Genomic DNA, 72,089 nt, shown 5'->3' on the forward strand with positions numbered 1-72,089 from the left:
TAAAATCAACACTTACCAATTTATAGCCATTTTTTCTCAAGTGCCACTGAATAAGAAATTAATGTATTTTAATTTCATCCACATTAGTGAATAAGTTTTTTTTGACAATTTTATTTGCATACATTATTATAAAAAATATTTTTACTCTGTACTTTGGGATGATCAACATTTGGAACGAAAAATAAGAAAAACGACAGTGAATAAATTAATAAAAAACCAAAATATTGAAAAAAATTAGGGTCAAAGCGAAATTAACAATTTGAAGACAAAAAAATGTTGAAATTTTTTAAGACTGTGAGCGAAAACATTTTCGAGAAGAGAATATGGAAATTTTAGACATTTGTTGATTAAAAAAAATAAAACAGTTTTCATTCTTGTCTCATAGTCCATTTTTTACTGCATATTAATTTCATTATTTGTTGAGATTAAATTATACATATGTGTATGGGAATCTGTAGGTATATATTTAGAATATGTAATATAATCTGAAATATTTATTTATATTATCTCTAGTTTCCAGCTTTAATCAATCGTTGCCATTTTTCTATAAAATATTAAAAGATGGTTTGGTTGTGAATGTTAATTGTTATTTTATTTCAATAAATTTGTAGTTTTGAAATTTTTAAAATAGATTTTCTTTATATAATTAGGAGTTTTGTCATTTTATCTCGAGCTGTTATATTAGTTATTAAAATGTAGGTATATTTTTTATACAAAATTGCAATAAATAGCAATAAATGTATCTTTATTACTTGCTTTTTGTATGTGCAATATCTGTATTATAATTGTGATATTCAACAGCGGCCCTGTCGTACACAATAAATGGTGACACAAATTCGAAAGGTCCATTCTTTTTGTATAATTTCTTAAATTTTTTCCTTTAATTTGTTTTAAATACGCCTTACTTGCTGCTTCCGAATTTTACTCAAATAAGAACGAGGATAGTAATGTAAAACGGAGAGTAAAAAAGTAAAAAAGTTGTTAAGGTCTTTGTTAATCAAAATGTCGCGATCTTTTTTACTGATTAGTCATTTTATTATTTTATGTACCTGCCGGGCGTGTGTAGTAACTGTAATTGATGTCTTTAATTAGACTATAATTAGCAATGCTGACAATTTTTTTTTTTTCTTACATTCAGTTGGTAAATGAATTTAATTAATCTTTATATAGGTATGCTACTTATAAATGTAGCATACCTATATACCTATTGTACCCTTCCATAAGATCACAGCAAGAACGGGCTCATTAACTAATAACAAATCTTACAGGAGAAAAGAAGAATGTGTGGAGCACTGGGTTCGTGTATTTAATAAAATAGGTTTTCAATTTATGTAATATATCTAGAGATGTAGTAGATACATCGCTAAAAAACGTCGAATAAAACATCCGCTTTCGTTCAGAAAAAAACATCATGTATCGAAATGGCGATGTTTTTGTATATAGTCAATAGAAATTAGGGAAAATATAATTTCTAGCCGGCACCTCTAGGGTGGGGGGGGGGAAGTGACAGATTTTTTAAGATCCCAGTTATGATGTCTGTGTCTGTGTGGGATTAAACATTTTCAGTACAAAAAATCGACAAAACCGTCTGCATTGTCGATGTTTTAATACCTCAATGTTTTTTTAGGAAATATATCGATGTTTTTAGACATCAATGTAAATTCTTCGATATATCGACGCCCCACTGTATCGATGTTTTGGTAGGCGATGTTTCATCCCTAAATATATCGCCTATCGTTCACTACCGCGTATTAGCCAAAAAACTCAAAATACATTTTTTTTGTGTTTTCAGTTGAATGGTACAAGTCACATTGATTGGTGTATTTAAATTTCGAAATTGATCAATAGACTACTTGCATTTGATTAAATTCAATACCGCAAATGAATCATCCCCACTAAAGAAGCGAGCAATATCACGTATATCCCTAAAACCAATACAGCGAATATCGTTGTATCCAATGAAAAAGGACACAATTGCAACGTTGCATAAACAAGGTTGTTTGCAATTGTGTCCTTTTTTGTTGGATACGACGATATAATGCAGCAAATATGCCATGCATGCCTACCAGTTTAACCACTTGCCACAATTAACTTCGTATGGACGTATACTGTGGTAAAAATGGATTTTCTAATATAAATCAACAATTCAATATAAACTCTATTCAAATTGATTTATTTTACAAAATCGTGACTTTTTTTGTCCCTCCTAAATATTTTGACAAATGGCTCTTCCGCGGTATTGAACTCGCATAGACAATATGTTTTTACATACAATCACGGAAAAGAACAAACAAAAAAGTGTACTTTACATTTTTTCAAAACTTATTTTTTGAACTGACAAAAATAAGCTCGTTGCAGCAATTCAACTGTTTTTTTGCCAGCCATGAATAAGATAGGGAGACACTTTTTTTATTGAATTCATTCATGAGAAAAAAATGGCATTAATATCTACCAAAAAATGCAACGAGCCTGTTTTAGCCGTTTACCCTTCATATATGTAGATAAACAGTGCATTTGAATGTTTAATGAGCCTATGATAATGTGCTAGTGCCTGTCTGTGAACCGAGTAAACACAATTTTTGCTTGTGTAAGCACACGTTTGAATGATTTATATGAAAGCATTTTGTTACATATAAAGCAAAGGTTATTAAAGATTTTAATGGATTGTACTTATAAAATTAACCCTTGCTATAAGCTATGTATATATATTTAACATTTTTATTAATATGTTTTGCCATTGCAACCATAAGAAGGTATTCTAATAAATATGTATCCTATCTTTTAATTAGGGAAAATATCCTTACTTAATACTTGCAATTTTCTCGACATAAACTATTTAGTCTGATTTAGTTATTTGAATAAATCCTACATTTCGATCTCTCACTAATCTAAATTTTTGTACTGATATTTGATATACCCATCTGGATATTTTTTGTGGTGCTGGAAGAATTGTTTTGAGTGACGGATTTTTCTTTGTTAAATTTCGATCTCTCCTAGCAACAAAAAAATACACCGTGAGGCCTAAAGGGCAGAAATTTCTGTGTATCCAAGATTCCAAATAACCTAGATCAAATGAGTTTGGCATTTGACATTCTTTATGCTTATTTTAGAATGTAACAGTCAAAAATAGTTTATATTATTAATACAATAGTTCAAACACATTGCACACCTGCTAATTCATATAATTAACACAATAGTATTTATACACATTTGAATTGTTTTAGATTTAAGTGTTTAATAAAAACTCCTAAATTAACCTGCCAAGTACGTATATAGTTTATCTTTTTCTTGGTACCTATGTGTATAATACATGCAGGTTCTTGACTATTTCAAATATAATAATATTTATGAAGTAATGTTTTTTTAAATATATATTTATCATTTTATACATACATTGTGCTTTGTTTAGTTTGTTTTAAGAATTTTGTATAAATACTTACTTGGTAATAATAATTCACATTTTTATTTGTTATTATAACAGTTTTCCTATATATACCTACCTATTATGGTATTTATTTGATCAGTCCTTTCGTCATCATAAATGACCATAAATAAATCAATTTTTAATATTAGATTAAGTTACTTATAAGTTTTACCTAGAAATGGAAATAAATTGTTTGGCATTGAATAAAAAACATATACATAGGCATGTCCTTGCGTAAATCAAATTGAAAGATGTGTTTCTCTTACCCAGTATAGTCTGAGCCTTTATAATTTAGCACATATCTCAATACCAATGTGATACTTTAATTTACATGTACATATATTGGTATCTATGCGTACTTTAAATTAATGGCTTCACTCAAATCATAAGCTACATTTGTATGTAATACTCGATGTGCATACAAATATATGTATTTCATTCAATGGGAAAATAATACTTGCTATTTGACAGTAACAATTCCACTGTAAACTGGTTTAGAAAGATTATGTTTTTTGTACATACATATATTTATATTGGATAAATGTTTCCTGTGCCTATCCTAAGCATTTAATGACATTAGATCAGATTTAATAGAAGATATAATAAATTAAATACTAATATTTTCGTTTTGATTTTATTATTTAGGCTCTGATAAAAAGGTAATTTTTAGTATTTATGTAGACTCCGTTTATATAGTTGCACATAAAAATAGAAAAGTTAGAACATAATTAAATATATTAATATGTATTATTTAATATGTAAATTTAAGTTGATGCACATTTCACGGGATCAACTATGAATTAATATTCTATACTTATATTAATGTATCTTGATTTGTCAGAGGCAATATTGATAATATAATCAGTGTAATTTAATGGAATTCTAATACATACACATTTGTATTAATACTTAAATAGCCTACAAATACATTTGTATTTTAATTTCCAATGTACTTTCCAAGCATTTATTGACAGAATGCAGATTTTAGTTAATGTGAATCTAGATAAATAAATTCAGATATACAAATTTCTATTATACGTATGTAGTTAAAAAGAAAAAATATATAGCGCCGTTTTATAAAAATATTACCTCATAGAAAAATATTTACCACTTTCTCGTATTTGAGATCTCAAAAACGTTTTCTATTTCAGAAGATAACTTAGTCGATTTGTATTTATGACTATAAATCTCACACGTGCATAAAATGCATATAATGTATTTCTTTCATATTATTGACTGAAACTTCCCACTCATGGCTTCATATGGCAAAAAAAAATAAACAGTTTAATTTTGTATGAAATTATAACGTTATGTATAATATACTGTAACATGTAAATAAATATGCAGGTACTAGTTACATATGTTTTATTTTATTCATAAATACATTTGAACAATGAAATTTTAAGTGTTGTCCGGTGTGGCTAATTTTATTGTGTAATAGAATTTCGGCTTTAACAATCCTTTGCAACTTATAAAAACAAGTTTTTATCCGAAAATAGATTACTGATTCAATTAATTTACAAATTTTACATTATATTTGTTACAAAAATCAAACCAAGTGTGTATGAACAATGTGACATGAATTAATATGTATGTAATATTGGTTTTGTTTGTCTAATAAGTAGAATAATCTTCAACGTCATTATAAATATTGAGGATCATAAAATAATTGTTTTGACTGAATGGGATGCTAACCCTGGGTAGACACAAAGTTGGAATCCCAGAATAGAAAGGGCCAAAGTTGAATTGATATAATATTATTATTACTGATCCATGGTTATTTTTATGTACTTAATGTGATATTAACTCAATTTTTTTGTTCATAATTTAAAACTGTGCCCCTGAATCATTGTTTTTTTTTTACATATTTGTTCCCAATTACTAATTATAAAAATGATAAGTTTTACATATAAATATATGTATAATAAATGTCTCGTAAAAATTATAGTTAAAAAATGCTTAGGGTACCTAACTGTTATTCCTATTGTTTTTGCTATTTGATAATAACTAAGAAATATTAAACAGTGATTTATTTATATTCTTAGATTGAATTATTTTGATTTGTGTGATTTCATTAAAACTTCGTTATTTTTAATGGAAATCAGTTTATAAATATTAGTCATTTTCACAATTCTGAATATTATCAGATTTTTTAAAAGTTCGAGTAATTGCACCTAATTCAAAGATTAAACAAGATAATAATATATATAAATTTCAACAGTTTTTATGGATTATTAAAAGTAAAAGAAACTAATTTAAATTAGATTATTTTTGACTAGTTTAGAGTTTCAAAATATTGAAATTAGGTGTATGGTACAATGGAAAAGATCAAATTTGGAACAAAAAGGTTAAAAATATCCATTTACCGCACTGCACTACAATTGAAATGTTTTCTGCACAAACCATGCTTAGCAAATTTTTGGAAGTCATAAACGCGTTACAAAAATGGTCAGGTCAAAAATTGTAATATTCCTTACTATGTTGTAATTTTTTTTAAGTCATTACTCTGTTAAAATTATACGGTAAAAGTATTTTAAAATAAAAACATATGTATTTTCGTTTTATTAAATTAAAAAAAATAATAGTTTATTTGTTGGTTTTAATTAAAATGCCTTTGAATTTGTTATATGTATGCTGTTAAATTTATTTAATTTTCACTCGGTTCTTTTTGGGTATAATATTTTCGAGACAATGTAGCATTGGTTGAATATGATAGCAATACTGTAACATATTATAAATACATAGTATGTAGATTATCATAATTTTAATATAGATATATTTCTGAAATCAGTACAAACTTTGTACTTATTAATAGATACATACTGCTATGTAGTATGTGGTATACTGAAACTTTTATTGTAATCTGTTATATAGAATAAAAAAATTATGTTGAAGGAAAGCGCAATGTCTTGATACTAAATCAACAGTCATTGAAATAAATACTAGTGAAAAAAGTGTTTTTTATTTCAAAGTTCTCTCTTTATTGATATATCTTATCAATATTTTTTATCCGGGTGAAAAATGTACTTAGTTTATGGAAATTTCAACACTTATAATTAAAAAATAATGATCCCACTGTTAAATAACTCTAAAGATCCAAATTATATTTTTACATTATTGTTTACAAGTTTTTTGTTTTAAAAAAAGAATGGTATGCGGAAAAAAATATATTTAGAGTCGCCTCTGATTGTGACAAAAAGTCAACGTTACTTTTTGTCACACTGTCTAGTGCTATGGAGATGTATGAGAGTGCGCTCACTGTGGTGACATGACAATACGGTGACAAAAAGTTCCAGCGTGACTCACCCGGCCTGCACATTGCTGTGGGAGTGCGCTCACTAGGAACTTTTTGTCACTCTGCCGGCAGACGCCTACCAAACAGACGTGTTGTGAATTTTTCATTTATATTTAAGATCAATATATTATTACAACAGTGATGAAGAACATTTTAGACAAGATATTGGCATTTACAGGGCTTATGACCTGTCATTGGCTGGTTTTAGTGGCCACTTTATACACTGTAAAACATTCACCATTCTACCCATATTTGAACATCTATATTCCTTCAACCCTTTCATCTGTTGATGTTTGTGAAGTTAAAGAGCTGAAACCTTATTAATGCGGGCGAGATTTAAGATGGCCGCTTCTCTGCAAGAAGATGATATTGAACACGAATTGTTAATAGAAGACAGAGAAAAGGCCAGAATTGTATACAAAACAATTCAAGGAATTCTCTGATATTCATTTGAAAGGGAAATTGTGGGACGAAATTTCAATTAAATTATTTCAAAACTGTTTATTGACATAAGCAAATAATTTTAAAAACTGTAGAGGATATTGACATTATTCAGAATACAGGAAGTACAATTTTCCTTTTAATAATCGGGATGTACCGACATTAAAACCCGGTCACTGGTAAGAAGTATAAATAAAAGTGGAATAAAACTATGTATATACGCATTTTTATTATTATAAGGAAATAAAACACTTTTTAAATTAATATAATTTTAATTCTTAAAATATGTTATGAATTAATGCAATATATAAAAATTACTCAAAATTATATCTAAATGTTACAATAAATCACACAAAAATAGTGAAGAAACACAAGCCTTATTTTTTAATAAATGCATATTACAGTCATAAATATTTAAATTAAGAACCTGTTAAAAATGCCTTCACAACACATACGTGATTTTCACTACGAATAAATATCAGGTACACTATCTTACAGAATTAACTTGTTAAGACATCTTTAACTAAATTCGGACTAGAATAGTTTAATAGCATAACATTTCAAAAACAGTTCAAAAAGGATAAAATTAATGTACATTATGAAAATACGTAAAGGGGAAAAAAATGGTAAAACAGTTATGTTGACAAAAATATATAGTTAATTAAACTCATTAACTGGTTAGTTTGATATTGTGTTTAGATAACGCATGCAGCATTTAGTTATTTAAAAAATTATCTGGTTTAGAAATGGTCATTTAAATTCCAAAAAATTAGCGTGTGGTAAAAATCATTGCCATGTTTAGTAATTTTTGTGTCACAGTTCCCCACCAAGTTCCCACATTTGATGGAACACTAAGGCTGCAGTGTAGTGGCCACGGACTGAAGTAAAATGGCCATCTTTGGAGTTTCTCGTTTGCTGCTTGTAATTGCATTTTCAAATCTTCAATTTGTGAATGCAAAATGGTAATAATATTTCTCTCCTGTTCTAACTCGTTGCTTTTATATTCTTCTTCGGCAGTTTTCTCTTGCAGGCATCTAGAAAAAATAGGAAAACAAAAGAATCACTAAGAGGATGGTACATAATAAAATATTATGCCTTAAACTTATTTTTTACAATTAATTTTCATTGTGGATGTTGATTAATTTTTTTTGTGTACCTTATTCTATAAAAATAATAAAATAATTGCGTGAGTTTCATTTCAATATTTATTCAAAATAACCAATATACCTACTAATATGTAGTTTTTATAATATTACCTTTTTACGTTAGTTAGCTCCAATTCAATGAGTTTAAATTCTTCCTCTTTAATTTTCATACTTCCTTTGAATTGTATGATTTCCATCCGCGCTTTTTTCAACTCATTCTCCAAACACATGTTATCGTCTTTATTTTGATTTATCTGAAATATTAAAGAAAAAATAATGTAGTGAAATGTTTAGTTAATTGGGTTACTTAACCACACAATTTTCTATTAAATATCTGTGTACTCAAACTATTAATAGGAAACTCTTCATCATCATCATCACAATCAGCCCATGCTGGTTCATTGCACGACATAGGCCTCCCCCTGTCTCATCCTCTCCTCCCGGTTCTGCACCTTTCTCATACATTGTCTACCGGAAAACCTCGGAATATCATCCGTCCACCTCATGAGTGAGCGTCCTTGGGGCTTCATATTCTTTGATCTCCATCAGAAATTTGAGCGACAGGGCCTGCCCATTTCCACTTCAACCAACCAATCCTTTCCAACACATCACATAATTTGGTTTGACTGTGGATCCAATCGTTACTATTTCTATCTCTTAATATTAATCCAAGCATAACACGTTCCATACTTCTCTGTGCAGCTAAATAATGTGTTAGATTTGATTTTAAGATCCGTTTTTTCCGGCAAAAGGTTGATTTAGCAGATTGGCGGTAATGTACGCCGGCCGACAATATGTTGCTCAGGAGGGTGGCATATCTTTAATTTACTCTGCTGTCTTTTAGATCGTCTAAAATATCCCACATCTCAATGGAATCAAAAGCTTTTTCATAGTCCACAAAGTAACTCTAACTCATTTAAAATCAATCACAGCTTTGTGAAAATAGTATTGATTGTTCAGTCCAAATAATTTATTTTAGAATCGGGCTGTGGTCCCCATAGCTATTGTCGCAGACTCAGGGATCAGATGTCCAAGGTTTGAAGTCCACTCTACCCTAAATGATTCCCGTTTTCCAATAGTGAGTGATTTATTATTATTTATTTCAGCCCCAAAATTAAAACATATTCAGGTAAATCATAAGAACGCAAATATATAATGTGCACATTTAAAAATAAAATTTGTGATGTAATTAAATTTTCATAAAATAAATCAATGTCATGAGTGAACAAATGATTGACTTAATTTTTTATTTATTCATAATGTTAACTGCCTAAGCAAATGAGGAAGTTTAGTGCTAAGAGAAATTGGGTATATTTTTTATTCTTACACATGGTAAAAATTAAAGCATTTCATTATACAGCAAAGTTCCTCAAGAATGTATGAAAAAATTAATAAAAATGGTTTAACAATTTCTTCTGGCATTGTTAAGTGTTGCAATTGATTTCCTGTTTCCGGGTAGCCATTTTTTTCAACGATTTCCGATATCAACATTTGACATCACAGGCAGATTAATTTAAAAATTACAAAACTTTGAAAAATAATAATGATGATAATACGATACATAAAAACACATTTTTGTGGCATAGTTTGATAAAACAATATAAAGAATTCTTTTTTTAAATGCTGAACTGCCTCATTACAATAATTATTTTTAAAAGATGTAAACAAATAAAAACCACGCAAATATAACAAAAATACATTTATAATAATACAAGGGTACTAAAATAATGGACGAAATAAGGGCAATAAATATACGTGTATATAAATTAAAATATTTTTTTCAGGAATTAACTATTTCCAAAAATATTTCAAATTATTATTATTCTTTTTTGTAGGCGCAAAAACTGTAATATAATTATCTCATCATTATAGTTTTTACGCCTACACCATTTTTAGAATGCTTTATTTTATATTGTCATGTATCTCCACTCGTTTTTTTTATTGAAGTTTACTAAATCAGTATTTTTTTACTCGTTTAAAGCTATTTTCCGGAATATTTAAAAATAAAAAAAAACGTTTTTACATGTCGTGTTTCGTTTAAAAATAGTTCAGGAATTCTCCACCCTTGTCCTTATGCTCGAATATTTATAGTCCAAATTACTCATTATTATCGAGAATTAAATTCAGTATATAGCACGTGTTGTACGTATGAGTATCCCGGTCCCCTATATATAATTTGTTTCCCTATCACGCTGACACGCGAGGATTATAATTCGAGTTCCCCTCGCGGCTACCGGGCGCCAAGGCCGCCCGCCATAACCGCCGCCATTCTGACAGGCGGGAAACATGGCGACGGAAAGTTGGCGCCAAAACGATACGAATCGAACATCAACTTTCTAAACGCATTTTCGTATTTCCCACGGAAAACTGTACCTTATAATCGACCTAATGCTTGAATATAGTTAACTAAATATTAATGTTTTAAACTCATAACGATGTTCTCGATACAGTAGGTTTTTTTAGGTACACTTCTTTACATTTTAGGCACATAACTACTATTGCATTTTATAATTTTTATATATATATATATTTATTTTTTTATGTATGTTAAAAAACATTTTTACATCCAATTTCCCATACCACTGAACTTTCTCGACAATCTTTGGGGTTCCAATTGATTTTCTAAATATTTAAGTTTCTATGAATTTTGTAACATTTGAGGCAATTAATTAAATATCTCAATAATTCTAACCTGACCTATGGATGCAATGTCTGTCATATTACTTTCAAGTACATTATTTATTATTTGTGTTGAGTAAATATTTTTTCTTAAAAATAACAGCAGTCTTAAAATATATTAAAAATAAAAATAAAATCGAACGAAAAGAATATATTCTGGTTTCGGTTTCCTTAAATAAGATTCTAGCAACGAATAATTAAATAAATAAAAAAAAAATTAAAAAATTGTGGCGCCAAAATATTGACTGTAAAAAAGTTTCTGGTCGATTTGGCGCCGAATTTTCAGGCGCAGCGCTGAAAGTTCGCGGCCGGGAGGGTGCGTAGTGTGTATAGTACAGAGGAATGCGGAATATCCATGAGCTGGCTGACTCAGTGCGTGGGTGAAAACTTGTATCATGGCTACTGTCTACAGCGCAAACTCCGAAGTGTTCATTCTACGCTCGATCTAATACTACGCTCGCTGTAAGATTATTAGAGGAACTACCCTAACAGCTGATTTTCAAAGCCCAGATGACTTTTGGAAAATATTCAATACTTACTACTGTTTTCCATAAACAAACTGAGATATTTTTTTGTATTCACAAAACATTTAAAAATAAACTTAGGTACTCATTGTTTATGTTTCATTTTCCTAGACAAACTGACCGGATTTGACGTTTCCTTCACTCCATAATAATATACTTATAAATTATCGACTTCGAATGTAAAGGTCAAACTGCATAAGAGCGGCACCGTGCGGGACTGCGCGGCGCGTCACGGCAACACAAAATATTATTTTCACTGTTTTGGATGAAACAAATAGCACTACAGCAGCCCTACACTGCGCGGCACTCCATACAACATTTTGGCGAAGTCCAGCTAGTGCGGTTTGACCTTAAAAGTAATGATATAAATAGAAAATATACCTAAATTATATATATATTCATGTATTGTGGGTAAATATTTTTATATTGTGCATAAGCTAAAAATGATAACATCACAGCGCATCGTCTATTATTTTCACTAAATCAAAAGACTATCAAATCCTTCTTTTATAAACAGTGTAAATATTACATTATAACACAAAAGCGGAATTGTAATGATGGGAGTTCAGTGGTCTATTTTATTTTTAGTATTTGTTAATAGACTATTAAACTAAGCCTAAAAATTTATCAATTTTTTAAAGTTTTTTTTTTGCACCTCAACAGTTCGGGAGGCCCAATTACAGTGCTAAATTACATCACAGAACACCCAGGCTTGAGAAAAATGACATTCAATTTTCGTGATCTCACCTAGAATCGAACCCGAAACCTTCCGTGTGTGCGTCAAGCGTCTTATGTGAGTCGCCACGGAGGCCACCAATTTCTGAAATTACTCCGCGTGTGAGGCCTCAAGTTCTCTCCGCTTCTTCTCGGTCAGTTCTGCCAATTGGTCCGTTGACGGTAAGTAAACCGGAAATCTTTGACAGCTAGCTCTCTTATCATTTGTTAACTTATATGAACTAGTGACGTCGTTCAAAAAAGTTAGTTTTTATTAAAATATTGTTTATCATTTTTTTCGTACATTTTCAAGAAACTTTGCCAAACAATTTAATGCTCTAATTTTCACTGCGGTAAGAAAATATTTTTGTATCCCATTTCCAGTAGGGCTGAAGTTCCTCATTCAGAAAATATGAAGGGAAACATCATTTTCATTTAGGCTATATTAAACCATGAATCAGTATGTAAATTAATATTCGCAAGGTTAATCAAATTAAAAATGACGGTCTCGCGGTGCAGTGGTCAGCGCATTTGCTTACTATGCAATAGGTCTAGGGTTCGATTACCGACATGGTTGGCATGAAATATTTATTTAAAAGGGTGTTTTTACACTGGAATATTTCACAGTCCCTGGACTGGCACCTGAAGCGTAAGACTGATCATCTTACCTCCTTGAAACAAAAAATGATTAATATACGTTGCAATTGGTGAACCAATGCAGTGCCCTATCCACCATTAGGATTGGATTCTGAAACGGAACAATGATGATGATGAGTAAAATTTAATTTTCTGTTTTCATAATATTTTATTTTGTTTTGTACTCTGCTGTTTTTTTTAAGTAAGTACGTACGTACGTCTATTTAATGGTATTTATGAAAGAAGATTAGGTACTTGAGAACTAACCAAGAAAAACGTCTTTAGTAAATAAAATTGACGCATACTAGCAGATAGGTACCTATTACCTACTGTCTGTGGAGCATTAAGCATCGCCCCTTCCACTGCTCCAGCTCTAGCGTTCACGCAACGCGACTTTCTCCACTCGTCATATCTCCTGAGTCACCAAGACGCCAGTTCTCGCAGCATCATCATCTCCATTCTACTTTCCCAAGATCAATACGCATCCCGGCGGTGACGAATTCCACTGGGTATGGGAGATGCGAGTCCCGGCGAGTGAGTCACCTATTCCAGGAATAAGGCTAAACAATCCTCCCCTGTCCCCCCCTCGGGCGGGTGACTCACCACTCGCCACCCGGAGAAACTCCGCCATGCAACTTGTACAAGCGGGGAAATTCGCTAATCTATCGTTAGGCGGCACGACATGATTCGTATTCTGATGGAAAATCAGTTAACATCAGTTAATTTACTTATAACAATAACAAGCAAACTATATTTTACTATCATATCATAAGCGAGCTTTCTGATACCTTGAAAGCTGAAATCTTTTTTTATATGAGTGGGATTCAATCAAATTATTTCACCTACTAGGAAATGCCTGAAAATATTTTTCAAGTTTCGTAATTCTCAGACCCCTTGGTTTTTTATCAGCAAAATTTTTAATATGTCCAAATATTTACCGACAAGCATTATAATTTACGAAAGGGCCTGTTGTCAATTTTAATTTTTTTGATGCAAGTAATAAAAAAGTGCGTAGTAAAAAAATTAATAGTGAATTGAGTTGTATAAAAAATTATAATATTACTTTTGCCCAAAACAATTAACGTAAAAAAATATATTTATTTAAATACACAAATTCGGTTATATTGGGTGGAAAATATTTCAGCTCTTTAGGTAAAAAATCTGTATTGAGCTGAAATGTTTTAGGCCAAAATTAAATCTATCTATCTTTCTTCTATCTTCTTATATATATAAAAATGAATCACCGTGTTGTGTCTCGCAAAAACTCTAAAATGGCTTTACAGATTTACGTGCAGTAAAATTTTCTAATTCACGTACTCGAGGTTTACAAACAATAACATATTCAATATATTGAGTAGAAAAAAGTTACAAGCATTATGTGTTTTCATCGATTTTCCAGGGTTGCATTCGAATGAAATGCATATTCCAAAAAATTTGGAGAATGTTATTTTTTGTAAATTAAAAAAGATTGTATTTTAACGTTTACAAACATCAATTATTATCAATGGATACTGATTTGAATAATTTCCTAACAATTCCTTAATTTCTACAAGTTAACATATTTTTAATGGATTTTTAGTATTGTTTTAAAAAATTTAACCGACATTAGAGACATTTTTGAAAAACGGATTCTTACACAGAATGAACCACTGTCGATAAGTAGCGTAGAGTTTGACATTTGGAAAAAGAATTCATTATTTGAAAAATTATTATTTCATGTTTTGGAATTCAACCACAAACAAGTGCCAAGGTACCTACCAATGTAATTAAATCCAATATTTGAATATTAAAAATGTTTAGTTTTGGAATTTAATCATAAACCAGTACTTAGGTACCTACATATCAATGAAAAGTATTTTCCTTTTATCCAGAAAGTTTTTGCACGTTTTCACGATAGTCATTTTTCTTTTATTATTATTTATTTATTGACGGACTTATATAGCCTATTCCAACAATGGTAAACACATTTTCTTATACTAAATACAGGTACAAATGAAATAAAATTCAACGAAATAAAATTAAAAATACGACAAAAAAAATAATAATTACTACCTCAAGACAAGACCTGGTCTATCTTAGTTCTTTTTTTTTCTTTTGGTTTCGAATTAAATGTCAAGGTCACGTCGAAACACGGCTGACAATAAAATAATTACTAAATTCGCGTTGGGCATGGGTTGAAAATGAAGATGAAAGTGCCATAATTTTAGAGGGCTCAGAGTAAATCGCGCTCTGAATTTTCTTAATGAACACATATTCCTGTATTTTCTCCATGGATTATTGGTATTACAGTAGTAATTTTTGCATGATTTTGATTTGAGCGCGACGAGGTCTCTTAGCCAATTGCATGAAGAGATAAAACGAAAAGCTTACCCTTATTACGAATTTAAAATATAAGTATTTTTTATCCTAACAGATTTTGCACACTTTTACGACACAATCAGGCATTTTTCTTTTCATATTTTTTTCATAGTTTCATAGTTGAGTGTCATAATTTTAGAACGCTCAGGGAAAAAGTGGTCTGACTTTTATACATCAACACGTATTCCCGTATTTTCTCGATGGATTATGGCACTAGAGTAGTGATTTTTTCACGATTTTAATTTGAGTACGACGAGGTCTCTAAACCAATAAAATAAACGAAAAACGATTGCTAAACCAGCAGGCAAGCCAATGTTCGGGAATATTAACAATTTTTAGTTTTGGAATTCAATCATAAACAAGTATCTAGGTACCTACTTATCAATGAAAAGTCTTTTTCTCTTTTATACGGACAGTTTTTGCATGCTTTCACCACAATCAGGCATTTTTTAATATATTTAGTTTGGTATCGAATTAAATGTCAAGATCACGTCAAAACACGGCTGGCGAGTAAAAGATTACTAAATTCGCTTTTGGCAAGAGTTATAACATAATTATAGAAAGCTCAAGGTAAAACGCTGTCTGACTTTTCTTCATTAACACGAAATATATCGTAAAATCTGGCTGGTTGTTTAAGAATTAGCGTTGAGCATGAGTTGAGAGTCATAATTTTAGAGGCTCAGATATACCGTGTTAAAACTGTTTTTCATTAGCACGTATTCCCGTATTTTCTCCCTGGATTATGGCACTAGGGCACTGATTTTTGTACAATTTTGATTTATGTACAATGAGGCCTCTTAGCCAATCACATGAGAAGATAGAACGAAAAACTTACCCATATAACTTTTTTATAAATAGCTCAAAAAAGGAATAATAAATAACATGTGTCCTTATTTACGAAATAATGTTTGCTGAACCAGCTTATAATAGGCAAGCCAACGTTCGGGAATAAAAAAAATAGTTTTAGAATTCGACCATAAACAAGTGCCAAAGTGTCTACTTAAATTCAATATTTGAATATCAATAGCTTTTGGTTTTAGAATTCAATCATAAACAAGTACCTAAGTACCTTATTTTCAATGAAAAGTATTTTTCCTTTGGTTCGAATAGTTTTTGCACGCTTTCGCGACACATTCAAGTATTTTTCTTTTCATTTTAAGACTAATATTAAATTAAAGTTTAACTGCAATGTACAAACAAGAAATACAAGAACGTCGTACAATTTAACTTGCGAACAACCTAGAACTAACAGAAGAAAAACAATTTTGTATTTACTGAAATAAAATTCTACAATTCACTTTCAAATAAACCTGAAAAATATTATACAAAACATATACGTACTTAAAAAACACCTGAACAAACCAGTTCTTACAGCCCGTGTTAGTGATATGTAATGTTAAATTATCGACTTTTTATTAAAACTATTGTGTCATAATAAGTAATATACCCTCAGACCAGCACTTTTGCTGATTTGGAATATTTCGTACAAAAAAATGTAATGTAATGAAATTTAGAATATTTAAACGATGTGTTTTTTTCATTTTCGTAATTTATTTTGGTTTTGAATAAAATGTCAAGCTCACATCAAAACACGGCTGGCGATAAAAGAATGACTAAATTCGAGTTGGGCATGAGTTGAGTGTCATAATTTTAGAAGGCTCAGGGTAAAACGGTCTCTCACTTTTCTTTATCAATACGCATTCACGTATTTTCTCCATAGATTGTGGCACTAGAGTAGTGATTTTTGCACGATTTGAGCACGATGAGGCCTCTCAGCCAATCACACGTGGAGATAAAACAAACCCTTATTACGAATATGCAGGGTGTTCTTAAAACCCTGTCACATCCGAAACCACAATGATCAGTATGGGCAATAAGACATATTAGTATATTAAAAAAAATATATACAACAAATATTTTTTTTAAATAAAATATTTAAAAAACAAATTGTTACTTATTTTTGCAGGGGAGACGTGAGGGGAGCGCGGCGCAGTGTAAGACTCCCCCCTTCCCCCTCCTCGTTTACTCTTGCAGAAGTAAGCAACCATTTACATTTTTAAAAAAAATATTTGTTCTAAAAATATATTTCAATGAGCCAATATGTCTTCTTACTCATATTGATCATCGTGGTTTCGGATGCGACAGGGTTTAAAGAACAGCCTGTATAAATAGCTTAAAAACGTCCAAAGTAAATAACGTGTGTAATTAATTACGAAAAAAATGTTTGTTCAACCAGCTTATAGCAGGCAAGCTAACGTTCGGGCAGGACAACGTCTGTCGGGTCCGCTTGTATATATATACAAGCGGATATATATCTTATACCTATCTATATACTATATATATATATATATATAAAAGGCAATGTTCGAATGGTTCTCCTCGATAGACTCGATAACTACCGGACCGATTTACGTTCAGTTTTCAGATAAATGTACGTCTTTGCTGCGAGAAGGTTTTAAGCTCATAAAATCTTCAATTTATTAAGTACAAAAAAATAGGAGCGTAAATGTTTTATTTATTTATCACTAGGGTTGCATTCGCCGAGAATGCGTATACAAAAAAAATGGATGGATGCATAGAATTAAGAATAGTCCAGAAGGAGCGTAGAATCATATTTAAATACATCGGACTGTGTCCAATAATTCCCCCACTATGCCTTACTTTCATCGCACGCATTCGTGAAGTCATGTTGCACGATGGGATAAATTATAATTTTAACACAAATGTAAGGTAAAAAAAGCAATCTGTCAATTTCTCTAAAATTTTATTGTGCACGCGGAAATATTCATTGACACAACAGAGTAGATAAGTAAAGGGTCATTTAATAAGAGTAATTGAATTAATGAACTTTAAACTTAAAATATAAAACAAAATTTCTTTTACATAAAACGGAAATTTTTATATCATGTTAAATAATATTTGATGTTTTAAAGATAATGTCAGTCAAATGTCCACGATAAAACAAATTCCAATTTTCATTAGTTCTCTCATTAGATGAGCAAAGTAGAGTAAACAAATTTACTACCCTGGCAACACTAACGAAATTTCCATTTTGTTTCTTCGACAATCTGACAGATGGAAAAATAATTCAATTTTTAAGTAATGCATTTGTTACATACACATTCATTTGCTAATTACACATGAAATGTGATTGCATCCCGTTTCTTTAAGATCCTAGCAGTATTTCTACAATTTAAAAGGACACAACACGGCATAGTTGAATTCAAATCAGGAGTTGCATACTGAGCGACGTCTACAAAGAAACTAATGGATCAAAACGTAAACCTACTCATTTATGAGTAGTTTAGTCGCCTTCTGTTTGATGTGCGTATACGGTTTCCGGACTTTTCTTAATTCTATGGATGGATGTTATTTTTTTGTGTATTAAAAAAAAATGTTATTGAATGTTTACAGACAGCACTCGTTTTTTTATGGATCCCAATCAGATTATTTCATTGCATTCCTTATAATTTCTACCCATATATTTATTTTTACTGGATTTTTGGATATACTAAAATAATATCAACTGACATTCGATACATTTTTGGAAATCGTATTCCTGACCAAAATGCATCCCTGAGCAGAGTTTGACATTTGTTAAAAGAATTCTTTATTTATAAATAATGAATTATTTTATGTTTTGGAATTCAAACACAAACAAGTACTTGGGTATATCTATGAAATATCTATAATATCTGGAATGTCTATTACTTTTAGATTTGGAATTCAATCATAAGCAAGTCCTAGGTTACTTACTAATGAAAAGTTACATCTTTTTTGCGTTTATCCGAAAGGTTTTTACTGAAGATTTTTTAGTTAATTTTTGTAAGTATACTTAATTATGTTTAATCAAGAGGAAACGCGGTCCGACTTTTCTTCATTCAAACGGATTCACGTATTTTCTCTCTGAATTATGGCATTACAGAAATGTTTTTTTTTCAATAACAACAACAACTAACTATCATGCCGTTTCCCCGTAAGGGTAGGAAGAGCGGATAGAACGCCATATCACTATATCTTTGCATTCGGATCTCGATTCCTCTTTATTTATAGATCTCCTCGTGCACGCGCGCTGATTATTCTGACTTTTGCCATATCCATCATCAAGTATTTGTTGGATTTGGTCATGCCATATCTTTCTCGGTCTTCCTCTATTTCTGCATCCATGAACATTCACATTGTAAATATTTTTAGTTGTTCTTTCGTTGTCCATTCGCTCTACATGTCCAAACCAGCGCAGAGATCTTTTTTACACACCATAGATATTTACCATTGGCGTGTACCTATATTGTTTCGTTTTTAAAAAATAATTTATTATGGGAACTATAACCATTCAAACCCGTAAAAAAACACCGTTTTATCTGCTGTCTTCGGGCGCACGGCGCATTAAAAAAACGTTGTTAAATACCAATAGCAATTTTAAACAAGATAAAATTGTATAATAGTGAAAAGGAATCAAATAAAAAATTAAATTATCGACCTTCAGCTCTGAAATTTGATTTTAGCGATTGTAAATATATTGGTTTTGGAATAGATGATAATATTTGGATTAATCATAGACTAGCCACCGTTTGCTACACTCGTAATATCTACCTGCATAGTATCAAAGTATTGACCCGAGCTGAGAGGTGAAAAGGCAAAAAAAAAAAGAAGAAGAATCAAAGTATTGATACGATTAAGATCTAAGAGCATGTATCTTTTACAGCCGGGATATTGCGTTATCGGCATGTCTATAGTGTATACATACACAGGTATGTACCTAACTGGATTTTCCACGCTAACTTGAATTAACGTGTATTGGGTAATATGGAAACACCTAGACGATCGTTAGATAATACTTATCATAATTCAGTTATTGCAACGAGTCACAATTATTGTGATCTATTTATGTAAAATATGTGGGTAAGCCCTAAAAAACCGTCACGAGTTGAACGTTGAACGTAAGGTTATTACTAGATCTACATAAGTCCACAAAACAACAATTAGTTTTAGCAAGTAAAGGATTCCGTATTTATAATCTAATGAAATTGAACGTAGCTCTATTGTTTATAGTAAATATCAACAATCAATAATACCGATGTAATGGACTGGATTCAAAATGATCCATCACAATTAAATACTTGTTCGAATTTATAATATTATATTACCCACAACAATGATGTATTAACATTAGCAACTAACATTAGCATACAGCAACTAACTAGATACTTACTTTACTATTGCATATCAATAATAATAATTATACCCCCAAGATTCTACATACACAGTTATATTGTAATATTATTTTACCTACAATGGTGCACTTTGGGGACCCCCGGGCCCCGATTACAGTGGAAAGTTAACAGTTATCTTAAATTGTTTAAAAGCGAAATTGAATTTTCCGTTCGAAAATAAATATCATTAACATTTTATATGTATTAAAAAAAAAAAAACCGTTATTAGCATAAATAAACAATACATGCAGTAAAAAAATGGAACACTTAAGGTTAAAACTTGCCAAAAAAGAGTCTGGCTCTTGTGTTTGTCAAGTTTACAAAATAACATAAAAAAGAAACGAAAAATGCAAAACAAAATAATAAAATTAAACAATTTTAAAAATTGAGAAAATATAACAGTAATTTTTTTTTAATAAAAACACAAAATTTATAAATTTAAAACACAGGCACATATTGAACATACAGCTTTATTTTCAAAATACAGTTTATGTTAATTATGTCAAGAAGCTTTTCTTTAATTTATCCTTAAATTTTCCGTAATTTATTTCTTGACGTAGATTTTGCGGTAAATTATTGAAAAGCTTCCGTCCTATATATGCATGATGATGTTTGGCCGTCGTAGTTTTAATTCTCTGTAGAGCGAGGCATCTTGTTCTTAACCTTCTCGTAATACGGTCCGATGGGAGGCTCTCCTTATGCACCTGGAGCATACAACACTTTCCGTAGATATCCTCCACTCTTAAAACATTAAATTCTTTGAACAGTTCGGTAGTTGAGAACAAAGATGGTTCATATAGTTTTTTCTGTAGAACTTTTAAAGGTCTAAGATGAGCGTTTTAAGCCCCTCCCCATCCAACTATTGCATATTGAATGATTGACTGTACTAGAACATAATAAACTATAAGAACAAGTTACTCTGATCCTATTTTTCTTTTCTTACTGTATAATGATTTTAAGTCATGAATTTAAGTATATGTATAACAGACTTTCGTCCTGTTTTTCTTTTATTGTTTTTTTTTTTGTTTTTCTTTTCTTATCGTATAATTTTAAGTCATAAGTATATGTATGACAACACACTTAAGTTTTGTTTTCATTTAAAAAAAAAAAAAAAACATTAATTTGTTCTATAAGATATATAAGAAGGCGGCATCCGTGGTGAAGTGGTCAAGACGCTTGACTCACACACGGAAGGTTCCGGGTTCGATTCCCGGTGAGAACACAAAAATTAAATGTGATTTTTCTCAAGCCTGGGTGTTCTGTGATGTAATTCACCACTGTAATTGAGCCTCCTGGCCTGCTGTAGTGCAAAAAAAAACATATTATAATCTAAAACTGTGTTTCTTTTTTGCTTATCAATTACAATAATTTATATATCCATTTACAATTATTTTTTTCAGGCATTTTTTCCAAACTACACATACTAACTGTATTTTTAATAATATCTCGAAGAGGTGACAAGTAAAATAGAATACATATTTTTCCTACCGAATTTTGAAAAAAGTACAATGTATTTTTTTTTATCAACAATGGACAACATTATTTGAAAATGAGTAGGCGATAAGGGGGGACGTCAAAAAGAATACATTTGAAATTGGTTCTTTAAGTTTTTGAATTGGTTAATCTATGGTTCAGAAATCATCCTTCTTAGGATGGATTGCCTTAATGTAAAAAAAAAAAATCTATGGTTAGTTTGGTTTGCTTATCGTTTTGGTTTTGTAGTAGGATTTCGCATTATTTATGAACATAATAACTATGCGACGTCGCCATAGACTAACGGATCGTCGTATTTTTTTCATAGCGATAGTTGGAGGACCAGCAATCGACACAAGCTACTTTCAGTCCCGAAAAAATATATATTTCTATCGGGAGAATTCTTAGTATTGAACGACAAAACTAATTAATTACGTAACTATTTTTTCCTAATACCACATGCGCGAAGCTGTGGGTAAAAACAAGTATTGATATATTTTACAAAAGTTGTAGTATATTGTAATTTGAAAAAAAAATGTAATTGAGGCCCTGATACCTTCGTGCCGCGCGCATAACGTAAAATCGATATTTACGAACGTAAATGTGTATATTTGTATGAAAATTTAAAGTATCTTATTTGGTTACCTGTAATTGAACATGTTTTGAAAAATAATTGTATGCATATTCGCTTTTTCATACAGAAAACTTAATTTTACTTGGTAGATAAAATTTAGGATGTATGTTAACTTCCCATTGTAATACGGATCCAGGAACAATAGTATCGCCAGTGGCAATAAATGTTGGAGAAGGTACTCACTGTGAAAAGGGAACCAATTTCAGGACGCCTGAAATGCGCAACTTTCAAGAAGCACGATAGCTCCATCATTCCTCTTCCAGTGCTATGCTCCTATAGAGGATACAGATGCCACTGCTAAATACAATTTTTATGATTTGATACACTCTGCATTATTTATATCTAGGTTACCCAAACGAGAGTGTGTAGTCATCATCGGCGACTTTAATGCTAGGGTATGAGGTACCTCCATAAAAAGAACCCGTGGGCTCAGTCGTACTAATGAAAATGGTTTGAAACTCATAGAATTGGCTACTTTAATGAGCTCACCATTGGCGGTACTATCTTTCCCAACAAAAATATTTACAAGTATATAATATTAACTCATTAGATGGACGCACAAAATCGGAAATTGACCACTTACTTACTCTACCGCTTGACGCACAGGCGGGAAATGCTTGACGTTAGAGCTTATCGAAGAACCGATTTATGCAGAGACCACAAGCTGCTTGTTGGAAAATTGCATGGCTAAACACTCAGTGGTATATGAGTAAATAACTCAATTTCTAGGCTGCTATTCTGAACGCTCTCGCGGCCGTAGAAAACGCTACTATAGCGCGTATTTATGTACTAATCTGACAAAAAAATAACTCACGATGAAGAAAACGTTATTTCAACGGGCTCAATGTTGAAAAGCAACAGATAAGGAAAATAAAACTGGCCAAACCATTAAAATAGAACGCAAATTAAGAAGAAGGTAGTTTAAAATAGAACGGAGATTTAAAAGGAATACGAGTGATAGAAAAAAGAGTGTTTTGATAAATCTAATGTGATTTTTCTCATTCCTGGGTGTTCTGTGAAGTCATTCATCACTGTAATTAGGCTTTCTGGCCTGTTGTAGTGCAACAAAATCTTACCGAGTCCTCTAGATCCTGATTGCGTTCCTTGGCCTGGCGCAGCTTGGTCCTCTCGGCCCCCAGGAGGTCGTGCGCCTGCGCGGCTTGAGCCCGCGCCGCCGCCAGGTCCCCCTTGCAACTCCGCCACAGCTCCTGCAGGCCGGAGGCGCGCTGCGCGGCGAGGCTGGCGGAGCGCTGCAGCGAACACTTCTCCTGCCGAATAAGACCTTACCATAGTCAATCGAGGAAAGGAATAAAAAAAATAATTAAAAATGGTTCCAAAATTACGGATCCAATAAATGGCTCCAACTTCTACGAGAGAAAAATCTGAAAACATTTAAGGTGATAAGCACTGAAATTCAAACCAGCTTCTTTTTTATAAACTATATTTTTAAAATATTATTTTTATACACATCTATTTTGTATTGCCTATCGATTTATTTAAATTTCAAAAAAAAAACATTGCCATTTCTTATGTAAAATATTAAATATATACTTAATTTTTTTCCTATTTTTATACGATCCGTTAATACTTATACAAAGTCAATTAACAAATAAATTAATTATCGTAACTCTAATTACACGTTTTTAACCATTTATATAGGTAATAGATATAACAATAAGAACTAATAAAATAATAAATCAGTTAGTAAAATAATAAATCAATAATTGAGGTGGGTATCAAATATTGGTCACGTAAAAATGAAATTTTAGCTACTTTTTTCCAGTTTTTCAGTATCAGTGTAAAAAAATCGGCGTTTCGTTCTTTCAATAAAGCTTCATTCTTACAATAATACAACTAATACAGTAAAAAAGGTTCATCTTTAAAGTATAAGTAAGGTTGAGGGTTATCTCACTTGGATTATATATTTTTAATCATTTATTAAATGCATCAGTTATAATTTGACTGTCGCGTCGGCGTCGCGTATCAGCGTGGGCGTCGCGTCGTGCGGGGTAAATATCTGCAATTCTATCATAATTTCCAATTCCCTATATTTATTCGGTGGAGTATTTATTCATAGTGAAATAAACTATTTATATGTAATACATTATAACGTATGCGTGATTAATAATAAAAATGGTAAAAATATTATGTATGTCATAGCTGCGGCGCTAAATCGCCGATAATCTCCGTAAGATCTCCGCACTTCGCTGTCAGCGAGCTGGCTAGTCTCAGCCCGCGGACTACGAACGGCTGACGAACTCACCATAAATAAATCTACAAAAATAAACTGATTGGGGAGATGTTAACGCAGTAACCAGTAGGTACCTAACGCAGTCGGCAGTTACTAAGAAGCGTTTAGGAAACCGATAGACTGCACCAAACTATAAATCAGAGCGTTATCTTAGAACAGAAGCTGAATTTTTTGTGATTACATTATGTTTTACAGGATAAAACAGAAAAAATTGCATACGTTTCAAATAGTTACAGAACAATTAAAATTATTGTGTAACCTGACTACTATGCAAATATACATATTATTATATGTACTATATTCATATGCAAAGACTATAACACCACAATCTATAAAATAAAATAATTTTGGCGAAAATTTTTGTATGCAGAGGCCAGTACTTTTAGTAATTATTTATAATACATTAAAATACATTTTTTAAATTATTTAACTTTTAGTAGATAACAAATATGGATTCTTATGCATAGTTCTTGTGATTTTATGTGTAGGTGAGATACATAATAAATATGAGTTACATCGATTCGCTATATTTACTAAAAAAAACTAAAAGTGTAAATTAATATCGAGTCAAATAAACTCATGTTTAAATGAACAGTTATTATTACAAGAAGTAGTATTCACTTTGAAATCATTAGAAAAATATATCATATTTTGATCCAATATTTGTGTATTCTCAATTGTACTTCATATAAATGTTTTGCAATATTAAATACATATGTAGATACAAAAATCCAATAAAATTTTGGGGCGTCGCTTATCCATAAGTCCTGGCGACCAATTTGGACAATAAATAAAGTATTATGTAACAGTATTGAAACAACATGCATAGTCAAAGAATCTATATCATATTTTGTAGCGTGAGGCAGATTAACATTTGAAAATAAACACTTCCATGTGCATACTCAATCTAAAAATACTCTCACCTAAAAAACAGACGCTCCCGGCGTGCTATCACTGCACGGGCACAGCCCGCAACATTATTCGCAGTAAATAACAACCACCGTAACTTGTATAAGATGAAAGAACGATAATTATTGGCAAGAAGGGAGAAGAAACGTTACGTTTTCGAAGGCTTGGCTTTCCTCGCAGCGAGTGTTGAGTTCTTCCCTCAGTCTCTTGACCTCGGCCATGGCTTGGCGGAGCTTACTGCAGTCAGCCTGGAGTAGACTTCGCAGGGAGGACACTTGGAGTTGGAGCTGGTCCTCACGAGACGTCCGCCCTGCCAAGGTTGCCCGGAGCGACTTTACTTCCTCCCTCTTCAGCCGCCAAGAGTTGATGACGAGAGCTAGAGTAATATTTTTAGAAGCCTCCTTTTTGTTCTTGTTTTGGGTTATTTTAAAATCTGTGTTATTGGACGAAGCGGCATCCGACTGCATAATAGCACTGCAACAGCGAGTAATATAAAAATTTCATTTCATACGAACGAATAATTAAATAATTACTAATTAATAGTAAGTACCTGATAATAATTGTATTTTCCGGCGTATTTTTTTTAAAATTGCCCTATTATAAATTAAACCACCTAGATGATACTTGTTAATCATTTTTTTAACGAAGCGTTCATTTGAATCCATTTAGTTTGACAGACGAAATGAGTTTGAATCCACTCGGTTTCATCGCTCTCTCGACATCGTTAGACTGATGGTTTTTAAGACATTTAAACTATAAATATAAACATCACCATTTCAATATTCGCAGCCAGTTGTGCACGGGAAACTGCATTTACATTGCAACATATCTCAATTATTTCTTTACATGGGAAGTTAGGTGACCAGTCTAACGCTTCAGGTGCCAGTCCAGGAACAATAAAATATTGCAGTATAGAACCACCATTCAAAGCATGTTTATCCAATTTCTTACTTTTTGGGATTACAATAAAACTTCTACCAAAAAAAAACCACTAGCTAATTTGACTGTTTTACCTAACTAAATACTAGGTAAGGTACAGTGACGTTTTAATTTTTTTTTGCACCACAAAAAGCCAAGAGGACCAAATACAGCACAGAACACCCAGGTTTAAGAAAAATCACACTTAATTTTTTGTTCTCACCAGGAAACGAACTTGGAACCTATGGTACATGAGTTAAGCATAATAAAAAGTAATGCAATTTAAATCATTTTATTTCATTGATTTATTTTATTTATAAATATATTCTGTCATTTTAATTTTGTCAACAAATAATAAATATTGCTCGAATATTACGAAAATGGCGCTGTGTACGTTATTTATAATAATAATAATTAAAGACATTATTAAATCATTTAGGATATAATCTTATGCCTCTTTATTTACGCAACGTAAAAAAATATATAACAATGTTAATACAATTACAAATTCACAACTGGTCGAAAGCGCAAATATTTTTAAAAAATATTCTGGTGACTCGTTTTGAAATTTTGTCACAATATTATCTCGCTTAGAGATCGGGTTAAATAGTTAACACCATTGAACAGTTAAGACGTGCGTAGGCAGATATTTCAATTCAATTAATTTATTTAAATATAACATATGCATTGCAAACATACATTCAATACGTACATATTATAAAAAGTTATTTGTAGTAAAAAGGGTCAACACATACATATTGCAAGAAAACTTTAACGGCTTTTAAATTTTTCGACTTATATTGCATGTTGCATTTCTATCTCTTGGCAGACCTTTTGTACTATTTTTTTACTGCGACAACACCAGATGGGCCGGGCCTCTGATTTAAAAGAATAATATAACAAATCTCGCATTATTGAAGTAATGTTTTCAAAAATCAATTAATAAAATTTTTGGACCGTGTTATTTCGAAACGGTGCAAAACGAGGTTCCAGTATATTTTATTTTATAACGTAATTCAACAATGATACATACTAGCATATTATAACAGAGATTAAGAACATTTTAGAGAAGTAAATATAATATAAGTCTAGGCATCTACGGGGCTTATAACCTGCTATTTATCTATCCTCATTTCATGTCTACAAACATTTAGATATACTTAATATATTTTTGTTTTTTTATTCAATTGCACCGTTGAAAAAATATTTTTATTGTAATTAAACAATATTATCTTCCATCAATCAATTGATGACTAAATCCGCAAATATCATTACAAAATTCGTAAATTTAAATTAACCCAATAATCGACAATATATTAGATATTTATAGAAGGGAGCATATGAGCAATTAATTATGTCCCTAAATTAAAATTGAATGCCAGGTAACACACAATTAGTACATAGTCTTATCAACTACCTATCGCATTTATGTGATATAAAAAATTGGTTAAGCATAGACATAAGAGCAAGGAAATGTGTCATACGTACTTCGATATTATCACCAATATATAAGCAACCGAATTCTTAAAATGAAGAGGAGAAAAATTATCGTGAAGTAAAATTTATTGTTTGGACGTTCCTGTAAAATATCACTTGTTTAGGAATATATAGTTTAAATTATTTCAAATATCACGTTTTACTACGGGACGCAACGGTAGGTACCTATTTTATTACCTATCTTAATAATGGAAGCAACAACTATAAAAAAATGATAAGATTTTTTTATGGATTAAACATGCAATTTGTGAAAATACAATTTTCACAGAGGGGTTTTTTTTATTGCAGAATCTTTTATTTATTTCACTGAACAATGTTTATTCCTGTTTGACATAAATTACGTGACGTTATTTTATAAATTAATCTGCAAAATAAGCTTTTAGTCAAGACGATTCAAACGAAAAATAACCCCAACCGAAGTAAAATCAAAGACAACATACGAATATTAAAAGATCAGTATTTAAAAATACTGTGAAACTGTTTTTAATAGACCTATTTTCAGTTAACCTTGTCAACAAAAATAAGACTTTAATGGATTTTAATTTACTTGTCATGTCTTTTGTACTTAAAAAAATAGCCTTGACTGTTAAAACATTTCATTTCCTTGATGTAGAAAATGCATGGATTGCGGGTAGATTAGGTGCCTAATTAGTTTTTAAGGCTTCGATATCGATATTCGATATACCTATCTCCAGTAAAATTATTTCAGGCGGGACGGGAAATTCGGGAAATGAAATCAAAATGCAATTATTAAAAAAATATATAGAAATGTAAAAGTTATTAATATTGGAATTAATATCCAGTAACCTCTGTATCCAGGTTCAGCTAGTAGTTAGTAGTTAGTAGCTGGGTAGTGTAGATAAATAATTATTATCAACACTACCCACACGTAAAAGGTAAAAGCGAATGAGCGAGTGAGCCATGCTCTTCCCGCATGCGCAGTAGCGTCTGATACGTCATCGTATCCCATGTGACTTGTTTAGCCAATCGTATCTTGTGAACTTACGTACAAGTATCATATCGCTCGAAAGTTGTGGTCACTGTTCCTAAAATAATTGAGTACACATCGCTCCTTCGTTCCACCGGTTTGAGACGTGCAGATTATTTCGGAGATTTTCTAACTGTTATATTTTTCTGTAGTTTAAAAAGTAAACATATCTTTAAGTTAAAGTTTATTCTTAACTAAACAACTGTGTTCAAATTCCGACAACTGGCCGCCTAGCGTGCGCGCTGTGATTGAGACGAGACCTTGATAACTTGTTTCTTCGAACGAGTGAATTACGAATTACGACTGTGTTATAGGATCATGTTGATAGAGGTATGTGTTTGGATTACATCCATTTCGTGTGCTGTCCTTAACTTCAAGGAAGTTTAAATAAAATGTTATAGTGTTGTGCTTAAATGTGTAAATTAATCTACATTCTTTCCGAATGTACGAAAATACATTATACATACTTTTAAACTTTTGAAGGGCTCTCGGCTATAAACGGAACTTCGGATCGGCTCGCAACTTACTGTTCTTATAAAAATCCAGTAGATGGCAATGGAAAACGGTAGTATAGGTGTGTAAACAAGAAGTTCAAAACATTGCATGACACTTGATAGTTTACAAGTTGTGGCGCTTGTAGATATAACTTGTATCACTGTGCATGTTTGTACTTACTGTTTCAAATATATGTTTTAAAGTTTTATGTTTGCATGTAAAATATGTACATTAATCACTGATAGTCTAACATCAGCTGGCACAACCATAATTACTTGTAGTTACCACATAATATAATGAACATTACCTATAATCGGAGTCCTATCGGAATCTAGTTAGAATGCATGTTCGCTTAAAATCTTTCATACATATTTTTTGCGGTAGTTCTAAGAACGACGCGCTACGGTGTAGAATTTACCTAATTTTTGTATTTTCAAATTTGCAATACCTATTTTTTACTGGTACGTGTTGATATACCCCCGAAAATACTATTCTCGAGTTATACACCCGTACGTTATTAAAAAGTAAGATTTGTGCTTATTCAGAACTACATATTTAATATATTTGTTTTCCGAATGTTTCTAAGGTATTAAGTGTTTTTATTTAGTTTTATTAAAATTATTTTTATTGTTCGGCTTTCATGAATCCATTTCCTTTTTTGTGACCTTAAATTAACTACGTAGGTATGTATTTACATAACTGGATTAAACTATTTATTTATTTCATGTTGTGAAATTTATGCAAATTATACAACATGCTTATCATAGTAAATATTATAGTAATGCTGTAAAGTTTATTTTTAATTCAGTGATAATTGTTTTAAGGGTGTTTTCCATTGCTAAAAAATGAAATTTCTAAGATCTTCTCATAAATTAAATATATTGTTTATGGAGATTTAATATACCTAAGTACCGTACGAATTAAGAGATTTTTATCCCATTTCCTTATAGCAACAGAAATAATTGATTAAATTATATTTTTATTTGTTTTGCCAACCAAACTATATAAAAACGCGACAAAAATATTAACTTAATTTTGTTGTTTGTGGTAGGTAAGTTGTGGAAATATTTTCGGATATTTACCTTACTTTTCCTTTTTGTTTATTAATTGTATTATTATTATATTTTTATTTTTATTTTTATAGCGATATATATTTTTATTTGGCGTGTTTCTGTGGTTCTGCAATTTCTAATTTTTAACTCGCAAATATATATTTTTTTATATCTACGTATTTTAAATACCACAGTAGGTAAACATTTGAGGTGTTTTATACATTTATTGATATTCAAATATAACCAACCACTTCAAAGCCGTTTTATGTTTTATGAAAATGTGTTTTTTTCACGTTTTCGGCGTTGAATAGCTTGTGACAAAAAAAATGTAAAACTTATTTAATAATCACAGAATAGTTCTTATAAATTTATTAATGATTTTTTTCAGAAATATTTTTATTCAACTTATATCAAAGTTCTCACAAGATGAAACAACTTTATAAATTATATAATTTTTGACATGACTTTTCCTCGGTCCAGTAATTTCGTTTTATCATTCCTTTCCCTCTAAAATTGCAACTGTAATTTGTGTTTGCATTCTTACTGTAATTATTTTATTATATTTTAAGTGTGTTGTATAGTATAGTCTGCCAAATAGGCATAAACATATAAAAATAAATGAAATTGTTATATCTTCCCCCAACCTCGACCGATGTTTGTATATTCAATGTACAATAATAGAGATTGACATCACTAAACATTGTTATTAAATATTGCCTTTGGTAAGTAAGTAAGCTGTAAGCTTGCTATTGTAATAATTTGACTAATAATTGTATTTTTTAATATAATTTGACTAATAATTAGTACACATGTATACTTACATGTTTTAAGTACACACAATAATAAATAATAACAAGAAATAAATAATAAATAAATAAAAATTATATTATTATTTGACATATTGTCTGCCTAAGGGCCGGTTAAACTCAAAAAAGTTATCTTTAAAAAAAGTTTTAATTTAAATAATTGTTGCGTTTTCGCCAAAATGAACAAAATGGATTAGGTTAAAAAGTATATTAAAAGAACTAATTTGCCCGTTTTGACTAAAATGCAACAATTATTTAACTATAAAAAAAAATTTACTGGACTTTTTATGATGCAATTGGCCGTTACTATATAAGCATTTTTTCTCTTCACTCAGGCTTATTTAATTTTAAAAAACCACTGATTATTTATAATATAATTATTAAATATTTTCAGTTTAAACACATATTTAAAAATATATATTTAACATAAATTTTGTCGGAAATCGAACCCAAGACCTCTTGCACGGTAGGCAAAAGCGCTTACCACTGGACCACCAGCCGATTTATATATAATTCCTAATAAATCGTTTTATATTCAATTAAGCCATTCTCATTTTTATTTTTATTAAATTAAATAAATATTTGTGATATGGTTTATCCAATTATTTAAATTTTGAGGCCAGTTAGCTGTAAATATTTTTTGAATGGAAAATATTACAATAACATATTGTGGACATACTTATACATATTAAAGTAGAACCTTTATATTCTTCGACCCATATTCAATATTCATCATATTCAATAATCTTCACATTTTAATATAAAGGTTACAATAACAGTCACATAAAAATACAGTGGAACTTCTATATTCGTTAACCCACATTCAATATTCATAATGTTCAATAATCTTCACGTTTTAATATAAAGGTTGCAATAACATATTATTTACATAATTATACATAATATAGTAGAACCTCTATATTCGTCAACCCATATTCAATATTCAATAATCTTCACATTTTAATATAAATGTTACAATAACATATTTTGTACATACTTATACATAATATAGTGGAACCTCTATATTCATCAACCCATATTCAATATTCACAATATTCAATAATCGTCACATTTTAATATAAAGGTTACAATAACATATTGTGTACATACTTATACATAATATAGTGGAACCTCTATATTCATCAACCCATATTCAATATTCATAATATTCAATAATCTTCACATTTTAATATAAAGGTTACAATAACATATTGTGTACATACATTGTTGTACTATTTTTAGGAGTTGGAAACAGATTAATGAAATTCTAGTTTTTTCTTATGGGAAAAATTGTTTCTATATTCGTCAGACCAGTAGAAAAATATGTAATATTAAAAAAAAAAAGGTCATCTAAAGAAACCTTGAAAAACATTACTAATTTGTTCAAATACTTCAAAAAATCTTGTCTTTTCCTATTTGTATGTGAAATTTTTCTGCATAACTCTGTGACTAAACCGCTTGTTTTTCGGATAAATAAGTGCTAATTGTAAATATGATACAATGCAAAATACTGAACATAAGGTCTAAAAATGGCTAAATTACAGGTCTATTTCTGTATTAAAATATTTTACCAATCATATAAATTACCAACCAGTGCAAAGTAAACTCTAAACAATAAACATAATTATAATTTATTTTAACATGACTTATATTATTAGTTAATTATTTGGTTAGTTATTTATAATATTTTTTAATCAATTATTTTATCTCTTGTACAGTACATTCAATTCAATGCCTGTGGATGAACCAAGTAAATATACATTTTTTTATTTGTGTAAGCACGCACATTTGAATGATTTATATGAAAACTTTTTGCTACGCACACATAAGCTAAGGTTATCAAAGATTTGAATGGACTATTGTACTTATGTATTGTTTTTTTTTTAATAGTGTAAGAGATACAAAATTTATTTGTATATTGTAACAAGTCAAATTAATATATTTTCAATTTAAATATGCACCCTGAAATCAATAAATATCTGTAATTATTTGGATATAAAAGGGATTACCGATATATGTTACATATTTGTTCTTATTACCCACATCTATAGAATTAGAGTGAATACGAATTTGTCTGGTTTGTATTTAAAAATAGACAGTCCCCACCTAGAAATGACTAGACATTTTTTATTACACTGAGCTGTGTGCTGTGTGGGACTTACAAATGAAATAATGGGTAATTTTTAATAATTATTATCGATTTTGATTTATCTCTAAAATAATATAATTACATGAACCGGGTTGTGGTCCCGTGGTAGTATTGTGGACTCATGGACCAAAGGTCCCAGGTTCAAATCCCACTTTACCACAACTCGATTTCCAGCACAAGTTATTTACAAGTTTTAGGAAATGGTCTGAAAATTTAAATATTTGAGTAAATAATAAGAACTTGAGTATTTCTCTTATTAAAAAAAAAAACATTGATTTTACAGAAATAAAACATTTCATACATCACTAGTTTTAAGACATTTTTTTGTGCCCTCATAATCGGATCCTGTGAATTAATATTGGTAAAATTATCTATTACATTTGCTTGAATTTTAAATAAATATCTGAATTGTCTATGTTCTTACAAGTGACATACATACACACATACGAGTATATGTACATATAAAATTAATTTCATTGACTGTTAACAATTAGGGGTGTCTTTCTGAAAAAATGGAAAGACTCTGTAATAACACCGATACCGAAAGTCGACAATGCAAAGCAAGTTGAAGATTTTAGACCTGTAAACATCTTGCTTAAATATGAACAAATTCTTGAATATATAGTGAAAGAACAGCTCATTAAACACCTTGAAAAAATTAAATATTAGTGAGTGGACAATCTGGATTTGGAAACAGATACCCGTGTAAAACTGCAGTAAATTGTATTGTATATCAATGGAAATATTGTATTCATAAGAAAGAGTGTATAGTAGCCGTTTTCTTAGATTTCAAAAGAGCATTCGAGACAATCGAAAGAAGTAGACTACTGTGTAAATTAAAAAGTATAGGAATTGAAAATGAGCTAAAATGGTTTACTGATTATTTAAATGATAGAACACAAAAAACAAAATTTGGAAATGCACCATCTTTAAAAAAAACTACTAATCTAGGAGATCCACAGGGATCAGTTTTGGGGCCAATACATTTAATTATTTAAATAAATGATATTGTTAAATGCTTAAAATATTATTCTCTTAAACTTTTTGCTGATGACACTCTACTCTATGTGGCTGAAAACAATGTTTATGATGCTTGCAAGAGATGTGAATAGATTTAAATCAATATTTTATTTGCTGGAAATAAATAAATTAAAATTAAATGTTTCAAAAAGTAAATTCATGAAAGTAAGCAATAAAAAAGTTCAATAATACAATAAACTAAACATTCACGGGGAAAACATAAATGAAGTGAAAGAAATAAAATATTTAGGGGTAATAATAGATAATAAGCTGAAGTTTGCTTCACATTTTGAGTATATCAACAACAACACTTCTAAAAATGTAGGATTTTCAAATAGAATAAAAAAATCTCTGTGTAAAAGTAATATAATTTTTAAGGCAGTTGTTTTGCCACATTAAAATTATTGTTCTAGTGTTCTCTTTCTGAGCTCTGAAAATCAATATAATGTCATGCAGAAATCTCAGAATCGGGGAATGAGGACAATATTGAGATGTAGCAGGTATACAAAAATTTGACATATGTTGACAGTACTGAACTTTTTGGTAAAGCAAAGACTAATTTCAAATTCTGAAGTGTTCATATTCAAATTAAAAATCAATTATTGCCCGAATACATGTTTTATGATGTTCAGCGTAATAACAAAATTCATCGCTATCCTATAAGGGGAGGTGAAGGTTTCAGACTCCCCAAAACAAGAATCCAGGTAACCCAAAACAATCTGTATCATAAAGGACTTAAGATATTCAATGAGTTGCCAAAAGAGATGAGGGATGCTGGGTCTATCGCATTATTTAGTGGGGCAGCGATGATCTTTGTTAAAAACAAACATTCATACAGGTAAATAGAGTGTCATCGAAAAGCGTCTGGATTTTGTAACAATGTTTTATTTTTGTATACATATAATGTTTATTAGTTAAGGTATATCTAACTGTTCAAATTTTATTTGTACAACTATTTAAAATAAATACATTACATTACAACAAAATCAAATAATTAGTTCACAATGATACAACTCAACTACAAATCAACAGTCCCTAATATATTGAAATTAATTTTAGAATCTATTTAAATGTAAAATGGGTATAGTTATGGCATGATCTAGGCAGACATGGAAAGTGTGTTATCTCAAGTCAGGAGTGATAACACCACTTGCTTCTTGAATGCATGCCTTTGCTGTAGGAATACTTTGACAGTACTTTTTAGTGAAATTTCGTTAACTGTTCTGTGGATCCTTGACAGAGGGGAAAAGATTCCGACGCTGGTTCTAAAATTTTCCACAGCAATGACAGCATTGGTACGCAAGTTACGGTGAGATACATTAAAGTTGATCTGAGCGAGGATAGCATGGGCATCTTTATAGTTAGATATTATTTTATGCAAGAATATTAAACCAGCCAAAACCCTTCTGAACGTTAAACTGAAAATGTGAAAGTATTGTAGATGATCATAATAGTTCATTATTAGAGTATTTAATCCATTTCTAGATATTAACAATTTTAAAAATTAACATTGAACCGATTCCATCCGCACTATATGAATATTATAATTAGGAGACTATATTATGTAATTAAATTCAAGCAAGTTACGAATTTTTGGGGATTTGAATGACTTAATTATTTGCAAAATAAATCCATGGATTTTTAATGCTCTCTTGGAGACGTAATCAATGTGATAGTTAAATTTAAGTTTGTTATCAAAAGTTATCCTAGGTTCTCTGATCATCTCAACGTTTATTGTAATCGTGTTGTTAATTGAATATGATTTTATTTATTTGTAAATTACTGTTTTCCATTACAATATTAATGTTTTTATTTTCTCTGGCTGATAAATCTTTCTCTCTCCATAATGCACTTTTTTTATTTTATTAAAGTTAATATGTGCAAGCCTTATCTCGCAATTAAAGAACAGCGGTTTTTTAAAAATTAATTAGGTTTATTTAATACTTTATGTATGTACCTATCTTTTGGTATGTTGTTTTTAGTCCAAAATTTTGACCAATCTGTTTTTTGGTTGGCTGGAAAATATTGCTTTAAGCCATAAGTCCAAAGTACCTTATTCTTTGTACTTGAAGTTTTAAATAAATAAATAAAAGTTAAAAGAACAGATTAACATTACCTTTATTAAAGCATTCTTGTAAAAAAGGGGTAAACATTGTAATTTTTCTAAAATGTCATTTTCATTTATACCGTAGATACTACAATAGTTATTGCACTAGTTTTAAGATATTTCTACTTGATAAGTTTGTTTTGTCGATAATTAATATAATTATGCACATTATTTTTAATAGGTAAAGAAGCAATAATGAGAATACCCATTAAAACTTTAAATACATTTTGTATATTTTTTGTTATTGGCTTGTTACTGGAATGGAGTGTGCGTAATAAAATATATCTAAGCTTCAAAAATGTTTCTAGAATGGTATGTATTGGATGGTTTGAATTTTACTCTGAAAATGTGTTTAGTCTTTGTTTACGTAAAAATAATACGTTGATTGACTCATTTCTGTTGTAATTATATTTGTCTCATACTTTGTCTATTGCTGTGGGTTTTTGTACTAAATTTTCCTAACAAAGTTGTATTATATGAAAGAAACATGGACTATTTTTTTTCCCCCTTTTCAGACGGAGATCTATCGAGTGAAGTAGATAATGAGGAGAACGGTCAGCAATCCGATATCAATATTAGTGATGTCCGTAAGTACATATTTTTTTATTTATAATTTATTCATAAATATGAATACCAAATCCTTTTATATTCTAAATCAGGTTTTTTTCTGCAATATCAAAATTCAGTTTAAAAATGTGTACAGTGATTTCCTTACTATGCAATAACAATTTAAATACACAGCATAAGTTAAAATACATGCAGATGCAATCTATTTATATTGTTATTAAACTAGCTTCATATAGTGAAGTAATTAAAAAATCTATTAATAAGAATGATTTATGGAAAAACTAAATTATTTAGCATTTGACATTATTTTTTATCACATTGTTGATTTTGACATTGCGAGATTTGTTGGAAATGCATTATTAGGGTTTTAAATGTTTTTCAACATATTTTTATTTTATTTTATTAACATCAAAACTATTACATAAGTAGTTATATCAATTATATACTATATATGACAACCTTACTTTACACATAGTTGTAAATGATAATTTGTTAACTGAAGAGTTACCCGTAAAAAACAAAGTCGTTTTTCTACCACTTGAGATGCGGCATATCACATGTCACGATTTTTCGGTAGATCTACCGATTTTGGGAGCTCTGCCATGTATAATCTTTGAATCTACCGATTTACCGAATTCGATGGTAATTCTACCAATTTATTGACATGACAGTAGATGCTCTTTTCTTTTGCCGCTGATATGTGAATATATGTGAAACCTCTGAGTAACAATTCACTAGAGAAGCCCTTTGGCTCTATTGCATAGAACATAAGTTAGTTTTATAAAAAATAATATTTTATCGCTTAGCTTAATCCAATCTATCCTAACCTAACCTAACCTGACCCAACCTATCCTAACATAACCTAACACAACCTATCCTAACATAACCAAACTTCACATAACAAAATAAATACAAAAATTGTAAAAGAATAAATAAAATAAATAACACATCAAACTATTGTTCCGTAAGTATTACTTACTTACTGTAGGGTCTTCGGGTATTTTCTTCTTAATTATAAGGAAATACTCATTGGTTATATTCATCAAGTTACATTTCTTTTCCCAGAAATATTTAGTGATTTCCGTTTATCACCTGAAACCATGGTCATCTTTTACATTTTTTGAAGATATTTGATAATATTCGTGGAACAGTTTTATTGCAAGACCCAATTTTCACTCAGTGACAACATGTGACATGCGACGCTGCAAGTTGTAGAAAAAAGAACTAAAAAGAACAATCATGTACGATTTGTATCCTTGGTACCAAAAGCAACGAAAACCCCAGTTTTGCTGGAGAGACTATATTGTAAAGCATTCATGGCAGCGTAGATGCAAATAGCCCAAGACTGTTTGGCATGGAGAAGGATGCAGAAGGCCTGCGTTCAGGAGTCAATGGCTACAGGCTGAAGAAGAAGATATATTTTTGTGCCTATTTATAGAATTACAAAACATGATTTTATTTCTGAATATCATAAAAAAAGATTAATACAATTGTTTTTAATAAAAGTTGTATGAATTTTAGTTGCGGTTATCCAAACAACGGATCCAAATTACGAAGCGACGGTACAGCGGTGTGAACCAGAAATGTTCAGTGGTGGTGGACCCCTAACGGGGCCCTCGCAACACTTGAATCAAGAGCCCCCTCTGTCTCTCGCTCACCAGCCGCCCGCCGCCTCGGGGTCCCTTCACCGGAGGCGGAACGCCTACGTCAAGATCATAGAGCAACCCGCATCCAAGGCACTTAGGTTAATTTAAACGCTATTATACAATATTATAAATACTATTTTTGAAAATAATTCATTATCCGTAATTCAACAAATTTTAGCAACATTGTTTCAATGTGATCCTTGTATTGTGCTCTGATGTGATCATATCTGAAATACTCTGCAACTCTCTCAGCTTGAAAAGAGTTCAGCGAAAGTTATTGTGCTACATACAATTTAAAGATAGGAAAACCTGTGCTTAAAATTTACTACCAAACTTTAATGTCTAAGTTAAGGTAACCATTGCTCTCCACCAGACTGACAATTGCTGAGCTCACTCTAATAAATTGCTCAAAATTACTGTCCCTGGTAATCGTTCATGAAACTCGCCTTGTAGTGGTTCCTACCACCAGACTCCAACACATGTTTCAGTGGGGATACAATACCACAAACTACGCTTACAATTCTGTCTTGGCTCGCATGTGCAGAACTCCAAATAATTATGCAGATCTGTTGTATTTAGTGCACAGTACATAATGTACATTAAAATCTGTACGTATTTCTATAGATAATATAATTTTAAAGGTAGTGTTAAGAATTTCAAGTTAATTGATTAAGATTTGTAGAAGTTATGTGTCCGGCCAGTTAAAAAAAAAATAGTTTTGAGATGCATTTAAAGTATTGGTCCTATTATTACAGCTCTAACCGCGAACTACCAATCGCTGGAAATAAGGATTATAAATTTTGTCCCATCTGTAAAACTTATTATATCTCATTTCTAACAACCTAAGGCAGCAGTTTCCAGCCCGCATGCTACTACGCCTCCCTAAAAACATAGTTTTCTGTGCCTCCCTACCTTTTATTTTTCTTAATACACGTTTTAAATAATAATCAAAATATATTTTTTAATAGGAATTAAATATATGTTTAAAAATGTAAAAAATAAACACTCTTTCACTAGTATGAAGTTTGAAAAAAAATTGGCACCTCCCTTGGCAATAGTCCGTTCAAAAATTTTAATGGAAATACCCCTTAAGTTATTTGATCAGGTTGACTTTCAACCTAATTAAACTAAACCGAAACCAAGTGAGGGTTATCACGAGAGCTTTCACAGGGCACTACAGATTGAATAAACACCCTAGAATGAAACTCCTGGGTGTAGGTTACACAGTGCGAATGATGAAAAACGTATATGCATTTTAGGTGAATTCAATTCAATTCATTTATTTTAAAAATAACATATACATTACAAAAATATATTCAATATGTACATATTATAAAAAAGAAAAAAAAAATAAATACACGAAAGAGACTCATGTCAAAGTAGTAGAAGAATCCTGCTCCGGAAAACCCCTTCGGATACATGGAACAGATCAATATCCAGAGCGATGTTGTTCAGCATAGCGTTAGACCTTCCAACAGGCATAACCATAGGCAGGTTGGTCCTGAATATTGGAATATGAAACAATCTATGCTGACGCTGTCTTAGGTAATTATCAGGAACATACAAACCAATGCTCATCATAATTTCAGAATTATCGATCATACCGCGCAACAATCAATAAAAATGTGTAGTCAAATACACATTCCTTCTAGTCTCTAAACTGTTGTAGCCAAGCATACCCTGGAGAAACTCGGTCGGGTAGAGCCAAGGATACCCGCACTCTCTCATGTAGAGATATCTCAGAAACTTCTTTTGGATTTTCTCTATCATAAGAGAGTACTTCAGTGAATGTGATGCTTCATATCACAAATAAAGCTTCATCTTCAGGGTAACATTGGTTATAATACCTGAGGATGTGAGAGCGCTCGCATCCTTTCTAATAGCTCAATATTTTAAGGACTTGGATTTGGATCTTATGTTTTGACTGGCCTAGCAACATGTGGCCGAGCATTGTCATGTTGCAAAATTACTTTGTTGTGCTAGATTAGATTTTGCCCTCCACTCAGTTGCCCCGCTCTTCGAAGACGTAGGGTCGCTACAGTGGATCTACCCAAAAAATATTAGGGACTTGGAACAAGTTCTCGCTGTTTCCCAGTAGAGCAATAAATGATCTTATCCTAGCCTTTTTACATCTGGTCGGATCATTACCAAACATCATCACCATTTCTGCTCTGCTCTGCACCGAGCAATTAATACATTTGAGCTGAGTATTAAAGGAAAATGGCCACAATATGAGGAGAGACACTACAAAGTAATTTTGCAGCATGACAATGCTCGGCCACATGTTGCTCGGCCAGTCAAAACATATTTGGAAACGCTCAAATGGAAAGTCTTACCCCAACCGTCGTATTTATCGGACATTGCTCCTTCTGATTACCACTCGTTTTTATCGATCTCCTGACTTCGGCCTGACTGAGCAGCACTTACATTCTTATGCAGATGCCAAAAAATTGCTTAATTCATGAATAACCTCAAAATACTAGTGGTGCTTTTGAGGTGGTATTCGTACGCTGCCAGAAAGATGGGAGAAAGTAGTCGCTATCAAGTCCCTAATATGTTGCCATTGCGCCAGCAATATCCGTTAAGTGACTTTGAAAAAAAAGTTTTGTTGATAATTTCAACAATTTTTGATGCTTTTTTTTCACGTATTTTTTTATTGATGAGAAAAGGAAAATACATAATTTTATTATGAACAAATATTTCCATTTATTTTGCTGAAACAAAGTTGTGTAATCTTAATGAGAAATTAAAAATACTTTTAAAAAAGAAAGATTGCAGGCGCAACGATGATATATATATTTAAAAAATAATATGCCGAACAATTTAATACACAGTTTGCAGTGATGTCAGGAGCTTATCTATAAGAATAAGAATAGTTTGATAATGTTTTCAATAAAATATATATTTTAATTTTTAATGCCTAAGGAGTTTTAGGTAGTATGTTTTAATCAATAATAACTGTATAATGAATTGACTGTGTTTTAATGATTACGTATATTATCTATAATAAATTATTATTCTTATGTTTTCAACAATTCTTTTTTCAGGTTTCGATATGAATGCGAAGGAAGATCTGCAGGATCCATACCCGGAGTACATAGTACACCAGAAAACAAAACATATCCAACCATAGAAATAGTAGGCTACAGAGGTCGTGCTGTCGTGGTAGTCTCTTGCGTCACAAAAGACCCACCTTACAGGTTTGTCCTTTATCCTTACCAACAATGTTTTGAGTTTGTCCAAATTTTTGTAGACAAGAACTGGATTCAACCCCCTGAGGAGCTGTTAATATTAACATATTACAGCAGAGATGGAGAACATTTTAGAGGAGGGAATATAGAAGTCTAGGCATCTCTAGGAATCTCATCCACATCAATAAAAGTTTCAGCTCTTTAACTTCACAAAGATCTTCAGATGGAAGAATTGAAGGAATATCGATGTTTAAATATAGGCAGAATGGTGAATGTTACACAGTGTGTAATGTGACCACTTGAACCAGCCAATGACAGGTCATAAGCACTGTAGATGCCTTGACTTCTATATATTCCCTTCTGTAAAATTGTCTCTTTATCCTTACTATCCAAAATGCAATCTTAATCTTTATTTTGCAAAGAAATCTAATTACTTTACTTTTCCTTCCGCAGACCACACCCCCACAACTTGGTCGGGAAGGACGGCTGTAAAAAAGGTGTCTGCACAGTAGAAATAAATTCTGACAGTATGTGTGTTTCATTTAGCAATTTAGGAATCCAATGTGTAAAAAAAAAAGATATAGAAGAAGCTCTCAGAGTTCGGGAAGAAATTCGAGTGGATCCTTATAAAAGTAAGTCCTTTTATTTTATTTACTACTTTGCAAATTTATATTGCTCTTAAGTCGATCGCTTATTCCAAGCATTGTTGTTTATTTTCATATCTATTTGCATAAAATGGCCTCATTCTGGTAAAAAAAATGAGCCATTTCCAACTAAGTAGTTAAAGTAATAAAAAATATTAAGTCCCAGAGTGGAGAACAACTCTAATACTACCGCAGAAATACGTATATACTGTGCCTTTTAATTAACCCACGAATCAACCATTCTAATTCTTATGGCTCCATAAACAGTAAAAAATATTGCCTTTAGTTGTATTTTTATTCCAATTACTCCATAATTATTCTCATTATAATCTGAATTTGTTTTTTTATGGTTAAAAATCATAATTTTGTCTTTATAATCACTTTAAAAATGATCATCAAGGATATGCTTTTTTTATCATAATCAAGGAAGAAATTGAACAAATACAAGAAAATAAAAACATGTACATGGAATTTACGTTTCTTCTTTGCTTTATTTGTGTGTAGATGTTACCGGAAATGTGTTATATTAAGAAAATGATTTTTTTAGAATATTTAATTACACACTATTCCTACAAAATATATAAAGATCCTAAGAATTTTCATATTAAAACAATGTCTAATTAGACAGTAGTAGTAGTAGGAAATATACATATAAAATCAAGAAACAAAGATACCCACATGTTTATTACAAGATAATCTTTTTTTTCTTTCCTTATGCCACAAAATCATTACCGAATGGCGCTTGCTAATGTCCTCAACAAAAACATTCTCGATTTCATTGTAGTATTATCTCGGCTACGGCAAAAATGTCGTATAAAAGAATTTGGTTTTTATTACTGGGGTGGATATCTTATTACCTCAGGGCTGGTATTCTGAACACATTTACAGCGCACTATAATGCGTATTTAGTACGTAAAAATGAGCTATACCGAGCTATAATTGCATTCGGAATACCAGCCCAGGTATCTCCACTTAACATGTCTGTTATTTACGAAGCCATTATGGGTGGATTCCGGAACATCCCGAATGGATAAGGCATTGGGTATTTACAAATAAGCCCCTAGGTCTCCACTGACGATCGCCGTTAACCTTAATTAAAAACGTTTCCTGGTGCCAGTTAGGAAATATGTAAATTTCCTAAGAAATGTGTTTTTCCTGAGGATTTTAGAGATGATACATATATATTTCCTAGGAATTATTTACAATGTCTTATTTTGTACATTTCCGGTAACATGTAAATAAAATGTTCATGCTGAGAAGTTCCTGATTAGCCCACATTAATATATCCCTCCTGATCCCAATAGTTTAGATAAATTTTAAGATATTTAATAGCAGAAAAATCCACTTTTTGAAATATAAACCTTGTATATTATAAGCAAGGTAAATAATAAAGCAACTCCCATATAAAAAAAAAAAAATTAAAAATGTTCTCCGTGGTTCTAATGGCTAAGACACTTGACTCATGCACGGAAGGTTTTGGGTTCGATTCTCAATGAGAACACCAAAATGTCATGTCATTTTTCTCTACCGTGGGTGTACTGTGCTGTAATACACCACTGTAATTGGGCTTTCTGGCCTGTTGTGGTGCAAAAAAAACATCTGACGCATTAGATTGTGTTTTTGATGTATGATATTATTTATTAGTAATAAATAAAATTGTAATTTTTTCAGCTGGATTTTCCCACCGCGCGCAGCCAACTAGTATAGATCTGAATGCAGTCCGACTTTGTTTCCAAGTCTTCCTGGAGGGAAAGGATGCGGGTCGCTTCACTCTTCCCCTGGTGCCCGTGGCGTCTGACACTATATTTGACAAAAAAGCTATGAGTGATCTGGTGATATGCAAGATGAGTCACTGCTCTGCACCTGTAGCTGGCGGCAGGGAAATTATTTTACTTTGTGAAAAGGTTAAAACTATTTATATTACATACATTTGGCGGCCTCCGTGGTGTAGTGGTCAAGACGCTTGACTCACACACGAATTAAAATGTGATTTTTCTCAAGCCTGGGTGTTCTGTGATGTAATTCACCACTGTAATTGGGCTTCCTGGCCTGTTGTGGTGCAGAAATAAATAAACATCAATAAAAATAAATAAACATATCAATTAAGAAGTTCAGCTATATTTAATTTTTTTTTTTTTTTTTGTCAAACTAAGCCAAAAATATTTTATTTTATGTATCTCGTATATCGTATTCTATGACCTCGTTTGACATGACCAGATTAGTTTGTAAGATTGACAAACAGTTTATTTTGATTTCTGACATTTAAAAGTTGAACCCCTTACAATTAAAATTTATATCCGCTAAATTGGCAAAAAACATGGCTACCCCGGAAACCGGAAATCTGTTGCCGGTTGCAATCATGATCCCCTATGGTTGCCACAACAACATAGCAATGCTATAATTTACTGGCTATGGCTCACATGTGGTCAGGTAAACCTGTGACGTTGCGAAGCAGTTATCAAAACCGTTTTTGTTAATTTTTTTGTATATTTTTGATAAACTTCTCCATAAATGCTTAAATTTTTACCATGCCTAAAAAAACACTGTTTATATCTAATTTCCCGCAGCACTGAACTTCCTCATTATTGTAATCCTTTGAAGTACAAAAGAGTTGGTTGATGGAAACGAGAGTGATCAAAATGCCGTGAATTTGTCGTGCTGTTTATATCCCGTGAAACCACGAAGGCCATCTCGGAATGTTAGGAACTTTGTCCGTGTCCAGGCGGACAAAGAATACAGTTCTATGTATGAAATGGATCCAAAACCCTGGATGACCACCTTAGCTTTCTCAGATAGACAGATGATCATATGCAGTACTCGATGCGCCATCGGTGCAGATAAGAGTTTGATAATGAATCTGGAGAAAAATGCCTTAGCTAGGGATAGTTTGCAACCCATTGTTTTATGTAGTTCGGTATCATGACTAAAAACTGATTAAGTCACTAGTGTGCAAAGTGCACTTTCATGTTTCTAGTGCTTATTTTATATCATCACTCATCAGGATGAAATTTCAACTAACTTACAAGTCACTTCAAAGCAATAAATCGTTTTGAAATACAAAATGACAATAAACAATATTCTTCTTCTTCTTCTTCGTTTTTTCATGGCCTTTTCACATCTCAACTTGGGTGTTCTGGCCAGTGTCGAGTAGTTTTTTTTTTTTTTTTACATATATACACATGTGTTAGTAATATAATATGTACAAGTTAGTATGTTAGTATTTAATATAATATATACATATAATAATAAAACATATTTACAGCTTTACACCATTTACAACTAGATATTTACATAGGATTTTAAATACACGTTTATTGGGTGGGGACAGGAAATAAACAATATTGTTACATATTATTACACAAATTTAAAACTTATTCTGAGAGAATAAATTTGAAGAAAAGTTGATAAAATCTGCTGTAGATTTCACACCATTTTCTGTCTAGGTGGATAAAATATTAGCTATTGAGGTCGCCTTGTTATTTATTCAACTGTTGTACTCCAATCCTGCATAGCTACGTACACCTCCATTTCTGTTCATGTTTATGTTCAGTCAATATTTAATGCTTTTAAATTATTATGACCCATAACCCATAACTTTTTATGCATGATCACGTCATTTTCCGAATGAAAGGTAGGCGCATGATTGATAGATCATTGGTTTGCAGATTTAAAAATGTTGGTTGCAAATCGCATTATTAATATTTCTGCTTTGAGCACAATACCAAATTAATACAAGCACTCACCTTATACTAAGGTTCTCCACCTTGATGTTACAGTTTCTTCTCGCGAGCAGGTTCTATGGGATTCTGGGTTAAACAAAACACTTGATCTTGAACAGACAGTGACCCAATGGTTCTTTTTCAACTTAAAATCTCACTCGAGGATCCAAAATTACAATGGCTATCACTCAAATAACTTATCAGTGGTGTGGGTATACACAATTCATGCACTTGCGGTGGCAGTCAATACCTCATTGCCCTAGAAAGAAAAAATGGTTACCCAAGCTGAGATCATAGCATTTTGATCCAAGTTCAGGCAGTTCATTTAAATTAAACATAGTAAATGTAGCACAACCGATGAAATTATGTTTGTTTTACATGATATTTCCATTTATTTCCATAGTATATTCATAATAAATTCTGTTTAATTGATTTCAGGTTGCCAAAGAAGATATAAGTATAAGATTTTATGAAGAATCTGATGGTCAAGTTGTGTGGGAAGGATGGGGGGACTTTCAGCATGCTAATGTCCACAAGCAAGTTGCCATCGCATTCCGAGCACCACGATACAAAACATTAGATGTAGAACAACCAGTGAAGGTAATTTTGAAACAGTCATAAATTAAAACATTTAAGTTTGTAAGTGTAAATTCTTGATGGAAGTTCATTGTAATTTATTATATAAATAAAAGACGAGTGATACTTTAATCCACAAATTTGGAATATCCAGTGACCGGTTTCATCGCTTTTTACCCTTTGTTTTTCAGAAATCATTACTTACAAAACCACACTCACGAAGGATGAGACACTAAAAATAAAATAAAATACTTAAACTCATTAAAATAGCATTATATCAACTCATTAGTTAACCCGAAGAAAATAAAAAATTGATAATGATCCTTAAGATAAAAATAACTTTATTTAATTTACTTTCATATAACTTTGAATTATCTATCCTTACCTCTGTTTTGTATAAATACATTGAACTCTTTAATAAAGATACCAGTCTCGAAGATGTCGCGAAAGCGATGAAACCGGTCACTGGATATTCCAAATTTGTGGATTAAAGTATAACTCGTCTTTTATTTATATAATAAAGTCAAAAAAAATTTTTTTTTGAGTCTCCATTATAAAAATGCTTCTACACCATTTTATTTATTTTAAAAAAAAAACGATCTAATGAAGAAAAATTGTAGAGTGTAAAGTAAAAGATGCACCATGTATAGTATTTTGTTCTGTAATTTTACTCACAAAAGTTGCAAACAAATTAATTTGTAAATCTCCTTCCATCCTTTTCTATCAATCATCATTTTTGTCCAAAGCATTTTGTGGGGGGTTCGTATTCAGTATATTATAAAAAGGAGCATTGCCTTTAAACTTCTGAACGGGTTAATTTATAATCTCAGCATTTTAAAGCACATAAAATTATATATACTGAGCAACTATTTAAGAGCTAAGCAACACAGACCATTTGTTCTTCCTAAATGTGGGACAAATTTACCATTTGATGATGCCTGTGGAGAGAATAATTGGTCTGTTGAACAGCCTACCAAGAGAGGTGGATATTTCCATGCTGGGTTACCAGTTTTAGACTCTTCCTCTCTAACTATGTATCATAATGTGTATTAGTGACTCATTCGTCTCTGTTTACTATTGTTTTAATGGACTATGTGTTGTACCTTAATCTATTGTGCATTTTTTTTTTTAAAACATGTTTTTGTAAATATCTAATCATAAATGTACATTGTAATTGGCAGTGATGATGAATTAATTAATTATATCTAAAGCTTCCCAAGCCTAAGGTCTGCAGCCCTAAGGCCTTGTAACACCTGAGGTCGGCTTGACATAAAATTGTACACAAAGACAGCAAAATATCAAAACTAAATGAATTCATCTCTATAAAGGTTTAAAAGAGAGAAAAGCGACTAATTTTAATAAAATAAAATACAATGTGCAGTTATATACTTGATTCTCGATAAGTCATTTTATTGAATACTACTAACACACAAACGTTTGCAGTTCCTGATTTTCTAAGTTGTGCTGAATAATCTGAGCAGTAATATTTCTTTTTCAAAGCTCATAAATATTTTTTTTTACATAATAGAAAAAAATACATTCAACATAGTAAAAAAAATCTGAACTTTTAAAATTACTCGTTCTTTGAATATACTCGTAACTAAATAAATATCAATATTATGCTAACGCGAGCATTCTTTATCCAGGTGTACATTCAACTTAGAAGACCATCGGATGGAGCTGTCAGCGAGGCGCTGCCTTTTGAGTTGCTCCCATTGGATTCAGGTAGGACAGGGCTACTGTCACGACGTCGCAAAACAGATTTCAATCTTCTCAGTCAAATTTTGGCTTCCGATATGAACAAACGGAAACCAATTCCACAAAACTCGTTTGATTCTGAAGGTACGGTTACTAGTGTCTCTACAGACAGAAATAATAACAGTAACCACCCTGCCACAGCTTCTTCAATGGAAACTGATAACAATTCCAATCACAATGTAACAGTTGATCTAACTACTCCTTGTGATGAAGTCAATAAAATCGAAGATCAGATGCATTCGCAAGAAAATGGAATAGATTCTAACAATTCCAGTTCATCGGAACATCACGATAAAAATTTTAATGAACTATTGGATCAAGTGGCCGAACTCGATGAAATATATTCTGAGAATCAAACGAGGTTAAATAATATTGCTGCTCTAGGAAACTATAATTCCCAAGATATGAGTATGGATGTAGATGATTTCGACGATCGAAAAACATACAGCAGTCTTCAACTAGCATTTAAAAATCCTGTACCCATTACTGAACCTGATATATCTTACGAAGATGTTGTGACTCATAAAGGTCCCATCATTGATTTGGCACCTCTGAAGAGAGATACTGATGAGAAACTTCCCCCTTTGCCACCAAAGCGCATTCGCAAAACTCCTTCTATGGAAGCACTTCGCCCGCGAGCTCAAACATTGTCTGTGAGCTCCGTGGAACAAATTCTCAAACCTGGACAACCCATTCCTCTGTCTCATTCTCCCTCACAGTCACAACAGCTGCTCGGCCGTCCTCAACAGATCACTGTTGCCAGATCTGCCGATTGTTTGCCAGAAAACTTACCTTCTATCCCACCCAAGAAGCGATCCTTCCTGTCGCGTATTTTTAACAGAAAAACTAAAGACAAATCTCCCACTCACCAGTCAGCAGATAGAAAGGCTGGAAAACCAGTAGGCAGGAGCGCCAGTAGTATTTCTGGCCAGCGGCCTTCCAAGTTTAAGCAGGATGTTTCTCACACATCCCTCAAGGGTTCTTCGGGAAATTTGTCATTAGGGACCTCTCTTCGTTATACTGACAGTATCACTCATATTTCACTGCACGCTGACAATAATGATTCATCAGCATCCCTAAATACCAATAACCGGGCAGCATTCCCCCCAACTGACAGCGAAACTATTCTCGTAGCTGAAAATGTGTTAGCCATAGATGCGTCTGCGCTTAGGAAAATTCAAGATAACTTAGATCTAACAGATGCTGAGCATTATGCCCTGTATATGGCCTTAGCTCCTCATGCCACAGTGTCAGAGTTTGATGAATTGAGTTGTTATTACTCTCCAGTGGAAGGAGGAAAATTTCCCCTCATGGCTCCATCCAATCAAGAATCTAAAAATTAGTCCAATTGTTTTGGTGTGTTGATATACTATATAACATGTACAATATTGTAATGTATTATTTAAATTAATTTTCTAATGTTCTTTTTTAACCAAAATATATTATTACAATGTATTGTTCTTAACATAATTTTTAACTATTTTCTAATGACTAAGCATTTTTTTATTATTTTGTTTTACTTAAACTACTTATATGTGTTATAGAATTGAAACGAAAAAGACAGAAAATTGGTGGAGATCCAAATGCCCATCTCCTTAGACATTTACAGGCCCCGATGCAAGATATTGCTAGTAAGTTCTTCCAACAAACATCATTCATATTTATTTTTGGGGGAGCTTGGGTGATGGCACAAGACTATAATTTTACTTTAGCTGCATTTCTCTTGTCCGCACACTCCGTGCATCGTATGTTTCCATTCTGTGACTATCCGGTGTTACTGAATAACATCTTTGAATGTTGATCAATTATTGGAACATTAATATAATATGTATTTGCATGCGCCTTTGAAGTTTACAAAAAGAAAATGTAAAATCAATTGTATCTTTTTTTATAAATCTTATGAAAATTTTATATTCACTGTACAATTAAATTAATCTAAGTATCATGTATAATGAAATTAGGGAGACATTTGTTTTTCACTATCACACAGGTGCTGGTTATATTTCACAAAATTATTGAATGAAAGGTGACATTATGTTTGTATTTATATAAATTATTTGTTTGCATTTTCCCATTTACTTATAAATTATAGAACATATCATACTCATTAGCAAGTTATTTATATGAACCTTATTAAGTTTCAACAAAAATAAGTCTGACTCCCACTTTGTGTGAATTGCGCAATAACTTTTTATAATATGGTATTATGTATGTATAATATGTACATTACGACATGTATTTTCCAAGTACTTATTTCAAACGTTTTTAAATTATGAATTTAGGTGCTGGCAATCATTTGTATGTTTTTATACGTGAATAATTTGTTTTTATAATGTACCTATTACTCTAGTCAAATAGAAACTAGTCATGTTACTTTTATATTATTAATATATTTAAAATATTGTTTGTGTAAATTTGAAAGTTTATCATTCTGTGTGTAAGGATGTCGTTTGAATAAAGTGAAATTATTATTCTACTGTATAGGTACAATTAGATAAATAGCTCGTGTGAAATAAATACATGAATCTGGAATTGAATTTTTTCTTCGCTACCTATTAAAATTTTCAGAGAAAGTCTAAATCTTATTTACGATGCCATTCCAATTGAGGTATGAAATAATGAGTTATTTTTTGACATGGATGTTGCCAAAGCATGTTGTTTTTTTTTTTTTGTTTTCCAGTAATTTTATGAAGTTTGCTTTTTGATATATAATGAATGTGTTTTTATGATCTCATAAATGTTTTGCATTGTGTCAATCAAACACTTTACAGGCAGAACAGCTGTCACAAATATATTTTTTTTTATTAAGTAGAGTCAGGTGTTATGATTGATTCAAGTATATAATGGGGACTTGAATAAGTTATTGCTGCTTTTTTGTAAAAATTAATGCTTTGTTTAAAAAAATACTTGCAACATGTGGCCGAGCGTTATCATGCTGCAAAATTATTTTGCCATGTCTCTCATGGTATTGTGGCCATTTTTTCTTCAATGCTCAGCTCAAACACATCAATTGTAGTCGAAAGCGATCTCCCGTGATGGTTTCGTTGGGTTTGAGAAGCTCACAATACACTACATCCAGCTGATCATTATGCAGAGATGATGATGATGTTGATAATGATGTTCGGTGATGTTCCGACAGAGCAAGGTCACCATAAGTCTCCACATGAATTCTATGTGCTTCAGCTGCAGATTTTTTTGAAAAAATCAATGCGATAAAATTCCGCGCAAATATTATTTTTTTGCATGAAATTTGACATGTTTAATGCTATGAAAAAATATCTTGTTTGCACTTTGGCAGAATAACATTTTCTGTCATTTTAAGCCTAATGGTGAACTTCACGATGAAGTTGGCTGTAGTATTGCTTGATGTTAAAAGGCTAAGATAACACCACCTATCTGGAAACGGTGAGAACAAATTCAAGTCCCTATTAGTAAAAATGCATGCATATAATACTTGATAAGCAAGTAAATTAGAAACGTTTTTGTATTATTTATGTCTTAATAAAACTATACTTAATGAGGAAGTTCAGTGATTAAAAGAAAAAAACAATATTTGTTAATAGTCTATCAACCTAAGCCAAAAAAATTTTTTTTTTAATTTTTATTTATCATGTTATCTTCACTTTGATTTTTACAAGTTTTTATTATTTTTATTACTCCTCTCGTGATGTCTATAGTTCTGTTTTGTGAGTTGTTCTGATTAATGGGTTGGCTTCCCGGAAACTGGAAATCTATCCCAACACTATCATTAGTTGATTTAGATGAACTTGTGACGTCATTTAAAGTAGTTTACTTTTATTCAAATATTTTTTATTATTATTTTTCACACATTTTAGTGAAACTTCACCGCACAATTAAATGCTCTAATTTTTACCTCATGTAAAAAAACATTTTTTGTATCCAATTTCCTGTAGCATTTAACTTCCTCATTGTTTTAATTTAAAATCAATCAAACTTGGTTTGGTTTTACATTTGTTTACTGCTTTTGCAAAAATAAAACAATAGAATGTAAACAATTTACCATTCTAAAGATGTCTAATTAGGTGAAAGAAAACATTTGATGGTCAAAACAAAGGTAAAACCAAACCCAGGAGTTTGACTTTGTATCAAAATGATTAAATATCTAAGTAAACTTACGTGCACAAGTTTGTTTTTCTTTTTTTGTTTAATATTTTTCACCATATTTTTTGTTCTTTGGTAAACTTTCATGTACATACATACAAATTTATGCTTAAATTGTATGTGTTAAGTATATTATTCCATTCTTCTTTGCTAATGCTTTATATTTATTGTAGTGTATTGATGTCGCATACATATATTATGAATTGAATGTATTAATTATTAATTAATTAATTATTGAATGTAATTCACCTAATTTGAAATTTGTACAGCAAAAGTTTGTGACACTAATACTTAGCTACATAATATTTTGTTTAAAGGCAATTAAGTGGCAGACTAACTAAAGATTATGATGAAGATATGGCTTAATGTACAATATGATGCGTCTTTTTTTACAAAAGAAAATTGGATAATGCAGGTACTACAGAAAACCAAAACTCATGCATGTACAATATTTCAACTGGCAACGAAACACAAGGTATTTTAGCAACGAGTGCAAATCTCAATGATTTACCCAAGTATTTCAATTTTGGGGGCTATTTTCAACAAGTTTTAAACAACTTACTATTATAAAATGGAAATCAAGTTGTGGTAGACTGTGGTTCGAACCGCGGACTTCTGATCCGTGAGTCCAATACACTAGCCATGGGACCACAACCCGGTTCTTATCTTTGAGTCCGACCTTTCTTAGTCTGTCACTGAAGAATTATTGCTAATCAGTTTTATTTTGTGTAAATATTTTTATTATATTATTACTGAATACTCACTGAATTTGATGAAACTTTTTATATTATTTTTTTACCATTTTTATGGGTAAAAAAATATGGCTAAAATAATCAACATTGTTTTCCAAGTATTGTCCATTGAACTTCACAGTAATTACTGTATATTTTCCAGGTACAGATCCATTGGCGCAGGCGTCAGTATATAATGTATATGGAATGTCGCCGGAGCGAACTATAAAAATGGAACCAAGAGGTATAACAATTTAAATATTTGACTTTGTTTAAAATTATTGAATTAAATATGCTGTCCGGCTTTGAAATATAGTAATTGTTCCTTTGTAAAAGCATAACAAATAAGCAAACAACTTAGCTATTACACCACGAGTGGCTCCATTGTCTCACGCTCACATTATGTTGGTTTGATTTACAGTTAGATTAAAACAGTGTTTCTTATCCGTATTTATTTAACTTTTTGTACATAATGTTATTTGTACATTGGCGGGCTTATTGCCTATTTCTTGCTTATTTCTTCCTACCAGCCAATTATCCACCCCTTAAAATTAGCGCCCCCCGTCTTATTTCTTTTTTCCCTCTCCAAATCTATTTGTACTCGATCTATAGCAGGCCAATAATCCTTAAATGTAAGAGTTATCTGATTATTCTATTTTCAATAAAATTATATCTTTGTTGAAAATATTTTACAATACAAATAAACATCTTTGGTTTGACAAGTTGACTGCCGCTCTGTTATAAGTGGAGAGAGTAATGTCAATTTATTTTTCTATGAAATTGTTCAAACGATGTCCATTAGCACTTTCAGTAAAATATTTTATTACCGTAACAGATATAACAATGTTCAGGCATAGTGCCTATGTTACCAGTGGAGTATTGATGATTAGAAATAATATACTGTTCGTAAATGCGTACTCAGCACCCAAACGCATCAAAGGTATTTATTTTCAGATCAAACACCGTCGCCGTATTCAAACCACGGTGTAGTAAAATTTGGTGAAACTTACCGCACCATACAGGGGAGCCCATCTCCGCAGCATCATCCCACTCCCTCCCCCCCCCTAGACTATGCTGTGCCCGGGGCGTCGGGCTGGCTGCCCCCTCCCCGGCTGGCAGCCCCCCTGCAGGCGGCGCCCCCCCTCCAGCTGCCCCCCGACCACCCCTCCCTCAGCAGCCTGCTGGACATGGACAGCCAGCAGCTCACGCAACTCAACTCCGCGGAGCTGTCGGGCTTGTCTTGCCTGCTGGACGGGACTTACCAGCCCAGCCAGGATAGCCGGATGAACATAGACCAGGAGAATATGACGGACAGCTTTACACGACTCACAACAAATGCTATCAACGAACTCACAGGGGGAAATGTGCATGTTGATCATTATGGTCGCCAAAACTAACTTAATATGTTTATCTATAGAACAAAAATGTATGTATCTATAAAATATGCATATGTATTTTTACTGTGTAAATAATATTTTTAAGTAAAAAATTTAATAGAATGTTAATAATTTATTTTAATATACGCTTCAGGTACTATGTCCTCCCATTATAAGACTATCTGCCATCAAACAAAAACCGTAATATTTTATTCTGTGTTTATTGTTGTATCCAGATGTGACTTCTTCTAAGCAACTTCCTAATAGCACTTGAAAACTATAAATACTTCTTGCCTTTTATTTTCTGCCAGCCAAAAAATTGCCGCATCTGAAAGTGGCTTTAACATTTATTCTTAAACATAATGCAATTTTGTAAATAGTAAAACACAAAAAATATATAAAATTCAAAACAATGGAGAGATTAGAATTCCGCATAAGAGCTTGTCATTACTTCAGAAAAAATGTGCAAAAATAAATTCAATAAAAAATTGATTCTTCAAAATTATGTACATATCTATTTTAAATGCAGGCAATGACTTTCTAGAACTTTCCCAGGTTAAGTAAAGCAATAAAATAAACAATACATTTTATTTGTACTAATATGTTGACTACGACAAACTCTTTTTTGTTTTTGTTAAAATCATGTTAACATTTTTCAGAGTTAAATTTTTTCATCGTGGTGAGGCAGGTAAAAAAAATGTATGTTTCATGTCAGGACGGCTTGAGAATATATTGAAAAAAAAATGTATTTTGTAACCCTAAAAGTGTCACACTTTGCTGCTTAAATAGAGAAAATTTAAAGATTTTTTTATTTGAAATTTTTGTCAAATAGCCCACTCTTAATTTTTATATTGCATCTAAAATTCAAGAGCATTTTAACACAAGATTCTTTTATTAATTCATGGAACATCGATCATTTATAAAAGTAAACCAGATACGTTTTCAATAAAGATGAAATTACAAATATAAGAGACAAAAAAAACAAAATAGCTTTGACAAAACATTTAGAAACATTATTTGAGACATGGTTAGAAATAGAACTAACTATCACTAATGACAACAGAAAATATTTTTTTGATAAAAACTTTACTTGAATATTACAAAATTTTATCTACATTAAATCCTTCAAGAGTTCTTCACCAAATCTGTGGAAGATGGAGAAGAGTGGTGCATTAGACAAAATTCCGAATTGTACAGCATATATGAAGCTCCTAGTATCTCAACGCACTAGAAGCTGCTCAGGTTGAGATGGGCTGGACACATACAAAGAATTCAGGATGCACGAGTAACTAAGAGAATCATGATTGGACAGCCAGGAGGAAGTAAAAGAAGGATTGGGAGGCCCAAACTGAGGTGGGAGGATGACATAAAAAAATATGCATCACAACTTCTACAAGTTGCAAATTGAAAAATTGCTGCTGAGGACGGGCGGAGTTGGAGGCCAAAGTTGAAGGAGGCCAAGGCTGGATTTGGGCTGTAGCGCCAACGAAAAAGAAGAAGAATCTACATTAAATTATGTTTTTGCAGTAAAAGTAAACACATCTGTTTGGCATCTGAAAAACTGGATATAATGAAAATAAGCCATCATCTAAAATCAGGCTACGAGAGGTAAGTTGATTTCATAGCAAGAGATAAATCTTTGAAAAAAATGAAAGGACATTTTTCAGACATGCCCTTCTTGAAATGAAGTGTAGACACACAATGTAGATTGTAATTGCATCCTATTGTGTATAGAGCGACTGCATCAGCACCACAACTGCGGTGTATCCCAATAATTTTATCAATCTTTCTAACGAATATTTCATTTCAACACTACTTTAGCATGGAACTACTACTTGACTAACATCTACTTGATTTACTTTTCCACTATTTTTATCCGAGTGTATCTAGGTATCGAGTTGAAACAATCGCCCAGGATTCTGATTGTATTTCACACACAAAAATGTTTATATATTTGACTTCATCATCACCTTAGAGTAATAATTCGCTAGAGAAGGCCTTTAGCTCTATTGCATAGAAAAAAGTGTTCCAAATTTCCGGTTTGGATTTTAGTAACAACAAACGCACAACGGGCAGTTTCATTTTATGCTTGCAATTCTCGAACTGAGTACCTACGGCCCGTTGTATTGCTGTAAACTATAGCTAACTTCGTTGTTGATAAGTATAGAATAGTTTTTGTTCTTAGGACGATTCTATTAGCCAGTGGCGTTTTTTTTTTTTTTATTTAACTTTTTGTACATAATGTTATTTGTACATTGGCGGGCTATGCCAAATGGCAATTTCTTCCAACCAACCAATAAAATAAAAGTTTTATTTTTATAATTCAAGTTCCAGAACATATTCAATAGAAAAAAAAAAGATTAAAAAGCTAAAGATATATAAAAATAGAAATAAACATATTTGTTTATAAATTATCTTAAATCAAAACTATTACTCAATGGAAAAAAGGAAAAAAGATTATTACTCTAGTAAGTGCATATGTTGTCCACAAACTGCCTCCCGATCTCTATCAGCTGCCTGCTCCTGTGCACTCTCTCAAGTCAAGTTCCCAACCCATAGTTCTGACATGAACTACCAATGAGCCCTTGGCAGTATAGAAAATTATATAAACTATAAAAAATACATTTATGTAAAAAAAATATTATCAGGTAGGAGTAATAAATCTTTCATAAACAAACAATTTATTTAGTCAGGTTAGTAGTTAATTCGACCAATAAAAAAAAAACATTTTGTAGTTATGCATAAGCAAAAAAATTACTTTTGAACCATTAAAAACCAACCTTGCTAAAAAAAAGCCTGGCACAATCACTATTGTCATGACCACAGAAAATATAGGATATAAGATCCCCATGACCCTCGATAAAAATTGCATTTCAATTTTTAACTTTATTAAACTGAATTTATGCAATAAATCAATGACATACAGGATATAGGTTAATACACGTTACAAGCATGAAGTTGATGGCATTTCAACCGTGGGTAGTTGCATTCCTTGGCTTTATTCTCGAACGGACTTTTGCCGTGATCAGACATGACGCTATGCAAAAAAAGGCTGTTGTGTAATCATAAAATGAGGAAGATCGGTGCTACAGAAAATTGCATATAAAAAATGTTTTCTGACGCGCGGTAAAAATTAGAACATTTAGTTATAGTAAGGCAAAGTTTCTTGAAAACGTATGAAAAAATCATAAAAATTATTTTAATAAAAATAAAATGAAAATTTAATAAAAACGAACTACTTTGAACAACATTAAGTACGAGTTCTTCCGAATCAACCAATGAAAGAGTGCTGTGATAGATTTCGAGTTTACGGGAAACCAATTCACCAATTAGCAGAACTCACCGAAGAAAACTTGTGACTTCGACGTGGAGTAATTTCAAAATTACAAAACTTTAAAAATCATAGCGCTGATAATACGATGCATATTTTTTTTTTTTTTTAAACCACTGAACTTCCTCATTACATCCTAATCTTGGATAATAGATAGTGAGATAGTTTTATTTGTAAACGGGAAAGTTTGGAAAATCAATGTATGACAGGCTTACAAATGACGAAATCAGGCAAGAGTGTAAATCTGAGTCAAGTATAGTTTATAAGATTAAGAAAGGATCTCTGAGATGGTTTGGACGACGAAAGACTGATAAAACAAGTATATATGGCGAAAATGAAAGGTAACGTGAGACGAGGACGACCAAGGAAGACGTGGCATGATCAGATAAACCAAAATCTCAAGTCTGGTCTTGTCAAAAGCAGACAGAACCATAGGGCATGTATGACAAGATGTACGAATATGGAAGAAGGTATGAATATATGCCAGGATAGACGTGTGTGGCAGTCCATTCTCTCTGCCTACCCCTATGGAGAAATGGTTTGATGGTAGTAGCAGTAGTTTTAGCACATCAATTTTATTACTGATGGGGGATGCAGCTAATAAGAAAATAAATTATGTGTCCATTAATCATTATAAATTACCACCATAAATGTTCTTCTTGGTTATTTAATTTAGCTTTGATTGGTATATTTATCATCTATCCTTCATGTGCATGGGAATTCTAATAAACCTATTTTATAAACCAGCAAAACACAGGTTATAAACCCTGTAAAAGCACAGACCTGCATATTCTCTAATAATATATTCGTCTCTGTTGAAATAATGTAATGCGCAATTGAAATGAAACTGCAAAACATTTGTGCGTCATAATTTTAAAATATAGAAGCATTTTAAAAATCTAAACTAAATAACGAACATTGTAGATAGGTAGGTCATTGTAAATTATTCCGTACCTCCGTCTACCGTGAAACACGGTAACTTTGGCCAAAAAGGTGATTCAATAATAAAAAGTAACACTCAACTAACGACTACATGATAATTCAGATTATATTTCGATGTTTATCTACTGTTTATCCATTCATGTTTAGTATTAGCGCAAAGTAATTCCTAAACACCAAACATAAATTGGTATATGTGGTACTTTAGGTAATTTTCTGGTCAAAGTTACTGTGTTTGACGGAACCTACATAGTTTAATTTAGATAATGAGCGAAGAATCGCTTTGGTGACGTCATGTTGGTGGCGTATTCAAAACACACGGTATTTAACCCTTAGACTGCTAAACAACGATATATCGTTGTTGTTAATCCCTATCATAAAGTTCTAACTAGACTGATGCTGACGTCATAATCCCCAAAAGGGTAAATGAATTCGGGAACTGCTTGTTGCACTTAACCGTCAGTGGTATAAAACATTTTCAAAACATAAAAATTACTTATTCGACGGGTTATTATTCAGTTTCGTACCTATTTCAGCCCTACGGAAAATTTAATACAAAAAATGTTTTCTTACGCGCGGTAAAAATTCGAACATAAAATTGTACAGCAAAGTTTCTTGAAAATTAATAAAAAATAATATAAAATATTTTAATAAAAAACGAACTACTTTGAACGACGTCACTTGTTCATATGAATCATCCAAGATATATTTTACTCAAATTTTGTTTAACATGCATTGATAGAAGTGGTAGGTTTGATAATAAGGGCACTTTGCCCCGCAATCAACAAAAAAACCATCAAATTACTGTCGTTTCAATAATAACTATTAAAACAATGCGCATTGAGATTGCTGTGCGAGATCATTTTTGTTTGTTTTTATTTTCGATTAAGAAAGGGTTTACAACCGCTGTACGAGAATGTGTTGCGGGCGGCACGAGTTGTCTATCTTGCTCACTCCACTGGGCTTGAATTAGATATTTATGAAATGGAAGATTTTTCTTGGAATTGCTATTAATTTTTAAAACAGTAGTGTGTTTGGAAAACAACGTATTCGATAAAATATTTTTAAAATGTATTAATAATAAGATTTCTGATTAGATTCTTGAAAAACTGCGTAGCAGCGTAAGGGTTAACCCTTACGCTGCTACGCAGTTTTTCAAGAATCTAATCAGAAATCTTATTATTAATACATTTTAAAAATATTTTATCGAATACGTTGTTTTCCAAACACACTACTGTTTTAAAAATTAATAGCAATTCCAAGAAAAATCTTCCATTTCATAAATATCTAATTCAAGCCCAGTGGAGTGACCAAGATGGACAACTCGTGCCGCCCGCAACACATTCTCGTACAGCGGTTGTAAACCCTTTCTTAATGGAAAATAAAAACAAACAAAAATGATCTCGCGCAGCAATCTCAAGGCGCATTGTTTTAATAGTTATTATTGAAACGTCAGTATTATGGTGGTTTTTTTTTTGATTGCGGGGCAAAGTGCCCTTATTATCAAACCTACCACTTCCATCAATGCATGCTAAACAAAATTTGAGTAAAATATATCTTGGAATTTGTTGCAACAGAGAGGGAACACATTTTTGCCAAGGGAATATGGAAGTCTAGGCATTTACAGGACTTATGATCTGTAATTGGCTGTTTTAAATGGCCACTTTACACACTGCGAAATATTCACCATTATTTTTACATTACCTCAACTCTTGCATCTGTTGACTTTTGCAAACTAAAGAGCTGAAACCTTTATTGAATTCGGCGAGTTTCACCTGGATAAATTATTTCACCTCCTAGGTAATGCCTAAAAATACTTAAAAAATATTTTTTTATGCAAATTATTTCGATCAACAATATTTTGAGTATGTCCAAATGTTTGTATGGAGTTATTTAGATTGAAACTTCATGATAACGGGTAAATGTACTAAGAAGTGATGTTATTTCTTGGTAGATGTTATAATATAATTTTAATTTAAAAAATAATGTTTTCGTTCAACTGTCTCACAAATTGATATCACTTCCAAGAAAAATATTCCGTTTCACTAATAGCTAGTTCACGCATAATGGATTGAGCGAGATAGACAACAATTGCTGAAATTACAAACAGCTGTGGTAAATTACATATTGTGTACATTTATATATATTTTTAATCTTACTTTATTACTCTAACTGACAAGTTAACTCTGCAAAGGGTCCTTTTTATTGTGAAGAAATATACAAAGTATATCATTCAAAATGATAAAGGATATTAAAAGTGATATAGAAATAATAATACCTCACCTAGAAACTCGGAAGCTTAGCAGCTCAACCTATTCCGAAAGTGAATTCGACAATAACGATCAACTTCTAAGTGATAGTGATGATAGTTTATATGACTCTTATGAAGAGCTCAAAATCGAAGAAGCATTTCTGAAATATTTTTGGATCAAGATCGAGCTGATATACTTTATTTACCACAGTTACGTTTTGTTTGTAGAATAGTTTCTAGAATAGAGTTTGTATAGTAATAATTACGTTTTGTTTGTAGAGTAATAATTACTACCTAATGAAAAGCTAAAACATTTCAATTTCACATTACTGTAGGTACCCATTATAATAAATCAACCAATGATTTTTCAATATTCAAACGTCCTAATTGACAATCATTTAGGTTCCATGGTGAATTATTTTTATATTTTATGGCTCTTTACTTATTTGTTTATATTCTTAATTACGGGGTTTTCCGGTGATATAGGGACCTTACTAGATAAGAGTTATTATATTAAAGGTAAAGTATTCAATTAGTTATTCATTACGGAAATACATCAATATTTTTGTAATCACTGGATCGGGTATAATAGCAGGGAAGACACAGAATATAATTATTTTTCTCAAATATAATATAAGTGATTAAAAATTCTAAATATTAAAATGATTTATTTTTTATTTCACTGTTTTTGCAATGCAAAAAATTCCCTGTTAGCCGTTCCCGGCTAGCTAGAAGTTTCCTGTGTTTAGTCGTTTCTCTTTTTTAAAAAACACTGCAAATTTAAACATCATAAATAAATGTAAAATGAGGAAATTTAGTTGTTTAAAAAAAAAATATATTTGTTAATAAACTACTATACAAAGCTTTTTTTTTCAATTTTTATGTATCGTATTATCAGCGCTACGATTTTTTAAAGTTTTGTATTTCCGAAATTAATCCGCGTGTGACGTCGCAAGTTCTCTTCCGCTTCTTCTTGATTTGTTCTGTTGATTGCTCCATTGACGATTAGCAAACCGGAAATCTTCCACAGCCCTCTTATCATTGGTTGATTCATATAAACAAGTGACGTCGTTCAAAGTAGTTCGTTTTTATTAAAATATTTTATATTATTTTTTATTAATTTTCAAGAAACTTTGCTGTACAATTTAATGCTCGAATTTTCACCGCGCGTAAGAAAACATTTTTTGTATTAAATTTTCCGTAGGCCTGAAATAGGTACGAAACTAAATAATAAGCCGTCGAATAAGTAATTTTTATGTTTTGAAAATGTTTTATACCACTGACGGTTAAATGCAACAAACCGTTCCCGAATTCATTTACCCTTTTGGGGATTATGACGTCAGCATCAGTCTAGTTAGAACTTTATGATAGGGATTAACAACAACGATATATCGTTGTTTAGCAGTATAAGGGTTAAATAATGTTTTTAAACAATCGTTTATTTTATTTTATTTAATTTTCACTATTCCGTCTTCGACAGCTGCAGCAGAGAGATCATTTTCTGCCTTAAAACGTATCCATATTTATTGTAGAAACACACACAACCAAGACCGATTATCAGCTAAATACTCGTAGTAGTAAGCTGCAAATAATCGATTACATATAAGGAGAATTCGCCCCTGCTATATACAAGTATATACTGAAATCTAGCAATAACAAAGCATTGTCGGGTTCAGCTCGTATCATCTTTACCTTTCCGCACCTAATGGTGCATAGGGCACTGCATTGGTACACCAATAGCTGTGTATTTTTATTTTATTTTATTTAATTTTCACTATTCCGTCTTCGACAGCTGCAGCAGAGAGATCATTTTCTGCCTTAAAACGTATCCATATTTATTGTAGAAACACACACAACCAAGACCGATTATCAGCTAAATAGTAGTAAGCTGCAAATAATCGATTACATATAAGGAGAATTCGCCCCTGCTATATACAAGTATATACTGAAATCTAGCACTAACAAAGCATTGTCGGGTTCAGCTCGTATCATCTTTACCTTTCCGCACCTAATGGTGCATAGGGCACTGCATTGGTACACCAATAGCTGTGTATCTCAATCGTTTTTGTTACATGTTACATTATCAGTCTTACGCTTACGGTACCAGTCCAGGGACTATGAAATATTCTAGTGTAAAAACACCTTTTTAAATAAATATTTCATGTCAACCGTGTCGGGAATCGAACCCGAGACCTCTTGCATGGTAGGCAAACGCGCTGAACACTGAACACTGCCCCCGAGGCCGACATACAATATCAATATATTTATAGGTACGTACAATATCAGTTGCGGGCGCCAAGGCACAGGGCGGAGTAGGCAGAAGAGTCTGGTACAGCGTCCTCGCGGAGCGGACAATGGAAAGTAGTCAGTGAAGTCGCGGAGCGTCGCCGTCCGCGTCGCGTCGGTTCTCAGTTCTCAGCAGCTCAGCACTCCGAACTCGGAAGACCTCGTATCTCGTGTGGATGGCGGTCCGGTGTTCGCCTGATGCCGCCGCTCGTCGCCAGTCGCCAGCACGCGAGCACGTGAGCACGCAGCCGGTAGCTCGAGCGCCGGATCCAGACTTCCGGTCAGCACGTCGATATTGTGTAGTGCTGTGTATCTATTGACGGGGTCTAGGTTCATGGCGCACGGAAACGGCCGGTTGAGTTTCAATTCAAATTGGAGCGTCGATATTCATGAATATATGTACATACGATCTTAGCACTGTGGTGATTATTGTATCTGAGGATAATATAAACTTTAGTAAATTACGTGGAATCGACACATGTGCACGTTTTTCTTGAGATTGTTTTTTCATCCAAATATATATTTGTGAAAGCGAAATATCACATATTACCAATACCGATAAAAATATATGAAATGGATTTAGAAAAATTTATTGTATTTTTAAAATCAATATGGATATTGTGGAGAAATATTTTCATACATAAATTTTAAAAATATATTTTTTTAAATACGTGCATGAGAAGATGCATGAACGTAGAGGAATCGAGGTCTGTATACAAAGACAGAGTGATAAGGCGTTCTATCCTCTCTGCCTACCCCTACGGGGAAACGGCGTGATGATTTGTTTGAAAAAAAAAATACGTCGCTAGAAAAACGCGATATGTTTGGCCTTGGTAGTCCAATGTACAAAACAAATTTAAATGGTCAGGAGCAAATAAATATGAATCGTGACTCTATAGGGGCGTGGCCAATGGAATGACCGTTTTTGCGGGAATTCAAATTACCAATTTAAAAAAAGTTTTTATGCTACTAATAATTACCTTTTTTTTACTGAACAGTATTTCATAGACCTTCATTACTTTAAAAATGTTTAAAAAATACATGATATTTCCCTAATATTGTTTTTTTTTTTTTTTATCGATTTGACTTTTTTTAAACATATATTTAAGGGTTTTACATCAAGGGAGCTCGAACTTTAAATTAAAATAGAGATATAATATTTTAAAATTTTATAAGAGTTATTTGATCACATTATTAATGAAATATGATATCGGCCAAATACGGTTTGCTGGACGGCGCGTCAACTTCAACATACAAGACAGGGGTACAAAAATTACATCAACCAACCGGAAACCATGCCCACAACCACGTGTAGACGCCAGTCTAAAATCATCATTCCCTTTCTGTACCTAATGGTGAATAGGTCACTGCATTGGTACTCCAATCGCAGCGTATCTTGATCATTTTTGATACACGAAGGTAAGATGCTCAGTCTTATGCTTCAGATACCAGTCCAGGGACGTTGAAATATTCTGGTGTAAAAACATATTTTTAAATAAATATTCCATGTAACCATATCGGGAATCAAACCTAAGACCTCTTGCATGGTAGGCAAATGCGCTGACGCAACGTGGCCGACAATAAAATAGCCCTTAAAAATAATAATTGAGGTATCCTATTTTCCTAAATATTCAGTCAGTAGTCAGGTGTCCCAAAACCTACTTGAATTTTATTTTTTTGAACACATACTGCAATTGAATTTTGAGGGTGTTTTCTTTTCAATGTAAAATATGGACACTAAGGTTACGTGTGTGGAACACCACATTCGACAAATGCTCGCCTTGGCTTTGTTGACAAACGTTTACCCTTTTCACAAAATTTTCGATCACATTTTGACAATTGTGGATGAATTATTTTAATAACTCTTCGAATTTCCATTTTGAGCTCCGGAATTGTCTGTGGATTATTTTCATACGCTTTTCCCTTCAGAAACCCCCAGAAAAAAAAGGGCAGAGTTGTCAGATCCACACGATCTTGGTGGCCGGTTAGCTTCTCTCCGCCGCGAGATAACTCGTCCTGGAAATTTCGTCTACAATAACTGTATTGTTTCTGTCGCAGGTCGTAGGTTGCACCATATTGTTGAAACCAAATGTCATTAATATCAATTTCATCCTACGCAGGCCACAAAAAGTTACTTAACATGTCATGATAACGAAGACCATTGACGGTAACTGCATTGCCGGCTGCATTATCAAAAAACTACGGGCCAATGATTCCGCTAGTCCAAAATCCACACTACACAGTCACACGCGGTGGGTGCATAGGCTGCTGATGGATCACTTGTGGGTTTTCGGTCCCCCAAATTCGACATGTCTGTTTATTGACGTACCCATCAAATTGGAAATGCGCCTCATTGCTAAAAATGTTTTTTTTGTGTTTTAAATCACAATTGATTTGTTGATGCTCCATTATCCAATTGACGAATGTTCGGCGCTGCGCATGGTCTGGTGGCTTTAGATGTTGTGTTAATTGAATCTTGTAAGTGTGCTTGTGGCAGGTCTTTAGTCAAAATTCATCGCAAAGAGCTTCTGGAGACGCTTAATTGTCGACAACGACGATGAACGGAGGTGGATGGGAGTTGTACACTTTCTCTAACCGCCGCAATGTTTTCAAGCAATCAACCCGTCCGAGGACGGCCATCTGCTTTAACATCCTGAATGGAGCCAACAGTTTCAAATTTATTAATTAAATTCTCCACAGCGACTCGAGACGGTACATAATGATGACGGAAAAATGTGTGACATTTTCAAACCATTGCTGTAAAGTTAGCACCATTTTGGTAGTGAATTTTCACAATTTCTGTGCGTTGTTCGACTGAAAAACGCTCCATGGCTTAACCTCAAACTTTGCTGATGACAACAGCAAAATATCCGCTTTCCGTCATTGCCACAACGAAAATTATTTGAAATTTAAAATTCAAGTAGGTTTTAGACACCCAATATAAATATATTATTATTTCAAGCATTCAATATTACGGCTAGTTAGTTGCTGGAAACTAGTACATTACTTTGATTAGCAAATAACTGAAGAAATTGATTTTCCAGGTCCTTGAGGATATCCAGCAGGTTGTACTCGGAGGAGCATGCCTCATCCGGGTCGTCGTCGGAGTGTGAGGACGGGGGAGTGCTGCAGTATCACCACTCCCACCACCACCCCCACCACCAGGACTTCCCTGTAGAGATCCTTCCCAACCTCTACTTGGGGAACTCCACCAACAGCGAGGACTGTGAAGGCCTCGCGCGCCACAACATTAAAGTAAGCACTAAATTAGGGTTACAGGCCCCTATAGCTTAGAATACTCTTCCATCGCAACTGTCGAACTGTGTCAAAAAATCACTTAAGGCCTAAGACACAAACTAGTGGGTCATCCAGCAGGGGCAAATTGTCCATATAATTGATTTTGTGCAGCTTATCATTTTATTTCAGTATCGATTATAATAGTTGCATTTATAGGAAAATAGATAAAAATAAATATAAATATCGGCGCCCAGCCCGTTCCCAGTGAACGAAGAAACTAGCAGATTACATAGCTTATTTCTTCATATGTATACTGTATTTAAATTCTTAAAACCCAGTTGGTGTTATTTCCTTCTTAATTAAGCTTGCAGATTTCAGATATTATAAGAAGGTTATCTGTTTGAAAATAGTATTTCGAACATGATTCCTTAAGGCCTATTTTTCTTTAATATTATACAGTTGACATACATAGGGCGTGTAGGCTCGACTTGACCCCTTTTGGCATTATTCATTAGTAGAAGGAATCGGCACAGTGCTTCAAGTTGACATTTCAATCATAATGAAAAATTGTCATATTAAAATAGTGTAAAATATAGCTACAAATATCGCGAAGATAATAATTGCAGTTGGAGTTGATTTGATAGATTATTGATAATAATCTTCTGTTGTCAACAGCTGAAGCAGAGAGATGATGTTCACAGAACCACAGAAAAATAGCCATTTACATATTACTTATATGTACCTATATGCAGGTACAAATGAATAATTTTTTTTTGCAGATTACCTATTTAAAAAAATCACCGCTCGCCACTGCCCTCTAGTTTATGACTCGGACCTTAAATCCCACATCCTGACTTATATATTTAAAAAAAATCACAATTCAAACTGACGTGCGTCCAGCTCAAAGTATTTCTCCGAATTGATTCAATTATTTCAGCGCGTAGTCGCCAGCCGTCTCAATACATATTCTATGGAGATAGGTGACTAGCATTTTGAATTATTCCCAAAGTTTGATTGAATAACAGGGAAAATTTAATTACTTTGAAGTGGTTTCAATGCATTCAGAATATTACCTATTTAACCTATTTTATGAAGAGAAAAGAAATGTACACATTTTTTTACGCAAATTACTGCATTTGTTTCCATGGGATTTTGAACATTTCAATTCGAGATTTCAATTACTGTATTTCCCTAACTCTCCGAATTGACAGTTTAAACATCAGTTATATTGCTTCTGTTGGAATGATGCGAAGTGATGTTTCTAATATCTGACCCTAAATCATTCCAATACATTCTTAGCATGTAATAAGTATGGTTTTTCATAAATTCCATTTTAATTCTGCACACTATCACTGTTGTACAACGCATTCGAGATATTTGGAAATGGTGCTGTATGAGTTATACATAATAATAACACTTCAGCATTGAGTAATAACACTGAGAATTTTTTTTTTAACTTCAAGGTGATATAAATTATTACAAATAGGAGCTTTTGGAGCACTTTTTAAGATAATCGTAAATATAATCGTGCTATCATTTGTCCAACAATAATACCTTTTCAATTTATTCTGTAAGGGCCAGAACCACTTTTTTGGATACCAGTGTATTTATTTTGACAGCGGTCTCTTTTTCTTTTTTAGATTGTTTAACAAAATCTGAATTATTCCATATTTCAGATAGTTTATTATCTTCCGTGCACCAGGATTTTTAGTTGTCAAAGGCATTTCTATTATTCATGTTATGTTACAATGAGATATTCTTATTGTTTTCAGTATGTGTTAAATGTGACCCCGGATCTTCCCAATGTTTTTGAATCAGCTGATGGAGATATGAATTATTTGAAGATTCCCATAGCGGATCACTGGAACCAAAATCTCGCTACATATTTTCCTCAGGCAATTCAGTTTATTGGTAAGAAACAAACCCTTGGTATAGTCATTAAACTTCAATTAGCATTATTGTTAAATCTCTTTCTCATTATAATTGAGGCCACAAAATGTTTCCTATGAATTGTAAATCAAACTCACTCTGATAGTCCCACCTAATCTGATCTGCTCCTCTTTAAAATAGGGTTCGCACAAGTACGGGACACATTGTCCTGTCCCAGTATCGAACCTATTATCACTGGACTGAGACATTGTATTAAAGAGAGACGGGCAGGCTATCTCCGCCGGATAGTGGATTATTCCCACCGCCGCGCTGTGAACCCAGCTTAAACTGCGAACAATAGAGCAGTTTTCACTTAGCAGTATGTCTAATCCACAGAGGAAGGTGTGTCTTCCAACCGAGGCGTGCTCGTGCACTGCGTGGCTGGGATCAGCCGCTCCGTGACGGTGACGGTAGCGTACTTGATGCAGCGTCACCGCCTGAGCCTGAACGACGCCTTCATGCTTGTGCGTTCACGCAAGGCGGACGTGGCGCCCAACTTCCACTTCATGCGCCAACTGCACTGCTTTGAGAGGGACCTTGGCCTGGATACCGTTTCACGCAGCCTGAGCCAGGTTGGTATGTGTTTTTTTGGCCTCTTCTGCACAATACTTATATTTAAGCACTGGGAAAATCATTTATATTCAGACTTCCTAAGCATTAAGCGTGTTTCAAATGTGATAGTCAGTTCGAGCTTTTTTAGCATTCACGATAATTGCATGTGGAAGTTTGGTTATATGTTCCCAATTTTTCCATTCAAAACTTTGTTTATTCAACTTTACTTCTGTTTTATTATCAAGTTCCTATTTGTATTTTTACTTTCTTATATCATTTCTATAAAATATTATCTGCTATTCCCGTCTTTATTTTCATTTCTGTCTCATTATTAATTTAGTTTATCCACACTGTTTTCAAATGTAGAATCTACAAGGGAGAGTCAAATTATTTACTTTCGTCATAATATTTGATTTGATCAATTTTTTTGCACCACAACAGGCCAGGAGGCCCAATAACAGTGGTGAATTACATCACAGAATACCCAGGCTTGAGAAAAATCACAATGTAATTTTTGTGTTCTCACCGGGAATCGAACCCGGAACCTTCCGTGCGTGAGTCAAGCGTCTTGACCACTCCACTACGGAGGCCGCCGAGGTTGTCATATGCCTGTTATGTATGCATGTATATATATATATAGTGTTAAACCCTTTGCCTACCCCTATAGAGAAATGGTGTGGTGGTAGTATTTTTCGAATCAATACGGTTTTCGCGAAAGGAAGGGGGGAGCGCAAGATGCAGTATTCATTTACTCCACATTACAGGCATCACAGTCCGCAAGTGTATGGGCGTCTGCAATATGTCACAAACACTTGTTGTCTCACCTGAGGTGAACACATGGAAAACTTCCTTACAATCATATTTGCACAAACAGAGATTGCTCGTCTCTGTCGCTCAATACCTAGGTCATCTTTCAGGTCAGGTGTAAAGATATGGTCCAGGTAGGTATTTAAATTTGAGAGACAAACTCTAAATAAGCAGAAGGAACAAAATCTCAGTAGTTTTTCTTCGAGAAAATCGTAATCTCTGATTTTTTATCATTATTTTTTACCCCTCACTGATACAGAGGAGTTTACGGAGTGCTCTAAATTATATAAATATATACAGGGTGTTCTTTAAACCCTGTCACATCTGAAACCACAATGATCAGTTTGAGCAAGAAGACATATCGGCACATTAAAATAATTTTTTAGAACTAATAAAATTTACAAAAATAAAGTATCAATTAAAACAACTGGTTGCTTACTTCTGCAGGGGAAAAACTAAGAGGGGGGAGTCTGATACACTGTCAACCGCGCGGCCATGAAATATTTCTTTAAATATGCTAATATGTCTTCTTGCCTATACTAATCATTGTGGTTTCGGATGTGACAGGGTTTAAAGGACACCTGTATTAGCCATAAAGGAAAACCATATCCATGTAGCTTATATTATTTATACATTCATTACCAATATATTGCAACCATACTCTAATTCATTTAATTTATCCATAAGCGCGTTTGTGTAGATGTTAATAGTGAACTCCTATTTTTCTGTAAATAAATTTTAGAACAAAAAAAGGATATCTTTTGACCCTCCATCGTTTATTAATTCCTTTCCTTTTGCCTATATTCTACTGAATCTCTGGTTCAGTTCAGAACGTGGTTTATTTAAAGTTAATTATCCTTTGTCTGATCTTTTTATATAAGTTGAATTATTTAAAAATATATCAAAACCTTTTTAGCATGTTGTATTATGTTGTAACATCATTCAATAAGTTTGTAGAATGGCATATAGTTGGCGTCACTATTGACAAATCCATATGATTTTTAGGAAATACCTACAAATAATATGTGTCAAAATTTAATTACAATCTGAGGGTTCACACGTTACAGTAGTTTTAGTGACGCTACTTTTGTAATTTTAAAAACAATGGAAAAAACTGAATTTCATGTGTTGACAAAGCATTGCTTTTTAGCGGGAAAAAATAGCGTTCAAGCAAAGAAATGGCTTGACAAAAGTTATTTGGACTTTACTCCATCAAGACAAATAGTAGAGAAGTGGTTTGTTGTTTTTGAACACTCTGGTCGCCCAGATTCGGCAGTTGTTCCATAAAACATAAAAAAGTGCACAAATGGCTGACCATAAATTGAAGTTCCGTGAGATTGATGACACCTTGAAGATATCAGACGGCAGTGTCAAAATTTGTCTATGAGAAGTGCGTACCGCGTTTGCTTACAGTTGATCAAATACAACGCGTTGACAATTCAAAGCGGTGTTTGGAGCTGTTTCAGCGCAATATAAATACGCCATTTGGCAATGGATGAAACATGGATCCATCACTACACTCCGGAGTTAAATCGACATTCAACTGAGTGGACGGCAGATCTCAAATATCAAGTGGTAAGGTTTTGGCCTCCGTATTTTGGGATGCATACGGTATTTAATCATTGATTACGGAAGAACCATCAATAGCGAATATTATATGGCATTATTGGTGCGTTCGATAGAAGAAATTGTGGAAAAA

General features: G+C 32.2%; 3 protein-coding genes across 6 annotated transcripts in view; 2 read left to right on the plus strand and 1 right to left on the minus strand.

The window, feature by feature from the left end:
* Positions 1–4,774: 4,774 nt before the first annotated feature.
* Positions 4,775–28,227, minus strand: LOC148273947 (uncharacterized). Its single transcript, XM_088237890.1, has 5 exons — positions 28,103–28,227; positions 25,849–26,170; positions 23,613–23,804; positions 8,417–8,559; positions 4,775–8,194 (listed from the first exon to the last, which is right to left on the minus strand). The coding sequence occupies exons 2-5, from the start codon at positions 26,161–26,163 to the stop codon at positions 7,930–7,932; spliced, it is 915 nt and encodes a 304-aa protein (XP_088094016.1). The 5' UTR covers positions 26,164–26,170; positions 28,103–28,227; the 3' UTR covers positions 4,775–7,929.
* An 829-nt stretch (positions 28,228–29,056) lies between these two features.
* Positions 29,057–55,184, plus strand: LOC148273948 (embryonic polarity protein dorsal-like). Of its 4 annotated transcripts, XM_088237888.1 has the most exons (12): positions 29,057–29,429; positions 29,583–29,673; positions 37,244–37,315; positions 38,817–39,039; positions 41,989–42,141; positions 42,586–42,764; positions 44,448–44,680; positions 46,934–47,095; positions 48,718–48,796; positions 50,374–50,460; positions 53,846–53,926; positions 54,637–55,184. In XM_088237888.1, exons 2-12 carry the CDS (start codon positions 29,649–29,651, stop codon positions 55,077–55,079), a joined length of 1,737 nt encoding a protein of 578 aa, XP_088094014.1. In that variant the 5' UTR covers positions 29,057–29,429; positions 29,583–29,648; the 3' UTR covers positions 55,080–55,184. The 4 variants fall into 4 exon arrangements, with proteins under 4 accessions (XP_088094014.1, XP_088094012.1, XP_088094015.1 ...); XM_088237889.1 differs by lacking the exon at positions 29,583–29,673 and having other exon boundaries at positions 29,078–29,429; XM_088237886.1 differs by lacking the exons at positions 53,846–53,926; positions 54,637–55,184 and having other exon boundaries at positions 48,718–51,361.
* Positions 55,185–64,041: 8,857 nt separating this feature from the next.
* The window catches only part of LOC148273949 (dual specificity protein phosphatase Mpk3-like), an 11,039-nt gene continuing 2,991 nt past the window's right edge, over positions 64,042–72,089 (plus strand). The window contains exons 1-4 of the mRNA XM_088237892.1: positions 64,042–64,145; positions 66,910–67,120; positions 68,875–69,013; positions 69,368–69,603. Coding sequence (XP_088094018.1) covers positions 64,042–64,145; positions 66,910–67,120; positions 68,875–69,013; positions 69,368–69,603 — 690 coding nt within the window. The remainder of the gene's footprint in view (positions 64,146–66,909; positions 67,121–68,874; positions 69,014–69,367; positions 69,604–72,089) is intronic.

The sequence above is a fragment of the Micrasema longulum genome, unplaced genomic scaffold (assembly GCF_059751315.1).
Source record: "Micrasema longulum isolate JH-2025_06_02 unplaced genomic scaffold, ASM5975131v1 h1tg001800l, whole genome shotgun sequence".
NCBI lineage: Eukaryota > Metazoa > Arthropoda > Insecta > Trichoptera > Brachycentridae > Micrasema > Micrasema longulum.

Excerpts from the sequence above, each read along its gene's own strand:
- LOC148273947 (XM_088237890.1), bottom strand. The coding sequence starts at position 26,163 with ATGCAGTCGGATGCCGCTTCGTCCAATAACACAGATTTTAAAATAACC. Across the intron at positions 8,560-23,612 it reads ATCAGGATCTAGAGGACTCG|ATAAATCAAAATAAAGACGA; the intron begins GTAAGATTTTGT and ends TTAATATTTCAG. Across the intron at positions 8,195-8,416 it reads GAGCTAACTAACGTAAAAAG|ATGCCTGCAAGAGAAAACTG; the intron begins GTAATATTATAA and ends TATTTTTTCTAG.
- LOC148273948 (XM_088237886.1), top strand. The coding sequence starts at position 29,649 with ATGGCAATGGAAAACGGTAGTATAG. Across the intron at positions 29,674-37,243 it reads AATGGAAAACGGTAGTATAG|ACGGAGATCTATCGAGTGAA; the intron begins GTGTGTAAACAA and ends CCCCCTTTTCAG. Across the intron at positions 44,681-46,933 it reads TTATTTTACTTTGTGAAAAG|GTTGCCAAAGAAGATATAAG; the intron begins GTTAAAACTATT and ends AATTGATTTCAG.